The sequence below is a fragment of the Haliotis rubra genome, unplaced genomic scaffold, assembly GCF_003918875.1.
Source record: "Haliotis rubra isolate DU_JTF1 unplaced genomic scaffold, ASM391887v1 Scf933, whole genome shotgun sequence".
Taxonomy (NCBI): Eukaryota; Metazoa; Mollusca; class Gastropoda; order Lepetellida; family Haliotidae; genus Haliotis; species Haliotis rubra.
Genome location: NW_025767672.1, coordinates 38,647 through 99,594, shown reverse-complemented (window position 1 = coordinate 99,594; position 60,948 = coordinate 38,647). Strand labels below are relative to the sequence as shown.

At 39.3% G+C, this 60,948-nt stretch overlaps 1 protein-coding gene across 1 annotated transcript; it reads left to right on the top strand.

The window, feature by feature from the left end:
* The first annotated feature begins 12,308 nt into the window (after window positions 1-12,308).
* LOC124264630 (zinc finger protein 862-like) lies at window positions 12,309-15,099 on the top strand. The gene is made up of 2 exons (XM_046699371.1): window positions 12,309-12,487; window positions 13,564-15,099. The coding sequence occupies exon 2, from the start codon at window positions 13,897-13,899 to the stop codon at window positions 14,746-14,748; it is 852 nt and encodes a 283-aa protein (XP_046555327.1). The 5' UTR covers window positions 12,309-12,487; window positions 13,564-13,896; the 3' UTR covers window positions 14,749-15,099.
* The last annotated feature ends 45,849 nt before the right edge of the window (window positions 15,100-60,948 follow it).

The window sequence follows — 60,948 nt, the reverse complement described above, 5'->3', positions numbered from 1 at the left end:
AGTTTCTGTCTGATTGCAATAAAGTATCCCAGCAGTGTATGCTTTTCGGATTTTCTAATGCATGGATGGCATAGTGACTGATCCAATTTGATCTTATTTCTGTGGGTTTTTTACCTCGATATTTAATCATGTCATGTAAACATATGATGTCTATTACATATTATATTTATGACAAATGAAAATTTACTTAGGTATATATAATGTTTTCTTCAGTACACATCAAATGCTTATATGTATTTCTTATGCAACAATGAAATTCCGTTCGTATCCTCCAAACAGTGTCGGCCATAAGTTTTTTCAGGCAATTAACATTGCATGCAATTCAGCGATTACTACTCCCTTTGCTGTAACCAGTGTTTGGTGGTATAAACCTACACATGTTATTTGTCATCATTCACTTGATGGTCAGTTAATGAATTTATAACAGGTATGATGGTAATACCACTCAGATTACCCGACAAAGGTTCCCATTTCGCATTTCTTGTGTCTGGAGTAAATACTCAGCATTATGAATTAAGGTCTGATGTGACAAATGTATTACATGTCATGTAATATGCGCATGGACGTGCAACAAGACGAATTATCAGCTAAGGTACAAAAACAAACATTGATCAAAGGATTAACCGATAACACGCTGATTGATTAATTAATTTTATCTTGCACAGTGGATTTGTCAAAAGGTAGTGTTTATGAATGTAGATTTACTAATCTATACTGATTACACCCTGTCGTAAAGTACCTGTGTAAAAACAACATCTTTCCTTCAATGGATTAACCGCCAGTACGTTGATGGGGGTGTTCCTCTTTTGCCAGTCGGGTAAGTTGTTTATTTAAGGCGTAAGAGGATCACCAGACCATGTTAATTAGCAAGACAATGGTAGGGGTGGGTGAGGGAGGAGATGAATGGCCAAGCCAAGAAAGACACAAGTGGATTGATTGCGTATTATTGGCTAATTAAATTACTTTTTTAAAGAATGGCGGACATCATGCAATTAGTTGCCATGTGTGCGATCTTGGATGACCAATGAGATTATACACCAATGTGAAAAAAACGGAAACGATGTATCCCTTTTCCGCATATTAGACTGTATAAAGACACTTGACATGGAACAGGATTCTTTGTCAGCTTTATGTGGAGGTAGCGTCTTGGTCACTGGTTCGTTAAGGCGTGAAGTTTCGCTGTCAAACCTGGGATAGCTAGCTGCACCAATTAAGGGTAGTTATGTAAATGCAATCACCTGAGAGAAGTACAGAACAAGTAACATTCTTCAACACTAATACTACAATCAACTGAGAGAAAAGGATGCGAGAAGCAGCATTATCCGTTGAGATGTATGAATGCAATATTTAAAAAAAAGGTTACGTCATGAGCAGGATGGCAGAAGTAGCTTTACCAATTACTTGCAAAGTATATATGCCCACATATACATCACATTTTCTTATCATATTTCATCATGGCTGGGAAAGGTACAAATTTAGATGGTAGGAGATCAGGTGGAGAATTGTTGCTGGATGGATATAGGTATCTGAGACGAACTGCCAACAGGAATGGTACCATTATATGGTGATGCCAGTGCCTGGAAACAGCCTCAGTCACTACAACAGCAGATGGGACTGTTGTCAGAGAAGAGGGGACAAACAGCATACACATCCAGACCAAACTCTATTGGTTCCTATATCCTTACCAGTAATGTGAAAAAACGGGCACAAGAAGAGCTGACAAGTGTACCAAAGGTCACTGTCAAAATTGGGATAACTGGCTAGATCAATTACAGAAGTGAGAAATTTCACTGTCAAATTTGGGACTGTCAAAATCGGGACTAAACCTACGTGGATATTGATGGATACATTCCTCGAACAAGGTAATAGCCTGACATTGTTGCAGACTTTAGTCTGTTTTATTTCCAATATTTGCATTTTGTTTTTATTCATTTGTGGTAGCATTCAACAGAATCATTTTTTGTCGCCGTGTAGAGTAATGAGACAGACAACATACACTAGATCATACCTAGGGCGTGTGTGAAATATGATTCATGTTGGCATTCTATGTCTAGATATTACAGTCATGTTATAAATACACCATAAGTATATGCAGATCGTATGCTTTTCATTAAGTTTCAACATGCATACAAATATGACAATAAAATAATTAGGATTATAAGACAAAATATAAAGACATACATTGACTTCGTTATTTTTCAGTCCCGACGTTTTTACCACTGGTAGATGATTAAACCTCAAAATGTTTTCATTTGTTATAATAAAAATGAAGATGGAAATATTATCACGTAAAAAAGATTTCATTTTTGTTGATCAATCTATACCTATATACTATCAATTGCGCATGCGGGTGGTACAGCAAAAGTCACGAACTAGTCAAAAATACTGGGATATCATCCGGGTACTCAGGGGAGAAAAACAATAACAAAAGCAAAACCAGTGCGCGGAAATTGCTCTGGATCAGTGCCCTATTAAATGTGTTCATCATATGATTGTTTTAATCATGTTTTTACACGGTCGGCTTCCGTGTGCGATGTGTTCACTTCCATCAACCACCAGCTTGTAATAACACGTCACATGAGATTAGCCATGTGCTAAAATAACACCCAAACTTCAAAGCGTAGCCCTTGTCAACGTCCTGAGCCTTGTAAAAGTCGAAAAGTCGGCTTCCTGAGTCGACACCTTCTCCAACTATTGTCATGTAAGTGGTAATAATTCCTGAGCATTAGAGAACAGATTGGCTTGCCTATTTTGGAATTTAATGCTTTTCATAAACTAAAATCTCATGAACTATTTCTCTCTGGAATCATCTGTGATATGAACTTGTGTAGTGATTTCTCTAGAAATTATTTAACGTGTTCTAAAATGAATAATGCATTAAACATTTGGTCACCTTTTATTGTAAATGACCAAATTAATTAGTTACACTAGAAGAAGGAAGGAATTCACTTGGGTTGTTTTTGCCTCAGTCCACCCGTGTGTGGACAACATAACCAATTATCTATTAACAAGTTCATGATATTTCGTGAATACACCAACTGCATAACACCGTCTCTGACCACAAACCCAAACGGGTTGTTCTCTATTTGTCTACATCCCAATTCGCCTACAGTCTTAAAACAACATTTAATGGTCTGTTGACTGTTGATTACGCAATGATAAACCACCCAAATGGTCCATCCCTTGTGACAGGTGTTAATTAGAGGGTACCAATTAGAGAATGTATTCTACTATAATAAGTCTATTATTCCCTGGCATGGGTTCACTTTTATTACATGTAATAAACCCTGTCCAGTCAGTCAGTGGTTCCGGTAAACTTTCATTTAATCCATGATGTATCGTAGGTCTATGTAATTTGTGTTTGTGCAAACCGAGACAGGTCAAAAGACAGGACGATTACCCCGACCTATAACAGGAAAGACCAAGCCTGATATTGTTCTTTTACATATGAGTAAATTTTATTTGTACCTTTCTGTTGATAGTGGATAGTGGTGGTTATAACGCCGCATCAGCAGTTTGCGACGAACTTAATAATAAAATATGCCAAAACTCAGCGACGTAATAATAAACAATTTGAAAGAGCGGGTTCTTCTTGTTGAGTCCTTTTCTAATGATATTGACATGACATTTGGACTCGACAAATGTAATACTCTTCATTTGAAGAGGCAAGGTAATTAATGATGGATCGGTCAAGTTACAAGGGGGAGGAGTTATTGAGCATCTTACGGAAGATCAGGCCTACACCTATCTTGGAATGCAAGTTCGAAACAAGCTACAGAATGCCCAGATTCAAGAAAAACTTCGGGCTGAGTATTAAACTCGCTTTAAGAAATCTTGAGCTCGGCGTTAAATGCTTGAGAGAGGGTCAAAGCCACCAATACATTTGCTGTTCGATTCCTTTGCTATTGCTTTGGAGTACCTGACTGGACAAAACAAGACATCCAGAGTCTTGACCGCCTGACCAGAAGATCATGCCTGATAACAGAGCCCACTACCCTCGTTCCTCTCTCATTCGTTTATATATGCCAATCCATTCGGGAGGTCGGGGTTTGATTAATGTGGATGATCTTCATGATACAGTAGCATTCTTTTGTGTACTTTTGCACATATTTATTTATCGATTGATCCTCCTGTGATGAGGCACCCGTAAAGAGCCACCTCCTCGTGGTGGGTGCTGGGTAACGCTAAGAGCTCTTCGACCCCCCGTGTGGACCCGGGGGCATATTTGGTCCACAGCACCCCAATGCTGGTCGTAAGACCGAATTGGGCAACCTGTTTGCCGTGGGTTGCGCCCCTGCGTCGGTGAAGGACGGGAGTCTTGTGGCTGAGGGCACTGGAACCAGGAATAGTTGTTCCTTTGCCCAACACACCACTTCGCCCCTTACTTCACCTACACGGGTGCTTGAATGGGCCCGGTTCAATCAATCGGCTGGTCACGCCAGGTCCTGTGCATAGTGAATATTATTGCACATATTTGATATATTACTTTGGTCTTGGCTATTCGAAAATCAAATTAATCATGATATTGTATTGCCTAGAGTCCTATGCCAGAAGGCGGCTGATGGGCCAATCTGGCTTTACTGACCTCCGGGTTCTAATTGTCTTCAGAAAACTGTCATGGGCCGAACCAGCCTGACTTTTATTCTGTACAGTATTGGCTGCCTGTGTCTGTATTGCTAGAGTATAACATCCCTGTAACTCTGGTGTTTCGTTGTCAGTTTCCACTTCGGCACCGTCCTTGTTGACACTTCATGGTGGGTGGGGAGCGGGGATGTTGAACCTACATTTATTCATTATGGCTACCCAACAACTCTCTGGTTTTCGTTCTAAATCAAAGAGAAAACATGTAGATTTAGACTTTGTATCGTCTTCTGATGATGAATCAGGGACAACTCATTTGGATTCTTGGCCCCGTTTCCTGGTTGTACAGGGAATTGAACGACAACCACTAAGGCTCAACCCTTATGCGATATCTAAAGCTATTGCTGGAATATGTGGCGATGTCAAAAACGTTACTCGTCTCAGAACAGGTCCCTTGCTGGTGGAGTGTGCCAGGAAGCAACAATCCTTCAATTTGCTCAAAGCACGTCACATTGCAAACACCAGGATTGATGTCTCGCCACATAGAACACTGAATTATTGTCGAGGCATTGTCCGCGATAGGGCGAAATGTCTTTTTGATATGACAGAGGTCGCTATTGCATCAGAACTTCAGTCACAAAGTGTCACCTCTGTGAGAAGATTCAGAAGAAAGACGGGGATAAGATTATCAAAACCAATACATATCTTTTTACATTTTGTATTTCAACCATACCAACAACAATTAAAGCTGGATATTTAAACATTGAGATGGAAGTCTACATCCCAAATCCGCTTCGGTGTTTTAAGTGTCAGCAGTTTGGACGCAGTGCTACCGCATGTAACAACTCTCAAATTTGTTCTTGCTGTAGTGGAAAACATGACAATGCCGACTGCTCAAATGGTATCAAATGTGCAAATTGTCATGGTGATCATATATCCTCCTCAATATCATGTCCATCCTTTGAAAGACAAGCCCAAATTCTGAAACTTAAACACACCAATAATATATCTTTTGCTGAGGCAAAGAAATTGATACCAAGCACTTTTCAAATCTCTCAACAAAAAACGTACTCTGCTGCAGTATCTACTTCCCGTCCGAAGGTTGATCATGAGTGCCAGACGATCATCTCCTTGGTCTCAGAAAAGCAGACTATTCTCTATAACATTTCTGAAGAGGATACAGGAACATCCACCCGGGACAGAAGCTTACCCAGAAGCTCAGCCGGTACCTGGTACCCTAACAAAACCATCCTCCTGAGACACCATCTCAAACTTGTAAGAAACAGCCCGACACCGTTCATTTGTCAAGAAAGAAAGGAAAGAAATTGAATAGGAAACCGCCAACTATTGTCCCTTCACCTTCAGAGGTTCCTCTAGAGAGCCCATTTGGACCTCTAGACATGGAGGTTACCCTGTCCTCACAAGACAGATGGAGGAATACTAGTAGCTCCTCCTCACATTCACGAGAGCGATCGCCAATTGAGCTTCCATCATGACTCAATTGGCCAATATAATTCAGTGGAACTGCAGAGGACCGAAGAATAACTTCAGTGAAATACAATTACTCATTCAAGATCTTCAACCGTCATATTAAATCCCTTAAAACTAAAACTTAAAACAAATGAAGGCACTTGACTTGTTGAAAGTCGTTTCCAATTCTACGTCGGGAGGGGATCAAGCTACCCGCCTTCAACTTTATCTATCATTAGTCCGTTCAAAACTTGATTATGGCTCCATCGGATGTTGTGGAGCCTGCAAAAGCAGCCTAAACTATTAGATTCTGTCCACCACCAAGACTTTGTCTTGGCTCTTTTAGAACTTCCCCTTTTGACAGCCTCTACGTTGAGGCTGATGAGCCATCCCTTAACCAACGCCGAATAAAATTAACTGTACAGTATATAACAAAACTATATTCCAATGAGTCAAACTCAGCATATAGCTGCGTATTTAATCCCCTCCATGAGGATCTGTATAACAAGAAGTCTTCTTTTGTTCCGCCTCTTGGTATAAGAGTGAAACCTTTCCTTTCTGCTCCTGGCATTGAGCTAGAACATATAGCTCCTCCCCGTCTGCTTTCTTCTCCTCTTTGGCAATTGGTAAGACCACAAATTTACCTTACACTGACAACAGTTAAGAAATCAAAGACAGCCAAAATATAAACAATATATCATCTTTTCCGGTTATCTTTCTTGCCTTTAGGCTATTAAAATCTTTCTTGCAAACATCCACTTTTAATTGAAATATTGAAATTATACAATGATCTTGCTACTTGCCAATGCGACATCGTCCTCTGTTAGTTACCCAGCCGCGTAGGCATTTCGGGGAACACGATGGCCGATCTGCTGCCAAGGCAGCACTCAACAAACCTGTGACACCACTTCTTATTCCATACTCTGATTATGAAGCTATCATCAGAACTTATATCCGTGATCTGATGCAGAAGACTTGGGACACCCAAGTAGGTATAAATAAATTACATGAAATAAAACCCTATACTGGTTACAGCTACTTGGGTTGTCAGTCCAGATTTGAAGAGGTCATTATACGACGATGTCGTATTGGCCATAGTAGATAAACTCATGAATACCTGTTGAAAGGTGGGGATCCTCCATTTTGTATCCCTTGTGATGAAAGAATCACGGTCAAGCATGTCCTCCTTGATTGTATTGAGTATTCCAGCACAAGGGATAACAATTTCAAATCACGAACTATGAAGGATCTTTTTAATAACATATGTTCTCATTTAATTATTGCATTTCTCAAAGAATTAGATTTGTTAAGTGATTTGTAAATAGATAAATATTTTATGGTTGGAAGTTTAAATTAGTAACTTAGATTGTTAGTGGCTATATCCTCAAAGGGGGTTAAAGTACTGTAAAACTATTGTCCTCTTGATAGGGTACGTAAGTCCCAAAACATTCAAAGCCAATTAAAACTCTCCACATTTTTAATCGTATAATATGTGTATTTTTAATGTATGGCTAGATTATTCAGCTGAAGGGATGATGTAAATCCAGCTTGGGCCCATGCAGAAAGCAACTGTACCGTAAGTCCCCATGGTCCCCAGTATGGGGATCTACCGTCAGTTGTTGGCAATCTAGAGCCGTTTTTTTATATGTCCTCTATAGTTAAAATGTTTTAGATTTTATTACTAGTTTTAAATTTCCATCTGTGATAATCTAGTTGTTTTACTGTCTTTCGTTGACAGGTTTTCATAATTTACCATTCATTTATATTAATCTATAACTTGTTTTAGTCACGATATGGCTGAAATATTGCCAAAGTGACTTTAATATTTTAACTCACTCACTGACTCTAGTGATGCATGTCATCGATGGAAACAAGGAATTCCACAGCTATTATATGCGTGCCAAGGTTGTTTGACAGAATCTAAAATTTGAGGTTGATAATGTAACGGAACGGCCAAGGACTAGTCGATAAATTCTAGTAGACAAACTACCAAAAAATAATATAGATGCTGCCACCAGTCACAACTTGTGACAAAATAAATACCAGAGCTCGGAGACGAGGTTTAGTGACAATATATCACAAGGACCTAACAGATAGTGAATGTCGAAACTGGCTTAATGCAGAAGGATCACACAACAAGTAGATAAAGTTCCAATAACGAATTTATTTACAAAGCACCAAAATGAAAATACACGGTCTCGACACGATACCGACTGTCATCTGGACTGTCATCGGGACTGGATACCATGCTCGTCAACCTGTGTCCTCGTGGCTGTAGCAGTCTTGCAATACAGTGTGCCAGTCTCAGTTCAGATCTCTGGGCTGTTAAATGAATTAACTGTACAATAAACTTCCAAACTTGAAAGTGTATGAATTTGCAGCAACCGGAACTGGATCCAGATAACGTAAACAACACATTCCGGAAGTCACGTGACCCGGAATGAATACTAAGGAGGCCACACCTCCGACAGCTGTCATAAAAAAAATCACTCGTGACTTGTGATTGATAACTGTAACTGTGAGTGTATCTGTATCTGTAACCTGTACACTTGATTCATATGATCCGGGAATATTCCGTGGGAATGAATCCGGATAGATTGTCGGATTCTCGGAGCTGTCAGACGAAATCCGGATATCAACAAAGTTGAAAATAACCCCCCAAATATCACTTATCCACAACTAGATACTTAGAGAGCAGACCAAGTGTTAATAATAGCCTAGTTAATTAAAAGTTATTCAATAAAAATGTCTTATAATGGAAAAATGAGAAATTAGCTGGGACGTAACCCTGGAACCCTACCTTGCTTGTCAAAGTCAAAATTGCCGCCCCGACGCTAACTTTGACAGGTCTATTTATAGGTGACGTAAGGTCACATGATACGCAAACGTGACGTCAGAAAGTTCAAGATGGCGACTGTAAACATGACTGACGTTACTTGTGCTGGAATTACTGTTAAACTTAAAACAGTATCTTGGATGCAGACTGTACAAAAGGTATGTCACTTTAATAAAATGCAGCATAAGGCTAGTATCTTGGCTGCAGTCACTTTGATAGCTGTGAGCTTGATTATCTCTGTACTTGAAGCCAAGATTAGACATGAATTCGTTTTACAATATTGATATTGATTGACGGTACAGCGATGGTAGTAAACCAGGTGAAGTCCTTCACCAAGTCTGCCCAGAGTGCGATGTTTGGCGATGCATTAATTCACAACTACCATATAAAGACATTCAGCACAAATATACCAGCATATTAAAAACAATTTGGTTTGTAAATGGGGTACGTTTCATAAAGGATCTTGTAGATAATAAGTGACAATTCTGGTCATTCGAAACCTTAAAAACCGTTTTCAACTTAAAGAACCCAACTTTCTTGCTTAAAACAGGTGTTGTTCAAGCTGTTTAAAGGTCACATGAAACAAAAAAAACAAACATAATTAAAACACAGTTATCACGTATTCATGACATATAATATACATTGCTGATTATGAAATAAACATATAAACAAAATCATAAGCGTACAATCGCAAATCCAAAGTGCAATATTTTGTACATGGGTTTACTTCCCTCGAAATGAAGCACCCGTGATACCGAACCCAGTCAGAGCGAGTGGGCGTGCACCGAAGTGTAACGAAGACTTTCATTAGCTGGTTCATTTACACTCTTGGTGTGTGTATAGAGACGTTGGGTTTTGTAAATACATGCTCATTTTTTGGCTCATGTGCACAAGTATCACACCTGCCTGTCCGTGTAATTACAGATTGTGACAGAGACAGCACCAGCCATAAATCAATGCATTTTGTTTATGGTGTATAGCCTGATGGGTGTTAAGTTTAAATTGCATGTGGTCAGTGATTGTGTATTGCATATTGTCATTAGCAGACAGGCAGGCATACATACACATTTTCACTGCGTATGCACCATGAGCGCAGCACAGCTGGTTGACACATAGCTGAGTAGATCTAGATCCTAACAAGGTTCAGTTATGTAATGAGTACATTATTTACTATTTTTTTTTATTAGACTACTCCTGCTCACTTTATATTAAATCCGGACATCCCGCTTCCAAGCTGAGCGAACCTATTTCACTGCACATGCGCTATGAGCACAGCCCAACTGTTGAAACCACTTTTCACCCCTAGCGCTGGGGTGAATTTAGTGAATCGTTTGAACTCCGATTTCGCGGGGTCTTTTTCATCGCGTTATTTCATCAACATTATAAGTTGAATTTGCATTTGCATTTGATTATTCGGTACTGTAAGTCCATACCGAAAGGCATCAGAATCTGTAAAGTTGTGTTTTAGGTTGCATGTGACCTTCTGTCGAAGTCAACGATTACCAACTTTAACACTTTCCTACAATCTCCCATTTTGCCATTCCATATATACCCTCTAAACAAACAAAATCAAGGTTCACAGTGTTTCTATAAATACTAATTAAACATTTGCGAGAGAAATAATCACTTTGCCAAATGGGAATACGACCTTAGACACGATATTAACGAACAAGATAAGAAGAGTATCTATTCTGTCCCGTCTAGTTGCACGAATGTGACTGAACTACAGTGGTTCCAATATCACATCTTGCCAAAGAACTGCCGTCTCACTAAGAGGGGTCACGTAGACAGTATAAAAGGCAGTTACTGTTCTAAAGAAATGTAAATGTCATACATATATTCTAGGAATGCAACAAAGTGAGCACCATCTTGCGAGGCCTGAAAAATTAGATATCGCACAAAATGCAAAGACCGGTAACAATATTCAAAGAAAATATTCTTTTTGGCTATTTATTGAAAAACAAAAATCATTTAAACCGTGTAATTAGTGTCAAAACGAATCATTTTCAACTTTAGAAAGAACAACTACCCACCAACATTCCAGTTCATACAGAAGGAGCTCACTGAATTTTACAAGTTAACAAAGTATACCTCTGTCATTAATTGTATTAGACTTCCTGACTGAGTTTGGTTTTACGCCGCTTTTAGCAATATTCCAGCAATTTCACGGCGGGGAACACCAGAAATGGGCTTCACACATTGTACCAATGTAGGGATTCGAACCCGGGTCTTCGGCGTGACGAGCCTACACTTTAACCACTAGGCTACCTCACCGCCCCAATTGTAATAGAGACTATTTCAATAAGGTCTGGTCAAACCGCCATGTTCTATTTTCTTGTATATATTGTCATACAAAACCGTGTAAATGCTTAAGATAAATATATAAATTATGCCAAAATAACAGTACCTCTTCATTTCAATTGTATATACAAATTGTATTGTCTCTTTGTCATGAAAGGTCAGCCAACTCTGAAAATGTATTGGTGATGAGTTTCACCCTGAGTTTACAACACTGTTCACGAACACAATTATGAAAACAATCGTCTTTAGTGGTAATTCTCATTCTAAGTAAAGGGACGGTGGGGGTAGCCTAGTGGTTAAAGCGTGCGCTTGTCACGCCGAAGACCCGGGTTCGATTCCCCACATAGGTACAATGTGTGAAACCCATTTGTGCTGTCCCCCGCCGTGATATTGCTGGAATATTGCTAAAAGCGGCGTAAAACTAAACTCATTCATTCATTCATCCTAAGTAAAAAGATAATTTTATCAACAACATGTACAGTGTATAACACATTCAGTTATGAAGTAGAGGAGGGGCAATATTGGTAGCTATAAACGCTTGGCTAAATGTATGAAATATGATGCTTTTATCCCTTCACAACATACTAAAACAATTCTCAATTTAACAATGCTGCACGATTTCTATCAAAAATAATGTCAGCCTGTTCTAAAAACCAGCAAACAAAATATTTGTAAAGCAACATCTTTGTTACACTGATGTTGGTGTGACATCTCTCATATGTTTGGTTTTATACGAACATACTTCGTCTAGCTCACTTTGATTAAAGTGATGAAAAGCAAACCGCCAGTTTTCTGGTCTCGTTACTTGCCGTCCGCAGGTATCATGCTGTAGGATCCATGTAAGTCCTATATGGGTTTGACTAAGGTCAAGGCGTTGTTTCTTGTACTATGTGTTGAAATGACTGACGTTATGCAATTGTCTGGTATTAGTGTTTCCTCTAGAGCGTTTTAGAAGGGCGCTGCGCCCTGCCCTTTTTTCTGGCGCCCTGCCCTTTTTTTCCGGCGCCCTGCCCTTTTTAACAGCGCCCTGCACTTTACTTGTGACCTTTTTGACGTGTCCTCGTACTTGCGTAATTTTCCGGATTTTAATATCACCGTGACTTACCTCCCCTTTCGGAAGTTTCGAATGTTGTTTTCATAACAATTATCAAATGTGTATTTATTTGTAAACATTCAAAATGAAGGCATTTAACATTTCAATTTCACAATGCCCACCAAAGAACGTCTCAAGAGAAAAAGGGAACAAGGAATCAAGGAAGAAGCCAAGAAATGTCGCCGACTACTCGATTTCTTTTCAAGGTATTTCAACGATATTTTCGTTCAGTATTGTCAGCCTAAACACTAACTCTGTTCACCTTGGGGGAATTTATTATGTTCAACAATTATATTTTATCTATTCCAGTCAGTACTTAAGCTCTGTTTTATTTTAGTGTAATATTATTGTATATACCTGCAGTAGCATTAAAACATCGACTAATTCTAAACAAAGGCAGTCACGAGTCCGCCATCTTGGATGTTGTCAAAGCGAACATGTCCGACGTCGAGAATTAAATCAATGTCTAGCCTATTGTAAAAAACTGTATTTTAATAAAATACGATATACAATTATTTCTGGATCCTACATATTGATATTAAAGATTATATACTTGAAATGTAGTTGAAATATTACATGGATAACATTCCAAAAAACAAAAGGAAGCCATTTCTTACACGAGATCTATTAGGTCTACATCTTTACTTTTCACGTGTCTCAATCGCAATAAGAATATTTCTTTTTTCATGTTATTTATCAGCTGGGTCATTGAGAAGTTAATTCAGCATTTCATATTCAGCTTTTCTTTCTTTCGGAATTATTTTGGCTTTGAGAGTTGTTATTGTCGACATGATATAAAAATATTAGAATCTATTATAAGATCATGATGCACACATCCTTATCTATAAATGTTCAAGTCAACATATTATTTGCAGTACTCATAATTATTCATAGATTCATTTATTAAAGTTTCAGTTCATATAATTTATTTGCAGTGTAAGTGTTTTCATCAGTATCACAATACAACTTCTAGCATAGTTGATTTACTGTACATAAATTGTAACTCTTTTATGACATTATTTATCAGCTGTGTCCTTGAAAAGTTTATTCACTATTTCATGTTCAGCTGTGTTTCTTTCGTAACTATTTGTTTTGTTTTTAGAGTTGTTATTGTCAGCATAAAGTAAAACACTAGAAACACTTAGCAACAAATAGCCCAAACTAAATATTTATTTTAGTATGAAATACACAATAAAGTTGAACATTGCAGCGATAAATTCATTCACGATTAATAACAATTTGTTGATACTATCTTATCAAATTATTATTGATGCAATTTCAGACCAAATCTGGAAGAGTCCGAGGTTGTTTCTTATGAAGCAGACACGTCAACAGAGATGATAGCCCGCCTGATACCTCCACCTCGTCTTCAGGTCCCAATACTTTGGACACAGTTTCACTTAGTAAGGATGCAGCCCTGATCAGTTTGGATTCTTGTGACTCCATTTTGAACTCTGACACACCTACTGTTGTACTTGACTGTAAGCAGTCTGAGAGAACACCATGCTTCACAACTCAGAAGAGGATTGGAGGTGGTCACAAGCTTACATTTGACGAGAAGTGGAAGACTAACCGACCTTGGCTAAGGTACCAAGAAGAAGTAGACGAGGACTGTATGCCCAGAGCTCTCATGTTCTGTTCTCTATGTCAGAAGTGGGATACAAAAGGAAGAAATGGATCTGTAGTCTGGAACAAGATTGGTTGTGAAACAATAAGACTGGACAAGGTGAATGCACATGAACTATCTAAGATGCATGAAGATTCAATTCATCTTGAAAAGAATGAACTTTCCACCATTGATGAGACATTAGGTAAACTACAAAAAAGTGAAATGACTGCATTGATTGATGCCCAGAAGGTTCTGTACTTCCTCATTAAGCACCACCTTCCTCACATGACACTTTTCAAGCCACTTGTTAACCTTTGTGTTGAACTTGGAGCAAAGAATCTTGCAAACCTATCTCAGGCAAAGAATGCAACCTATACAAGTCATGTGATTATACAGGATTTTATTGATAGCCAATCAGATATTGTGGAAGAGAAGATTCAGGCCAAGATGAGGAGCAGTGAATCATATGGCTTAATGTTGGATGAGTATACTGATGTGGCAACAAGGAAGCATCTTGCCTTTGCTGGAAGATACATAGAAGAAGGAGAATCAAAGTTGGCCTTCCTTCGAGATGTGGAGATACCTAACGGCACTGCCAATACTATAGTTGAGAACATCAAAGACTATCTTCATGACGCAGACCTAGACAAGAGCAAAATGACTTGTTTTGCCAGCGATGGACCTGCTGTCATGACAGGAAAGAAGAATGGTGTGGTTGCTCAACTGAAAAAGGAAAATCCAAGTCTGATTGACATTCACTGCATTAATCACAGAATGCAGCTTGCAGTGAGCTCCGCTTTCAAATCTGTCACGTCCATTGAGAATGTGGAAGAACTTTTGATGGGACTTTTTAAGTAATTATCACTACAGCACTGTCAGAACAAAAAAGAAGCCTGGAACAGATGCAAAAATATCAAATGCTATGGAAATGCCTGAAGAAAAACTACGAACTCTTACAATAAAGAAGGCTGTACACACTAGATGGCTGAGCCATGAGAAGGCAGTCCACACTGTCCGTCAGCTGTATCCAGCCATTTTAGCTGATTTGGAAAATGCTGTTGGTATGGGCAACGACAAGAGAGCAGGTGACAGACAGAGTGTTACAGCTGAATGCCTCTACAGGCAACTCAAGTCCTATGACAAATTGTACATCATCCTCCTACTGTGTGATGTCTGCTCAACAGTGTCAGCCCTCTCACTAAGCTGTTTGAGAGACTGACTGACTGACTGAATTTGGTTTTACGCCGCTTGTGGCAATATTCCAGCAACATCACGGCGGGGACACCAGAAATGGGCTTAACACATTATGCCCATGTGGGATTCGAACCCTTCGGCGTGACGAGCCAACGCTTTAACCATTAGGGCTACCCCACCGTCCCCTGTTTGAGAGAAGAGACCCGGATCTGTGTTGTGGGGCCCCCAAAACCAGAGGCTGAATATCCTTCGTGAGAAGTCTGGACCCCATCTGTCAAAGTGGCTGGATCTGTCCAGGAAGTAGAGAAGTAGAGAGGGATTCCCATCGAGGACTGAAAGTGGAGGAATCAAGAGACTTGTTCCTGGACCGTCTTGTTACAAACTTGGAGGAGAGGCTGGCCTACACCCCTACATTGACAAACCTGTCATCCTTGGACCTGAGGAAGGCTGGAGATGCTTCTTTTTCTGACCTTCTTTGGTGATGCAGAGGTATGTCATTTTGATATTTTTCTGAAACAACTCTCAAGATTTTGTTAAACATTTTGCCAGGCTTGAATCCAAAACTGTGATTTATTTCCATAAATAATAAGCAACAGTCATTGTCTTTTAATAGTTTACAAATTGTTGCAGATAAATATACTTCACCTGTCTTGTTTCTTACAGATGAAATGCTGATCACATTTTATTTGTTACAGATATCAGAGCTAGCTGAACGCTTTGGCTTAGATGCTGACTAGACCCTGACAGAGTGGACAGCAGTGAAAGAGCTGTTCACAGAAGACATCACTTTGACATCACTCCACAGGCAATGCTGAAGACCCTGACAACGCTGAAACCACAGACAGGTGCCCTGTATCCCAATGTGGTCAAGCTCCTTGGGATAAATGCTACCGTCATCTTGTCAACATCTGAGGTGGAGAGGGTGTTCTCCCAAGTGAAACTAGTTGTGACTGAGCATAGGAACAGACTGAAAGTCAGCAACTGTAACAAGCTCCTCATGATCAGCCTTAACACAGGCAGTCACAGTGACATTGACATGGAAGCTGTTGTGAAAAGGTTCCTGAGAAAAAAGCAAAGGCGACTATAGGCCTTAAGAGAACTGACAATAAATGAGACTGAATCTTATCATTTTATTTTGGATTTGATTGTGGTTTGTGCCCTTTTCAAACCAGGATGCCCTTTTCTGTAGAACCTTCACCCTGCCCTTTTTGTTGTCTGGAGGAAACACTAGGTATGTCCCCTGTAGGATCTGTTGACGTTCTGAAATTACCTGTATGCATTCCCTGTGGATGGGAATGATGATATAACATTGTTGATTGTGTCCTCTGTGGGATGGGTAAACGTTTCGATGTTACATGGATGTGTTCCGTGTGGACGGAAATGACGTTATCACGTTGATGGGCGTGTCCTTGTTGGCTGCACTGACAATATTCAAAGAAAATATTCTTTTTGGCTATTTATTGAAAAACAAAAATCATTTAAACCGTGTAATTAGTGTCAAAACGAATCATTTTCAACTTTAGAAAGAACAACTAACCACCAACATTCCAGTTCATACAGAAGGAGCTCACTGAATTTTACAAGTTAACAAAGTATACCTCTGTCATTAATTGTATTAGACTTCCTGACTGAGTTTGGTTTTACGCTGCTTTTAGCAATATTCCAGCAATTTTACGGCGGGGAACACCAGAAATGGGCTTCACACATTGTACCAATGTAGGGATTCGAACCCGGGTCTTCGGCGTGACGAGCCTACACTTTAACCACTAGGGCTACCTCACCGCCCCAATTGTAATAGAGACTATTTCAATAAGGTCTGGTCAAACCGCCATGTTCTATTTTTCTTGTATATATTGTCATACAAAACCGTGTAAATGCTTAAGATAAATATATAAATTATGCAAAAATAACAGTACCTCTTCATTTCAATTGTATATACAAATTGTATTGTCTCTTTGTCATGAAAGGTGAGCCACCCCTGAAAAATGTATTGGTGATGAGTTTCACCCTGAGTTTACAACACTGTTCACGAACACAATTATGAAAACAATCGTCTTTAGTGGTAATTCTCATTCTAAGTAAAGGGACGGTGGGGTAGCCTTGTGGTTAAAGCGTGCGCTTGTCACGCCGAAGACCCGGTTCGATTCCCCACATAGGTGCAATGTGTGAAGCCCATTTCTGGTGTTCCCCGCCGTAAAATTGCTGGAATATTGCTAAAAGCAGCGTAAAACCAAACTCAGTCAGGAAGTCTAATACAATTAATGACAGAGGTATACTTTGTTAACTTGTAAAATTCAGTGAGCTCCTTCTGTATGAACTGGAATGTTGGTGGTTAGTTGTTCTTTCTAAAGTTGAAAATGATTCGTTTTGACACTAATTACACGGTTTAAATGATTTTTGTTTTTCAATAAATAGCCAAAAAGAATATTTTCTTTGAATATTGTCAGTGCAGCCAACAAGGACACGCCCATCAACGTGATAACGTCATTTCCGTCCACACGGAACACATCCATGTAACATCGAAACGTTTACCCATCCCACTCATTCTAAGTAAAGGGACGGTGGGGGTAGCCTAGTGGTTAAAGCGTGCGCTTGTCACGCCGAAGACCCGGGTTCGATTCCCCACATAGGTACAATGTGTGAAACCCATTTGTGCTGTCCCCCGCCGTGATATTGCTGGAATATTGCTAAAAGCGGCGTAAAACTAAACTCATTCATTCATTCATCCTAAGTAAAAAGATAATTTTATCAACAACATGTACAGTGTATAACACATTCAGTTATGAAGTAGAGGAGGGGCAATATTGGTAGCTATAAACGCTTGGCTAAATGTATGAAATATGATGCTTTTATCCCTTCACAACATACTAAAACAATTCTCAATTTAACAATGCTGCACGATTTCTATCAAAATAATGTCAGCCTGTTCTAAAACCAGCAAACAAAATATTTGTAAAGCAACATCTTTGTTACACTAATGTTGGTGTGACATCTCTCTCATATGTTTGGTTTTATACGAACATACTTCGTCTAGCATACTTTGATTAAAGTGATGAAAAGCAAACCGCCAGTTTTATGGTCTCGTTACTTGCCGTCCGCAGGTATCATGCTGTAGGATCCATGTAAGTCCTATATGGGTTTGACTAAGGTCAAGGCGTTGTTTCTGTACTATGTGTTGAAATGACTGACGTTATCCAATTGTCTAGTATGTCCCCTGTAGGATCTGTTGACGTTCTGAAATTACCTGTATGCATTCCCTGTGGATGGGAATGATGATATCACATTGTTGATTGTGTCCTCTGTGGGATGGGTAAACGTTTCGATGTTACATGGATGTGTTCCGTGTGGACGGAAATGACGTTATCACGTTGATGGGCGTGTCCTTGTTGGCTGCACTGACATTATCCCGTTGTCCTCTTTCTGTCGGCTGCGTAGGAGTGATTCTCTGATTCACCTTCACCTTACTACAGGGCAGGAGGGATTTGGTGGTTTCCCACATCGGTTTGTACAGAGACAGATAAAAACACAATCTGAAACAACTGTAGATTTTGTCTAGCACAAATATGATAGGCATCAATCGTTGTAACACAATTGAAAGTTTCGAGGTCGAGTTGGCCAAATAGAAAAACAGTTCCACAAACGTAAATGATATAGCTTGAAGCATGACTGCTACAAATGCCAGTCTCATCAATTTTATCTTTTTCTGCGTGTCAGACATGGCTCGTCGTGTGTAATCGGGCTGCACTCTTTTCCTGTGATAGCGGACCTTCAACAGTATCACAATGCTGCCTATTATTGTAAAACCACCTTGCAGGAGGTACCCAACAGTCCGCCATCCTGTTACAGCAGTCGGATTGGGTACTAAAAGGAGAAATGTACAGTCCAGAATCAAAAAGTCATAGAACAAAGGTGCAAGTCCCCAAACAAAGCACAGTATCCAAGTTGCCATGACGACGACTGCAACTCTTTTCCATGTAACCAATCTCTTGTACATTGTTCCTTTGCAGACAGCCAAATACAAATTGAGGTTGATGACAAACAAGAGACATAGGCTTACAGAATGAGCTGATAACCTGAGAACTTGTGTCGTATTATGAAAGTAACTACCAGGCGCCGTTGTCCTCGCATACATAAACATCACACCAGACACTTGACTTATTAAACAGGCAACCTGTTCGTTCAGTAACAAAACTCCCGAGAACCCCTTGAGTGAGGGCGTCCGGCAGATGACCAGAAGGAGAATGACTGTGTTGATCATACATACTGATTCAACTAAATATACTGAAACATTCATTCCAAAGGATACGTTGTTACACTGCTCCATTGGTCTGATAGTGTGATGGCCGAACCTACGTTGGAGGTATTGCCCAAGGACCGAATAGGGCTAATTTTCACAGAAAAGAATTCTGCTACCTGAGAGTAGATCACGCCTACGGATTCAATTTTCCACCCCGGGTGTTCAATTGTTCGTTAAGGTGAACTGACTAGACAAACAAATCCTGACCAAATCGCAGTAAGCAGCAGCAGTGGAATACGTCCTATTCTGAATGACTCACTTTGTGACAAAGATTGACAGAAGTCTCCACATCATCATCAGCAGACTGTTAATAAAGGTTTCCATGGGAACACATGTTCCTAATGATGCAGTGATGTGCTGATTGCTCCTACCACAATAGCGTCACAGACGTGACCGCGAGTGCCTGGCACTTTCAACATGTATGAATAGCCAATATGAACATTACGTCAATAATATTCAACACCACAGCTGATTAGCATGTTATCCGCTTTCTCAGCTCAGAGATTCAACACCACAACTCATTACCATTTTTGCTGCCTTCTCAGTTCGGAAATTGTTGAACATGTAGAGAGATAGTCAAACATCAGATAGGAAAAATAATGTGGGGTCACTGATTTGAGGGAGGTTGTGGTAAATCTAGAGAGATGGTCCAACAATATACCGACCACCAGACATGAAAAAAATATGGTGTCACTGATTTGAGGGAGGTAGTGGTACATGTAGGGATATGGTCCAACAATATACCGACCACCAGACATGAAACAAATATGGTGTCACTGATTTGAGGGAGATTGTGATTCATGTAGGGCAATGGTCCAAGAATATACCGACCACCAGATATGAAAAAAATGTGGTGTCACTGATTTGATGTAGGTTATGGTACATGTAGGGAGATGGTCCAACAGCATGGTCCAGCAGGTCTCACTGATTTGAGGGAGGTTGTTGTAATGTTACGAGATGGTCCAGCAGCATGGTCCAGCAGGTGTCACTGATTTGAGGGAGGTTGTTGTAATGTTGCGAGATGGTCCATCAGCATGGTCCAGCAGGTCTCACCGATTTGAGGGAGGTTGTTGTAATGTTGCGAGATGGTCCAATAGCATGGTCCAGCAGGTCTCACTGATTTGAGGGACGTTGTTGTAGTGTTGCGAGATGATCCAACAGCATGGTCCAGCAGGTATCACTGATTTGAGGGACGTTGTTGTAATGTTGCAGGATGGTCCAACAGCATGGTCCAGTAGGTCTCACTGATTTGAGGGAGGTTGTTGTAATGTTGCGAGAAGGTCCAACAACATGGTCCAGTAGGTCTCACTGATTGGAGGGAGGTTGTTGTAATGTTGCGAGATGGTCCAGCAGGTCTCACTGATTTAAGGGAGGTTGTTGTAATGTTGCGAGATGGTCCAACAGCATGGTCCAGCAGGTGTTACTGATTTGAGGGAGGTCGTTGTAATGTTGCGAGATGGTCCAACAGCATGGTCCAGCAGGTCTCACTTATTTGAGGGAGATTGTTGTAATGTTGCGAGATGGTCCATCAGCATGGTCCAGCAGGTCTCATTGATTTGAGGGAGGTTGTTGTAATGTTGCGAGAAGGTCCAACAGCATGGTACAGCAAGTATGAAATATAACGAGGTGTCAAAGGGAGAACATGAAATGCCGACAAACACATAATCTGAATATAACCCCGCGAAATCGGAGTTCAAACGATTCATTAAAATCACCCCAGCGCTAGGGGTGAAAGTGGTTTCAACAGCTGGGCTGCGCTCATAGCGCATGCGCAGTGAAATAGGTTCGCGCAGTTTGGAAGCGGGATGTCCGGATTTAATATAAGGTGTGCAGGAGTAGTCTAATCAAAACAAATAGTAAATAATGTACTCATTACATAAAAGAACCTTGTTAGGATCTAGATTTACTCAGCTATGTGTCAACCAGTGAGGCGTTCGACATTTCAAGACGGAATACCTTCGCTGGCGGTGAATACTCGGTGAAGGCTTCGATGTGAGCTATTTTTCTAATGTTTTGTTGATATTTCACAGGCGCGAGCTTTTATATGTTATGACAGTAGATTACCGATTTAACTGTTTATATAATTTCATTTGTTTATTTCACCACACGTTCTTCTTACCGACTCACTTTCTCAGTTCGATACTCAAAAGCAATTTCATTATTTAGCGTTGACAGAATTTCTAACTGTGATATAGATATGTCGTTGTCACAGACAAAACTCAATGTCTGTTTTATTGACACCTATATAGTTATGTATCTGCCTGCATGTCAGCTAATGACAATATTCAATACACAACTGCGATCACTGACCACATGCAATTTGAACTTAACACCAATCAGGGCTATACACCATAAACAAAACGCATTTATTTATGGCCCGAGTTCGGCCTCTGTCACATTATGTAATTACACAGACAGGCAGGTGTGATACTTGTGCACATGACATGTTATGATGTCTGTTGATTGCAAAATGTTATACACAAAAATGAGCATGTATTTACAAAACCCAACATCTCTATATACACACACACAATGAGCCGTGCAGGCATCGGCAAATGAACCAGCCAATGAATGTCCTCGTTACACTTGAGTGCACACCCACCCGCTCTGACTGGGTTCGGAATCCCGGATGCTTCGTTTCGAGGGAAGTAAACCCAAGTGCAAACTATTGCACCTTTGATTTGCGATTGTATGCTTATTATTTGGTTTATATGTTTTTCATAATCAGCAATGTATATTATATGTCATGAATAAGTGATAATTGTGTTTTTAATTATGTTTGATTATTTTGGTTGCACGTGACCTTTAATATGTATCTTGATATCTTGATATTTAAATTTCGAATCTGTCCCCATGGACCCTAGTATGGTGATCTACCTTCAGTTGTTGGCGATCTATAGCCCGTGTCTTATATTGTACTTTTTCTTCAATTAAAATGTTTTAGATTTACATTCTAGTTTTGTATTCATATCTGTGAAACTCCGGGATTTTTACTGTCCATCGTCGACAGATTTTTAAAATGTTTTTATTTATATTGTATAAATTTTTTACGTCGCGATATGGCTGAGATATTGCCGATGTGACGTTAAATATTAACTCACTCACTCACTCACTCAACTTCGTATCTTGAAATTTCAACTTCGTATCTTGAAATTTCAACTTAGTATCTTGAAATTTAAAAAAACAAAACAAACAAAACGCATGTCCCTAAAAGGCTTCCGTTGTGTCATTCTCTACGCTAGCCTTTTAGTATCGTAGCATACAATTACAACATATCTTTATGTTGAAGTTGTAAGTTACGATCTGGGGCGGTGGGGTAGTCTAGTGGCTAAAGCGTTGGCTCGTCACGCCGAAGACCCGGGTTCGAATCCCAACATGGGTACAATGAGTGAAGCCCATTTCTGGTGTCCCCCGCCGTGATATTGCTGGAATATTGCTAAAAGCGGCGTAAAACCAAACTCAGTCAGTCAGTCAGTAAGTTACGATCTTGTGATCAAGATAATAAGTTAATATTTCAACGGAAAAAAAAGAATGGAAATTTCAAGGTAAGAACTTGTAATTTCAAGATCATTATCTTGAAATTTCAACATGATGTGTTGAAATTTTATGTTACGATCTTAACAATTTTCAAGATACTAAGTTGATATTTCAAGAAAAAACAAATGACCCTAAAAGGCTTCCGTAAGCAATTTCAAGATAAGAATTTGTAATTTCAAAATCATTATCTTGCCACCCTGAGTCCGGGGTATTACACACGCACGCACGCACGCACGCACGCACGCACGCACGCACGCATGTTCAGACACACACACATACACATTAACATACACAGACACACACATACACATTAACATACACAGACAGACACACGTGCACACACAGGCATGCAAACACACACGCACACGCGTACGTGCAGGCACGCACAGATAACACCACACTACTCTTAAAAGACACCCTGACATTCAGAATTCCGAACCAATACCCATATCATATCCTTTTCTATGTATTGTGACAGTTGAGGAACACATCCGCATTTCATAGCAATGCAATACCGTTATTGACAATTGAAGCTTATCGGCAAAGCATTGTCAATATGATTATATCATACTTTATCAGCATTTTGCTAAATCTGGTCATTCATCTGAATAAAAGACCGAATATCAATGCCAATTGTATCACCCCATAGTGACTTGGTCTGTGTACAAGTACATTGCCACATTGGTTTAGATGAGTATAAGGACCACACCTTCATGTACGCGTGACACGAAGGTAGGTAGTTGAATGTTGCCAAGACTGTGTCAGTACTGTGTTACATAACACTCCAATAGTACATGATGTATGCTCATGCTCTCTCTCTCTCTCTCTCTCTCTCTCTCTCTCTCTCTCTCTCTCTCTCTCTCTCTCTCTCTCTCTCTCTCTCTCTCTCTCTCTCTCTCTCTCTCTCTCTCTCTCTCTCTCTCTCTCTCTCTCTCTCACTCCTCTCTCTCTCTCTCTCTCTCCAAAGTCACAAGAGGACATCATGTGCACAGACGGCACGCTAATCCCTGTAGTAGCCTATCTCTGTAGACAGATAAATGTACAAACTTACAAGAGGACATCAGGTACACAGACGGCACGCTAATCCCGGTACCCTGCAGGTGAAACATGTGCAATGTTACAAGAGGACATCATGTACACAGACAGTATGCTAATCCCAGTAGTAGGGTATCTCTGTAGACAGATTCATGTACAATGTAACAAGAGGACATCAGGTACACAGACAGTATGCTTATCCCAGTAGTAGCGTATCTCTGTAGACAGATACATGTACAATGTTACAAGAGGACATCATGTACACAGACGGCACGCTAATCCCGGTAGTAGCGTATCCCTACAGATAGATACATGTACAATGTTACAAGAGGAAATCATGTACACAGACAGTACGCTAATCCCAGTAGTAGGGTATCTCTGTAGATAGATACATGTACAATGTCACAAGAGGACATCATGTACACAGACAGTACGCTAATCCCAGTAGTAGCGTATCTCTGTAGACAGATTCATGTACAATGTTACAAGAGGACATCATGTACAGACGGCACGCTAATCCCGGTAGTAGCGTATCCCTTCAGATAGATACATGTACAATGTTACAAGAGGACACCATGTACACAGACGGTATGCTAATCCCAGTAGTAGGGTATCTCTGTAGACAGATACATGTACAATGTTACAAGAGGACATCAGGTACACAGACGGCACGCTAATCCCGGTACCCTGCAGGTGAAACATGTGCAATGTTACAAGAGGACATCATGTACACAGACAGTATGCTAATCCCAGTAGTAGGGTATCTCTGTAGACAGATTCATGTACAATGTAACAAGAGGACATCAGGTACACAGACAGTATGCTTATCCCAGTAGTAGCGTATCTCTGTAGACAGATACATGTACAATGTTACAAGAGGACATCATGTACACAGACGGCACGCTAATCCCGGTAGTAGCGTATCCCTACAGATAGATACATGTACAATGTTACAAGAGGAAATCATGTACACAGACAGTACGCTAATCCCAGTAGTAGGGTATCTCTGTAGATAGATACATGTACAATGTCACAAGAGGACATCATGTACACAGACAGTATGCTAATTCCAGTAGTAGGGTATCTCTGTAGATAGATACATGTACAATGTCACAAGAGGACATCATGTACACAGACAGTACGCTAATCCCAGTAGTAGCGTATCTCTGTAGACAGATTCATGTACAATGTTACAAGAGGACATCATGTACAGACGGCACGCTAATCCCAGTAGTAGCGTATCCCAGCAGATAGATACATGTACAATGTTACAAGAGGACATCATGTACACAGACAGTATGCTAATCCCAGTAGTAGCGTATCTCTGTACACAGATACATGTACAATGTTACAAGAGGACACCAGGTACACAGACGGCACGCTAATCCCGGTACCCTGCAGGTCAAACATGTACAATGTTACAAGAGGACATCATGTACACAGACAGTATGCTAATCCCAGTAGTAGGGTATCTCTGTAGACAGATTCATGTACAATGTAACAAGAGGACATCATGTACACAGACAGTATGCTAATCCCAGTAGTAGGGTATCTCTGTAGACAGATACATGTACAATGTTACAAGAGGACATCATGTACACAGACAGTATGCTAATCCCAGTAGTAGGGTATCTCTGTAGATAGATACATGTACAATGTCACAAGAGGACATCATGTACACAGACAGTACGCTAATCCCAGTAGTAGCGTATCTCTGTAGACAGATTCATGTACAATGTTACAAGAGGACATCATGTACAGACGGCACGCTAATCCCAGTAGTAGCGTATCCCTGCAGATAGATACATGTACAATGTTACAAGAGGACATCATGTACACAGACAGTATGCTAATCCCGAAGTATCGTATCTCTGTACACAGATACATGTACAATGTTACAAGAGGACACCAGGTACACAGACGGCACGCTAATCCCAGTAGTAGCGTATCTCTGTAGATAGATACATGTACAAAGTCACAAGAGGACATCATGTACACAGACGGCACGCTAATCTCGGTAGTAGCGTATCTCTGTAGACAGTTACATGTACAAAAGTTACAAGAGGACATCATGTGCACAGACGGCACGCTAATCCCGGTAGTAGGGTATCTCTGTAGACAGATTCATGTACAATGTTACAAGAAGACATCAGGTACACAGACGGTATGCTAATCCCAGTAGTAGGGTATCTCTGTAGACAGATTCATGTACACATGTTACAAGAGGACATCATGTACACAGACAGTATGCTAATCCCAGTAGTAGGGTATCTCTGTAGATAGATAAATGTACAATGTCACAAGAGGACATCATGTACACAGACAGTACGCTAATCCCAGTAGTAGGGTATCTCTGTAGATAGATACATGTACAATGTCACAAGAGGACATCATGTACACAGACAGTACGCTAATCCCAGTAGTAGCGTATCTCTGTAGACAGATACATGTACAATGTTACAAGAGGACATCATATACACACGGTATGCTAATCCCAGTAGTAGCGTACCTGTGTAGACAGATTCATGTACAATGTTACAATTTTTCGCCCCGTGATGTGTACTAACCAGGGTCCCGTTTCAAAAAGCTCTCGTAAGCCTAACATCTGGTAACCTTTCTCGTAGCACACGTACCTCCTATACTGTAGCATAGGAGGTACGAATGCTACGAGAAAAGTTACCAGATCTTAGCCTTACGAGAGCTTTGAGAAATGATATTCCTCCCATTGCAGACATCTGTGTAAGAGAGTACAACCGTACCCCTCAAGCCTGTGTTGCCAGCAAGCAGGAACAAACCACGTTGTTGATAGAAATACACCGCCAGCACGGATGATGGAACGAGAAAGATGTGAGTCATTGTGACACTGTACAATCACGATCGTACACAATCACATTCGTGCTTTTTTTTTTTTTTTTCACTTGTATAGTTGGCTTTTATATTACACCGCTTTTCCATGCTGAATGGTAGACGGCTTTGATAGTATTGTCAGTTACCTCAATCCATTTTCCTGTTCACATGTTATTAGTGAGCGACTGAGTTTAGTTTTACACCGTTTTTAACATTATTTCAGCAATATCACGCTCGGGGATACCAGAAATGGGTTTCATGCACCCATGTGGACAATCGGACCCGGGTGAAGAGTGAACACTTTAACCATTTGCCCAACGCCGCTTTTTAACATGAACAAAATGGCTGTTTACAGGTATACGTTCAGCATTATTCTAGCTACAGCGGTTTGTAAGTTATCAGGTCTGGACCAGACCATCCCGTGATCAACAACAGGAGCATCGATCTACGCAATTGGGATACGATGACATGTGTCAACCAAGTCAACGAATCCGGCCGCCCGATCCCGTTAGTCGGTAATTTCCGTACATCATACGTGACTCAATTATTCGAGATAAAGAGTAAGTTAGTGAGTGAGTTAATATTTAAAGTCACATCGGCAATATCTCAGCCATATCGTGACGAGAACATATTTGACATTGAAGTGGAATATATGCATATGATAAAAACCTGTCTACGAAGAACAGTAAAACAACTAGAATATCACAATTACAACTAAAACTAGTGTGGAAAGTTAAAACTAATAGCACTATTTGGACAATACAATATAAAAACTGGCTATAGATCGCCAACAACTGAAGGTTGATTACCAAATTAGGGACCATGGGGACTTTTGCTACCTGCATGGACCCTAGCTGGATTTATATCATCCGTTCAGCCGCTGGCGATTGAAGTTAAATTTAGCCAAAATTAAAATGACAAGAATGCTACATTTTAAAACAGCTGGTAAATTTAAATTTCCTTTGAATGTTTTGGGACTTACGTACCCTCTCAGGAGGACAATAATTTTACGCTACTTCAACACCCTTTGAGGGTACAGCCACTAACAATCTCAGTTACTAACCTAAACTACCAATAATAAAATATCTATCTATTTACAAATCAGTTAACAAGTCTAATTCTTTTAAAATGCAATAATTAAATGAGAACTTATATTGGTAAAAGATCCTTCATGGTTCGTGCTTTGAAATAGTTATCCTTTGTGATGGAATTTTCAACACAGTCAAGCAAGACATGCTTGACAGTGATTCCTCCATCATAAGGGATACAAAACGGAGGATCCTCACCCTTTAATAGGTACCCATGAGTATATCTTGTGTGGCCAATACGACATCGTCGTATGATGACCTCTTCAAATCTGGACTGACAAAGCACCCGTGAAGAGCCACCTCCTCGTGGTGGGTGCTGGGTAACGCTAAGCTCTTCAACCCCCCGTTGTGGACCCGGGGGTATATTTGGTCCACCAACCCGTTTGCCGTGGGTTGGACCCCTGTGTCGGTGGAGGACGGGAGTCTGGTGGTTGAGGGCACTGGTTCCAGGAACAGCCTTTCTTTGCCCAACACACCACTTTGCCCCTTACTTCACCTAGACGGGTGGTAGAACTGGCCCGGTTCTATCAATCGGCTGGTCACGCCAAGCCCTGTGCTACAACTATATAATGTTGCACAAAATTTAAAAATTATTAGATGATATTTTAAAGTCTTGGCAAATTTTTGAACTGAGAATTTCAAGTACACAATTTCATGTATGTGTTTTGCCTAGAGTCGTATGCCCAGAAGGCGGTGGCTCATGGGCCAATCTGGTGGAATCATTAATCTTTTATTTTTTCTGCTGGTGTATATCATCCGGGTATCCTTGGTGCTGCAAGTCGGAGATCCGCTTGTTTTTAGCATTGTCCTTGTGATACTCCGTGGTGGGTGGGGAGCTCGGATGACGAACCTTGAAAACTTAAAGAACCACTAAACTTTGTTTTTTGTTACTCTTTTAACCATTACATATGAAAGATTTGTGGTTAGTCTTATGCGGAACACCAAATTTATTCTTTAAAAACTTGTGGTTAATTAATACCGAGCGATTAAAAGTGGCCAAAAAGTCGCCTGCTTCCCTCTCGCCCGCCAACGAAACCACAGACAGGTTACGTAACTCTGTCGCCAGAGCACTGCAGTGACGTCATATGAGGAACGATTTTCAGTTAGTTGTATAGAAAGTGTGTAGCACGCTCATCATTTTGATGATTTCTCGACATGAACGACGACATGCCGAATCGTTGCTTTGTCGTCAATTGCTCCTAGGGGTCGGGTGATGGTGTCACCATGCACAGATTTCCACAGGATCCCGCAGTTCGTACTAAATGGGTTATGTTTGTGAGTGCGAAGCGAGCGTTGTGGAAGCCTGAAACGATATCTTACTTGTGTTCAGATCGCTTCACGGAAGTTAAAGAATCAAAACTACTTACTAGTTATAGTAAAATATGTATATGATTGATGACCATAAAGATTTTAAATAAAAGCTGACGATCTGCTGATACTTATAGTGAATTTATAACAGAACTGTAATATCTAGACATTTTATAGTTTGCTAATGTGAATCATAATTCGCACACACACCCTAGTGTATGTTGTCTGTCTCATTACACTTCACGGCGAAAACAATGATTCTGTTGAATGCTACGACAAATGATTAAAAAACAAAATGCAAATATTAAAATTAAAACAGATTAAAGTTATAGGAACAATATCAGGCCATTACCTTGTTTGAGGAATGTATCCATCAATATCCACAAAACTGTTCCAAATGATGTGTCTTTTAACAGTTTAATATGCGAAAAAGTGATAAATCTTTTCAGGTATTGGTGTATAGTCTCATTGGTCACCCAAGATAGCACACCTGGCAACTAATTGCATAATGTCCGCCTTTCTTTAAAAACAGTAATTTAGTTGGCCAATAATGGGCAATCAATCAATGTATTGCCGGTTAATCCTTTGAAAGAAAGACGTTGTTTTTACGCAGACACCGACACGGCAGAGTGTATTCAGTATAGATTAGTAAATCTACATACATAAACACTACCTTTTGACAATTCCGCTGTGTAAGATAACAGTAATTAATCAATCAGCGTGTTATCGGTTAATCCTTTGATCGATGTTCATAATGTTGAATATTTACTCCAGACACAAGAAATGCCAAATGGGAACCTTTGTCGGGTAATCTAAGTGTGTTACCACTAATTATACCTGTTATAAATTCATTAACTGACCATCAAGTGAATGATGACAAATAACATGTGTAGGTTTATACCACCTAACACGGGTTACAACAAGGGAGTATTAATTGCTGTATTGCATGTGAAAACTTATGGGTCGACACTGTTTTGAGAATACAAACAGATTTTTACATGACATGATTAAATATCGAGGTAAAAAAACACAGAAATGGGATCAATTTCGATCAGTCATTATACAAATAGGGCCTAACGACACCAATCAATTGTGACAGAAGCGTCTATGAAAACAAGTTGTAACTCGGAAACTAGGCAAAGCAGGAGACAAAATTTAATGCCAGTAGATTGTGAGAACATATAGCTTTCATTTTCCACAACAATTGTCACGATTTCAGGTTTATACAAGCCTGTAAACAAGATAATTTACCCCCTAAAATGTAGATGAATTCTGCATCGGCCCTCAAAGCTATTCCTCATATGACGTCACAGAGTCGCGCCGCTCTGATTGGTTGAAATTTCGTTCGCGGGTGAGAATTGTGCACTGTTGTCAAAAAGGTCGATTTAAGTCAATTAAAGGTCGAAATGAGTAGTTTTAATGACGGGGTTTCATTTATAACGATGCCAGTTAGTGATTTATGTATTTTTACCCCCTAGGGTTTATGTGACCTTTAACCATGGCTTACGAAAACCCTTGAAAAAAAACAAACGTCCACTGGACACTGATCCAGTTGATAATGATCAACGACTGTCCACGTCCATTGAATACTGGCCACGATTTCTTGTAATTGAAACTGTTGACAAGACAGCATTAAAGTTGAACCCTTTTGTCATATCTAAGGGTATTCAAGGCACTGTCGGTGAACTTAAAAATATTAAACGTTTACGTTCCGGTGCTCTGCTGGTTGAGTGTGGAAAACGGCAACAAGCCGCCAACCTTATGAGTACAGAATCGTTTGTCGGCGTTCCAGTCACAGTCACAGCTCATAAAACTTTAAACACAAGCAAAGGAATCATCAGAGACCATGATCGATTGTTTGCAGATATGTCAGAACTTAACCTTGTCTCCGAGATGAAAGATCAAGGCGTACTCTATGTCAAACGTTTCACAACCCGGAAAAATGATGCTGTTCTAAAAACAAATACCTACTTGTTTTCATTTTCTTCACCAAATGCTCCAAAAGCTCATGTTATTGTAACATCAATGTAGAACCGTACATTCCGAACCCTCTAAGGTGTTTCAAATGCCAAAAGTTCGGTCATGGCGTCAATACTTGCACATTGTCTGTTGTATACAACACAACATTGTCTGTGGTGAGAAGACACATACAACAGAAGATTGGGACAGTAATGTCCAAAAATGTACAAACTGTGCAGGGTATCATTCCTCTTACTCTAAAAGCTGTCCTGTTTGGAAACGTCGAATGGAGATAAATAAAATCAAATTCACCCAAAACATTAGTTTTGCAGATGCCGAAAAACCAGTTCAAAGCTCAGAGCATAAAGAGAGCTTTGCTTGTATCACCAGACCACCGTCAGAAGCGACAACTAGTAGGACTACTAGGACTCCGGACAATTTTAATGAAATACAGCTATTAATCCAGGATTTAACACCATCAGCGTTCTGTCTGCAAGAGACGTATCTGAAACAGACAGATAATTTTAACTTACGTCAGTTTGAAGCCACTGGGGGTTCTACTATTCTTATACGACAGGATGTTATTCACAGCCCTGTTATACTTAACACTAATCTCCAAGCTGTTGCAGTGCGACTTACTCTGGGTGTAGCATTTACGTTATGCTCTCTGTATATTCCGCCTTCATCGAACTGATCTTCAGCTGACTGATCTTCAATCACTCTATGATCAACTCCCAAAGCCATGTGTTCTTATGGGTGACCTAAACGGTCACAACCCACTCTGGGGCAGTACTAACACTAATACTAAAGGCAAAATACTGGAAGATTTCATTGCCAATAATGACCTGTGCATATTTAATGATGATTCAAGCACCTATCTGCATCCTGCAACTGGCACTTATTCTTCTCTGGATTTGTCTCTTGCAGATTCTAACCTCCTGAATGAATTTGATTGGTCTGTTCATAATGGCCTTTGTGGAAGTGACCACTTCCGGACTATCCTTTAAGAAATAACTCCATCTGATTCTCCATCGTATACAAGATGGAATGTTTCGAAGGCTAACTGGTCTTTATATCAAACTATATGTAAATCGAAACTCCGACCTGAATGTTTCAGTGATATAACTGATCCCATTCAAACTTTTGCTGACGTTTTAAAGCAAATAGCTGATGAGTGTATACCAAAGTCCTCTACGACTCCACATGTACGAAAACCATGGTTTAATACAGATTGTAGACAAGCCAGATAAGCGAGCAAAAAGGCAGAGCGTTATTTCCGCCATCATCCAACTGTCCAAAACTTAAAATACTCAATGCAAAGGCGCGTCGTACCTTTAAACAAAACAAACGACAATCTTGGAGAAATTATGTCTCAAAAATTAATTCACCCACGCCAATGTCTAAGGTATGCAACATGGTTCAAAAAATTAAAGGCAAAGGTTCAAAATCTGCTGTTCACCATCTTAAAAATGGTGATAATTTAAGTACTGACAAGTCTAAAATTGCAAATAAAATTGGCGAAACTCTTGCCAAAAATTGCCAAAACAGGAAAAGACAAAACTTAATTTCGAATCAAATAACGGTGAAGATTATAACGAAGTGTTTTCATTACATGAGCTACATACTGCTCTTGAGCAAGCTCATGACACTGCAGCGGGTGATGATAATATATATTACCAGCTACTGAAACACTTACCTGAACCATGTCTGATGACACTTTCAGATATATTTGACCAAATATGGACGTCTGGAGAATTTCCTCCTTGGTGGCGTAATGCCATTGTAGTCCCAATACCAAAACATGGCAGGGATCATACAGAATGCTAGAGATAGAGATAGAAAACATATCTCCTTCCGTCTTCTTTCTTCTCCTCTTTGGCAATTGGTGAGGCCAGACGTTGACTAAACATTAACCACATTTAAAAAATCCGAAACTAATGATTTACAGTATAAACAAGAATTTAGTCAATTAAGAAATAAATATAATACATATAAATCCTTATTTACAGATGGATCCAAGGATGGTGGCGCGGTGGCTTGTGCCACTGTCATTGATCCCCGAACAATATCTTCTCGACTACCAAATAACAGCTCTATTTTCACAGCAGAAGCTAACGCCATATTAACAGCTCTTAAATATATAAATAAACCCCGTAAATATAAACAATACATCATCTTTTCTGATTCTCTTTCGTGTCTTCAGGCTATTAAAAATCGTTCTTGTAAACATCCACTTTTATTAGAAATTATTGAATTGTATACTAGCCACATAAAGAAACTGTGCATTGTCAAAATATTATCCCAGTTGATAAGTACGATAACAATGTCAAAGGTACATATAAACTTTAATGGAGGGATCATTAGACCATAAGTCGGGAGAATTTCAATTGAAAAGTCAATCACAATGACGTCACGAGTCCAAAAGCGGGACGGGTCAAACGACCATGTCACAAGCTCAATAACGGGTATGTCCACCATCGGCATTGAGAACAGCAGTGGATCGACGACGCATAGAGCCTATCAAACGTGCAAGGAAGGCTTGTGGGATGTCACGCCAGATTCTCTCAAGTTCTGTTGCAAGGTCAATCTGCGTTATCTGGCGGATGAGGAAGACGGCGTAGAGGTCGATCCATCTCGTCCCAAACATGCTCTATCGGGGAGAGATCCGGTGAATTTGCAGGCTAAGGCAAGGGCTATGACGTTGCAGAAAAGGAATTGCCACAGGTCGAAGAATCTGATCCCTGTAGCCCACACCAGTTAAGTTGCCCTGAACAATCACCAAAGGAGTTCTTTGGCGTGCTGTTATTCCACCCCAAATCATCACGGAACCACCACCAGAGCGATTCCTCTCCAAGACACAGGCCTGTGCATAACGTTCTCCAACGCGTCTATAGGCACGTTGACGTCCATCACTATAGGAAATGGTAAACCTGGACTCATCTGTAAAAACAACATTTCTCCACCAAAACAAGGGTCTGCGGACATGATTTCGGCACCACATTCGGCGAGCTTGTCGATGACGTTGTGTCAGGATAGGCCGTATGGCGGGACGTCGTGGTCTGATCCTGTGATGACGTAAACGTTATCGAACTGTGTTGGGGTGGATACGGCTAAGTCCTGGGATGGTTCGGGCAGTCATCACTGCAGTCTGAAACCTGTGTTGAAGATGGGTCACCCTTATCCATCTGTCCTGTCTTGGCGTTGTTACACGCTGACGTCCAGAACGTGGCCGATCGATGACGTCATTTGTGTTCTGGTAGCGTCTCACCAGTGCAGAAATGGTGTTCCGGTGGCAGTGGAAATGTGCAGCCACTTGTCGTTGAGACATTCCCCCAGGGACCATCCCAATGGCCTCATGACGTTGTGCAGGCATGAGCCTAGGCATGCTATGCGTTTCAATAGACGTTTAATTTTTGAACGATCGCAAGGGCAGGGGTTGAGCTTTCCAAAGTGACAGTATTGTGTGGCATTCATTTGCTCTGTTTCGATGAGTATATCTTGTGTGGCCAATGCGACATCGTCGCATGATGACCTCTTCAAATCTGGACTGACAACCCAAGTAGGTGTAACCAATATGGGGTTTTATTTCATGTAATTTATTAATACCCACCTGGGTGTCCCATTTCTTCTGCATCAGATCACGGATGTAAGTTCTTATGCTAGCTTTGTAATCAGAGTATGGGATCAGGAGTGGTGTCACAGATTTGTTGAGTGCTGCCTTGGCACCAAGATCGGCCATTGTGTTCCCAGAAATGTCAACGTGGCTGGGTAACCAACAAAAGACGATGTCGTATTGGCCAGTAGCAAGCTCATTATACAATTCAAGAATTTCTAATAAAAGTGGATGTGTGCAAGAAAGATTTTTAATAGCCTGAAGTCACGAAAGAGAATCGGAAAAGATTATGTATTGTTTATATTTACCGTGTTTATTAATATATTTAAGAGTTGTTAATATGGCGTTAGCTTTCGCTGTGAAATAAGAGCTGTTATTTGGTAGTCGAGAAGATATTGTTCGGGATCCAATAACAGTGGCACAAGCAACTGCGCCACCATCCTTGGATCCATCTGTAAATAAGGATTTGCATGTATGAAATTTATTTTTCAATTCATTACATTCTTGTTTATATTGTAATTCATTAGTGTCTTCTTTCTTAAACTTTGTCAGTGTGAGGTCAACTTGTGGTCTCACTAATTGCCAAGGAGGAGAAGAAAGAAGAGCTATATTGTCCACCTCAATGCCGGCGGCAGAAATGAATGGTATAATTCTTAACCCAAGAAGGCTTTTTGTTGTACAAATCCTCATAGACAGGATTGAAAACACAATTATATGCAGGGTTAGACTTATTTGAGGATAGTTTAGTGAGATACTGTAAAGATAATTTTATACGTCGTTGGTTAAGAGATGGCTCATCGGCCTCAACATAGAGACTGTCAACAGGAGAACGCCAAACATATTTTATTCAGGAATTCCAAAACTACCAAAAGGCACCAGTATACCACCAGATCTATCTATGTGCCAAGTTTGGTGAAGAAATAGTAAACGGTTTTAGAGTTCTGCTCCGGAAAAGACAAAAGTGCACGGACGGACGCACGCACGGACGGAGTCCATTTGAATACCCCCGCAAAACACGTCGCGGGGGATAACAAGTTCGACTTAAGCTGAAATTGGTGGTAGTGCTCTTTTCCGGAGCAGAACTCTAAAACCGTTCCCTATTTCTTCACCAAACTTGGCACATAGATAGATCTGGTGGTGTACTGGTGCCTTTTGGTAGTTTTGGAATTCTAAATAAAATATTTTGGGCATTTCCATGGCAACAAGTTTGACATAGACTGAAATTCGTGATAGTGTTCCTTTCTGGAGCAGAACTTTAAAAAACCTTTCAATACTCTCCTTCCACTTTTCTATATACACACCTAAATATTTGACATAATCATAACTCGTAGACATAATCATAAAGGGTATTTTGCCATTGATGAGGATATTGATGACTTTGTCTTCTTGTTAAGACTATTTCCTGGGTTCCATTCTGAGTTTGGGAAGGAATGTCTTTGCCCAGGTACAGTTGGAGATGTCAAAATATACAGTCAAAACATTAAATGAGTTAACAGTTATCAGTTTCTGCGAATAAAATTCCAAACTGACGTTTCTCTTGCTGCTTAGTATATTTCTCCTCTTTTAAATATGTCCCTATCTACAAACAAACATCACTTCGTATTGGAAATGAAGTTCGAGGAAGGGTGTGGAGGGAAGGGCATTGATATTTTAGCTTGAGACAGAGTATATTCTTAGTTAACTCATGAAAGTGTATTTTCAAAAATGTCTCTGTACTAAGACGCCCAACACCTTCTTGCGACACAGGCCACCCAGTATATCCCTGTTTCCTCTTTGTGAAACCGGAATGCTCATGATTATCAAATATTCAACGAAGATTCAACTAAATATATTCTATTTAAAAATAGAAATGACCAACCCCTTTTCACATCCGTACGAAACCTATGATACAAGTATAAAATTCTGAAAATATCATGAGTATATGTTTCTTTGACGCCGCATTCAGCAGTACTACAGCTGTGCGACGCTGTATGTAAACAATCGTGTCTGGACCAGACAATCCAGTGATTGACATGAGATACGGTAACAGTGCATGTGTACATAAATCACTCTCAGTTAGTAGTGATGATACCAAGTGTTCACGAATACGTAAGCGTATCCTGCCTCACCGCTCATAAACATATGCAAAGGTTCGCCTGAAACAAATTGAACGTATGTCACATGTCAAAATAGAAAATTACATCGAACATCATATTTGTCACTTATGAAACTTTGAAATGTCCTGTACATGTCTACCATAAAACATTTTGAAAGTTAACATTTTGTGGGAGTCTGACACCCTTTGTATTTCATAATTCTGCCATGTCTTACAATTAAACCAATACATGTTTCTCCACAATTAGATCCAGCATACAAAGTTACTATCACGGGAAGACCAACGGACCAAGGACCTGCCCTGCATCAGGAATCCTACCATCTGGTCATCCACGAAGAGGCCCTCAGGCTTCAACACCTGGTGTCTGGCGACGTAATACTACAGTTGCCGTACACTCACATAAGGAAATACATGGTAACACCCAATACATTCTCAATAGAAGCTGGTCGCATGTGCATACTTGGAGAAGGAGTGTTTCGGATGGAAACTTTTGAAGGCGAAGCAGTTCTGGACAAGATTAACAAACGAAAAGAAATAACGATGAAACGCCGTGGGAAAATACAAAATAGACAACGCGGTACGTTTTCCTACTCGTATTTCCATCTGATTCAATGACCATGATAATATACCTGTACATTTCTAGGGGGCTTCAATGCCTCACAACTCTATACATCCATGGGTCTGCTTTCACTAAAATGCTTCTTAAATCGAAATTATATCAAACTAATCCCCTTGAAAATCTTTTCCACATAGCAATTTTGATAAGGTTTCATCTACAGCAGCACTGACTGCCCCAAATCAATAATATTTACGACTAAGTCATGGTGTTTCATAAACACATGAGTGACATAAATACCATGGATAACCATGTCGTAACGGGTATACACAATATGTTGAGCGTGCCTTGTTCCATTGCTGATATACATATACAGGAATATCAATTGCTTATCTAAAAAGATACCACAACTTTCAGTACAAATTAAAATCTGCAATTGAATCAGACATAATCTTAGTCACTGAGTTGATCTCCACATGTCTAGCTGCGTTCATCCGTCACATATGAACATTCCATCCACATTCATCCATCCAATAAATCCAGAAAGCTGAAATATGTTCAAGGATTATATCAGGTTCTTCAATCCCGAATCTTTCAACTGAAAATCTCTCCTACCCATGTGAGCTCAGGATCATATGCGTACATCTAAAATTAAGACAGTCAGTAAAACTCACAATAAGACACCATGTATGTTCAATTCTACAGGCAGGGATGACTTTTACTCCGAGCCGTACTCTTTGGACACATGTAACAAGGGAATAAAGGCTACGGAAGTTGCAGTTCCGTCTGAAGATGAGGGAGTCCCCGTTTACGTCAACAGGACCAGAAGTCCAAGCCACTCTATGGAAGCTGATAGAGTGACAGTCGTTAGGTTGACGGAAGCACCTCGTCAACATGTTGACACGACAGACACTGGGCTATATCTAACTCCAACGTGCAATAGACCTTCTGGCGATTACATGCAGCTCCAGACAGACAAACTGGCCGACGTTACTCAAACAGGGAGATATGCTAATCTGACACCGACATCAGAGTCTGGTATATACCTGTCACCCATTCATTCTAATCGTGACAAAACAGGTCGTGAAGAAACACGTTTTGATCAGGTACCAGCAACAGCACCAAGGCAGACGGTTCATAGGCGCGATCCAAACATGCTATGCCTGTCTCCGTCGTCTGTTCCACCTCGGAGTGACCGCACGCGCCAGGAAACACACCGAAGACCAATTAGTGTTTCGTCCCAGACAAGGACCAGTGAAGACACCGTTGCAACGTACTTGACCCCAACGTTGGGAGAACGTCCTCGTCCTCGACAACGTCTACCCCTGAGCACAAGCCCAATGCAACCCTCTGAAGCTCATGTGTTTTCATCACCAACGTCTGTGCAGCAGGGTTGTGAAAATTTGGTCGAAAGCACACATCGTGACACGGTACCGTCACTGGGCAGAACAGCAATACAGCCCACTGTTGTGGGTAAACCTTTGCCTCTGTCTCCTCCAAAGATACCTCAGAGATATTTCAACAAACTTGAGAGGAATGACAGCGGTACTGAGAGGTATGTCAACGTCAAAATTCAAGCTAAATGAAGACAAAGAGTCACAGAAGAGTCGTACGTGTTACGACCTTACCCAACAATCGAAAAATGTTTCGAAACAATAGACCGAACAGAGCAACACAATCAACTTTTGTAGGACCTATGCCTTTTAGCTATGTCAGCAGTCTGTATATTTACCAAAACGTTTGCTCGCTAAACATCATGACATTGTATTCCGTAAATCCTCTGTCCGTGGGTCACCTGTTCTGAGTGTTAACAGGACGCTTCACTATGATAGGTTAACTGGCAGGAGTATTGCTAGGTGTGCTTACACTTACTTTTTATGCAAATTGTAACATAAACGATTAGCTTGTTCACAAATCAATTTTCATATTATTTGTAGAAATGAATATGTTTAAATCATATTTCATGGGACCATATACTTATCAAGTCATGCCTTTAACAAACAATAATCGTGTAACAAGAAAGCATTTGATCTAAGAAGCGAAGGTATGTAAAATCAAGTGCAATGTAGCGTGCCGTCATTTAGTGTGCGAATCCAGTTCATTGTCCATCATTTTGTTTGTATATGTTTAACTACTTTATTGACTTCTATACATTGAAAATGATCTCACACATACCTACCTTCCTACCTACCTACCTATGTATGAAAGTGTAAATTATTAAATGCTTTCGAAAACAACTGAATCCATTGAGAACTATCATACAGCTAGAAGTACGTACGCTGAGACCTGTAAACGGAAGAAAAAGTAATATTATGATAAAAAAAGACTACATTTAGAAAGAAATATAATGATTCGAAAATATTTGGGTCAGAATTAGAAAAACTTAACTACAAAAAAACAACCCCCAAAATAACTTAGGAATTGAAAATTGGTATACATATTTTACAAACATTTTTTCTCAAGTCCGGAAATAGATACTGTTGTAAATAGTGAGGCACCAACACATTTTGTAAATACGGATTCAAACTTGGCTTTTGTCTATGACATTTTAGTGAGTGAGTGATTTTAGTTTTACGCCGCACTCAGCAATATTCCAGCTATATGACGGCGGTCTGTAAATAATCGAGTCTGGACCAGACAATCCAGTGATCAACAGCATGCGCATCGACCTGCGCAATTGGAAACCAATGACATGTGTCAACCAAGCCAGCGAGCCTGACCACCCTGACCTTACTACAAGCATGGGTTACTGAAGGTTCATTCTAATCCGGACCTTCACGGGTACTATGACATTTTAGATACACCCATAGATAGACAGAAAATAATAGAAAGTATGCAGTCTCAAGTGCAAAAAGTCACCAGGGATAAACAATATCCTCCCAGAATTGTTTAAACATTCGTCTGATATATTACTTCCTTATGTTGGCGTCCTTTGAAGACAGGTTTTTCTAATACACACATATTCCATTTCAATGACAAATATGTACTCGTCACGATATGGCTGAAATATTGCCGATGTGACGTTAAATATTAACTCACACACTCGCTCCTTATGTTGGCCTTTTATTTATTGTTATACTAGAAACCGGTAACTTTCCATAACCAAGGTGATTTAAACAACCTAAATACCTACCGTGGAATAACTCTCCTTAGTATCTTCGGGAAACGTTTTACATATATCATTAACAAAAGATTAATTAAATGGGCTGACACTGTGGATGAATTATATGAGGACCAAACTGGTTTCAGACAGGGCAATACCACAACCGACAATATATTCATACTTCAATCAATTGTCCAAAAGTAATTGAATTCAAGAGCTTGAAAATACTATGCCCTATTTGTTGATTTGCTAAGGCATTTTATTCTATCAAGATAAATAAATTATGGGGCCTTTTCCAAACTCATGCATGGACTTAGTCAAAAAATGAATAAACTTTATGTAGCACGTATGAAAATGTCAAAGTAAGTGTAAGAAACAATAATGAAGTCCCTTCCTGTTTACATTTTTTTATCAATGAATTAGCTATGATATGTGAATATATGATAACTGTACAAACGGGATCCAGTTACATCTTATTTCAACTCAATTAGTTTTGTTATTCCACAAAATGATCAACTAGAAATCTATTCTGATGAATTGAATTTGGCAGTTAACAGGAGTAAAACAAAGGTTTTTAACAATGGCGGGAAACTTTCAAAAAGGGAGGAATGTATTTACAAAGGCGAAAAACTAGAAACTACAAACGTATATAAATATCTTGGAGTCTAATTCTCGTATCACCTTTTTTGGATTAACCACACAAAACAGGCATCTCTACAAGCCCTTAAGGTTTTGATAAATGTAATTAGAAATATACATATTTTGGGGCAAATATATAAATCATTCTTTAAAATATTTGATGTTAAAGTAAGCCTAATACTATTATATGGATCAGAAATATAGGGGTTTAAATAATTATGAATCTATAGAAAACGTCCATTGATATGCATGCAAAACTATCTCAGTGTGTAATCTAGCACATGTTGCACTGTATATGGTGAGTGTGGTAGATTTCTATTATACATATATTCTACTATTAAAGTTATAAAGTACTGATTACGATTGGTAACTACGCCATGCCAAAGATTTCCTAATATATGATAAAAATGGGAAAAGAAATTGGGTAACTAATACAAGGGAATAACAAACGGGATATTGTTGTTTGGAACAATCAAAACGCTCAACCAGAAAATTGTTTTATTATGTCACTAACCCAAAGAATGAAAGACATGTATTTATATATCAAAAATCACTATAAAGAAATTCGGTGTAGCTTTATCTCGTTTTCGCTGCTCATCGCACGAGTTGTTTGTTGAAACTGGGCGTTACATTAATTATCCGAGTACATGGTTGTCACAGTATGCCTGTGCATTCTGCTTTGAGTTTTCTTTCCATGAATTTAACGTGCGTTATAAACATTTCTTCGAATAGTTTCAAATGTTTGAATTTCTTGCATTTGTAAACTACGCCAGTTAACTAGCATGAAATTGACATCGTTCAATAAAATATAAAACAGTTGTATTGAATGTTCCATTAATAAACAAAATCAACCTCCTCATCACTCCAATTCGTTCGCATTTGTGAAGTGGGTGAGTGAGTTAAAGGTTAATGCCACCTTGGCAATATTTCAGCCATACAGTGACGAGAAATGTTGTACATACACTATACATACAAATAGTTAAATAACCAGTCATCGACGGAGTGTAAAATAACTAGAGTATCACAGAAAGAGTTAACACTAGCTAGCATGTATTTTTAAAAGTAGAAAACTATTTTTGACAATACAATGTAAAAATGGGCTATTGATCGCCAACAACTGAAGGTAGATCACCACACTAGGGACCAAGGGGAATTACAATGCCTTTGCTGCCTGCATGGGCCCTATAAGGATTTACACAATCCCTTCAGCTGCTGGCGATTGTAGGCAAATTTAGTTGTAATTAAAATGACAATAGTACTACGAGTAAAAAGGTGGACGATTAAATTTGTCTTCAAATGTTTTGGGACTTACGTATCCTCTCAGGAGGACAATAATTTTACGGTACTTCTACCTCCCTTTAGGGTACCGCCACTAACAATCTAAGATGCTAATTTAACTACAAATGATAAAATATATATCTATATACCAAAAATAGCCATCAAAACTTATCAATTTCCTTTCAAAATTCAATAATTATATGATAATTAATACTGCTAAAAAGACCCTTAACTGTTTTTGCACTAAAATATTTTTCCCTTGTGATGGACAAATCAAAACAGTCCAGCAGGACACGTTTGGCCGTGATTCTCTCATCACAAGGGATGCAAAATGGAGGATCCTCACCTTTTTATAAATATTCATGTGTATACCTGCTGTGGCCAATGCGACATCGTCGTATGATGACTTCTTCAAATCCGGATTGACAACCCAAGTAGGTGTAACCGATAGTTGGTTTAAGTTCATGTAATTTGTTTATACCTGTTTGGGTGTCCCATTTCTTTTGCATTAGATCACGGATATAAGATCTAATAACAGCTTTGTAAACATAGAATGGAATAGGAAGTGGTGTCACAGATTTGTTGAGGGTTGCCTTGGCAGCAAAGTCGACCATTGTGTTATCAGAAATTCCCACGTGGCTTGGTAACCAACAGAGTACGATATCGTATTGGCCAGTAGCAAGATCATTATATAACTCAATTATTTCGATTAAAAGTGGATGTTTACAAGAAAGATATTTAATAGCCTGAAGGCAAAAAAGAGAATCTGAAAATATGATATATTGTTTATATTTAGGGTGTCTTTTTATATATTTAAGAGCTGTTAGTATTGCGTTTGCTTCTGCTGTGAAAATTGAACTGTCATTGGGTAATCTGAAAGATATTGTTTTGGACGAAATGACAGTGGCACAAGCCACTGCGGCTCCATCCTTGGAGCCATCTGTAAATAAGGATTTATATGTATTCTATTTACTTTTTAATTGATTAAATTTTTGTTTGTTTATATTGTAATTCATTAGTTTCTGATTTTTTAAATGTTGTTAGTGTGAGGTGAACTAGTGACCTCACCAATTGCCAAGGAGGAGAAGAAAGAAGACGGGAAGGAGATATATTTTCGAGCTCAATGCCAGCAGCAGAAAGGAAAGGTTTGACCTTTGGTCCCAGTGGCGGAACAAGAGAAGACTCTTTGTTGTACAGATCCTCATAAAGAGGATTAAAAACACAGTTAAATGCAGGGTTAAACTCATGAGAATAAAGTTTTGTTATATACTGTAAGGATAATTTGATACGGCGTTGGCTAAGAGATGGCTCATCGGCCTCGACGTAGAGACTGTCAATAGGAGAAGTTCTAAAAGTTCCAAGACAAAGTCTTAGACCTTGGTGATGGATAGAATCAAGTATTTTTGAGGTTGCTTTTACAGGCCCTATCGTATACAATGGAGCCATCATCAAGTTTCGAACGGATGAGAGATCTGTATAGGTGTAGTAGGGTAGTTTGGTCCCCTCCCCACTTAGAATTTGAAACGACTTTTAACAGATCAAGTGCCTTCAGGCATTTAGCTGTAAGTAATCTAATGTGTGGCAGAAAAGTTAAATATGAGTCAAAAATAAGACCCAAGAACTTGGCCTCCTTTACTACTTTGATGGGTGTGCCGTTTAAAAATAATTCTGGATCTTTATGCGGTTTATACTTTCTGCAAAAAATGTATACAATTAGTTTTTTTTGTTATAGAAAATTTAAACCCGTTTTCAAGTGACCATTTTTCAATTTTATTGAGACAAATTTGTAATTGCCTCTCTAATGTATGCATATTTCTAACGCTCACCAATTCTCAGAGAGAATGCCCAATTACCTATTGCTTCAGTCGTTTTGATTTATACTTGTTTAGCAGACGAGTAAACACGAATAAAAGTCAAATACGCATCCAGTACTACCATGGTAAACATCGTAGAAATCAACTGGAAATCACTATTTTGTTTGTAAGAATCAAAACGTGTCACAATTTATTCATTCTAGGTGTCGCCAAAGCTGTAGTGTTTGAACAAATGGATACACTTAGTATGTTTACCATCATTGGCGTTTAAAATCATTTCCCATAGGTTGTACATACATGAATGTAAAACCTATGAAAAAATGAAGGGATTATCATAACAAACAAAACAAATGTGACACTACGAAATATGTCGCCACAATAGCGGTAATCTACGTTACAGAACGTAAAATGAAGTGTAAAATGCATATATATTGACAAACATTTGTTTTTAAAGCTCGCAAGTTTTTTACTGGATATATTATATGTTGAAAAGTGTCATCTTGGAGTGAGTGAGTGAGTTAAAATTTAACGTCACATCGGCAATATTTCAGCCATATCGTGACGAGAACAATTAATTTTATGCATAGTAAGCAATGGTAAACTATAAAAACCTGTCAACGAAGGACAGTAAAATAACTAGATTATCACAGATTCAAATTTAAAACTAGCAATCAAATCTAAAACAGTCTAACTATAGATGACAATACAAGGTAAAAAACAGGCTATATATAGCAAACAACTGGAGGTAGATCACCATACTAGGGACCATGGGGACTTACAGTACATTTGCTTCCTGCATGGACCCTAGCTGGATTCACACCATCCCCTCAGCTATTAGCAATGTTAGATAATCTAGCCATAAATTAAACGAACATATATTCTACGATTAAAAGAGTAGTAGGTTTAAATTTACTTTGAATGTTTTGGGACTTACGTACCCTCTCAGGAGGACAATAATTTTACGCTACTTCAACCCCCTTTGAGGGCACTGCCACTAACAATCTAAGTTACTAATCAAATCTACCAATAATTAAAATACATATATGTAAGAACATATTATTCAAAATTCATTCATTAAATCAATTTCTTTTAAAAAGCCAATAACTAAATGAAAATTAACAGTGTTAAAAAGATCCTTAACTGTTTTCACATTGAAGTATTTATCCCTTATGATGGAGAATTCAACACAGTCAAGCAGGACATGCTTGACCGTGGTTCTCTCATCACAAGGGATACAAAACGGAAGATCCTCACCTTTCAATAGGTATGCATGAGTGTATCTAGTGTGGCCAATACGACATCGTCGCATGATGACCTTTTCAAATCTGGACTGACAACCTAAGTAAGTGTAACCGATATAGGGTTTTATTTCATGTAATTTATTGATACCTACTTGGGAGTCCCACTTCTTCTGCATCAGATCACGGATGTAAGTTCTAATGCTAGCTTTGTAATCAGAGTATGGAATTAGAAGTGGTGTCACAGATTTGTTGAGTGCTGCCTTAGCAGCAAGATCGGCCATTGTATTCCCAGAAATGCCAACATGGCTGGGCAACCAACAAAAGACGATGTCGCATTGGCCAGTAGCAAGCTCATTATACAATTCAATAAATTCGATTAAAAGTGGATGTTTGCAAGAAAGATATTTGATACCCTGAAGGCAAGAAAGAGAATCTGAAAAGATTATGTATAGTTTATATTTTAGGGTGTTTATTAATATATTTTAAAGCTGTTAATATTGCGTTCGCTTCTGCTGTGAAAATAGAGCTGTTATCAGGTAATCTAGACGATATTGTTTTGGAGCCAATGACAGTGGCACAAGCTACTGCGCCATCATCCTTAGACCCATCTGTAAATAAGGATTTGTATGTATTATGTTTATTTTTTAATTGACTAAATTCTTGTTTATACTGTAATTCATTAGTTTCTGACTTTTTAAATGTGGTTAATGTTAGGTCCACGTGTGGCCTAACCAACTGCCAAGGAGGAGAAGAAAGAAGACGAGGAGATATACTATCCAGCTCAATGCCGGTATCAGTAAGGAACGGTTTTATACGTATTCCTAGAGGTGGAATAAGCGAAGATTTTTTTAAATATAGATCTTCATATAAGGGATGAAACACACATTTGTGTGCAGGGTTTGATTAATTCGAATAAAGTTTCGTAACATACTGCAAAGATAATTTGATACGGCGTTGTTTTAGAGAAGGTTCGTCTGCTTCAACGTAGAGACTTTCAACAGGCGAAGTTCGAAAGGATCCAAGACAAAGTCTAAGACCGTGGTGGTGTATAGAATCAAGTATTTTGAGGCTGCTTTTGCAGGCTACACCATATACGATGGAGCCGTAATCCAGTTTTGATCGGATGAGTGATCTGTATAAGTGGAGGAGGGTACTTTGATCGCCTCCCCACTTTGAGTTGGAAACGACCTTTAACAAATCGAGTGCCTTCAAGCATTTGCCTTTAAGGTATTTAATATGAGGCGAAAAGGTTAAATGGGAATCGAAAATAAGTCCCAAGAATTTGGCTTCCTTTACAACTTTGATTGGGGTTCCATTTAAAAATAATTCAGGGTCTTTATGTGGTTTATACTTACGGCAGAAATGTATGCAATTAGGTTTTGATTTAGAAAATTTAAAGCCGTTTTCAAGACACCATTTATCTATTTTGTTTAAACACAGTTGCAATTGCCTTTCAATAGTATGCATATTCTTACCGCGACAAGAAATATTAAAATCATCCACAAAAAGCGATCCATCAATGGAGTCGTTTAAAACTTTAGCTAAACTGTCAATCTTTATGCTAAATAAAGTGACAGATAAAATACTGCCTTGTGGTACACCCTGATCCTGATTGTAATGATCAGACAGGGTTGAACCCACGCGGACTTGAAATTGCCTGTCAGATAAAAACTCGGCTATAAACTGAGGCAAACGGCCCCGTAAACCAAAATCATGTAAATCTTTTAAGATGCCGTACTTCCATGTCGTGACATAAGCTTTTTCTAGGTCGAAAAAGATTGACACTGCATGTTGCTTGTTAATAATGGCATTCTTAACAAATGATTCCAGTCGTACTAAATGGTCAACCGTACTGCGATTTTTACGAAAACCACATTGAATATTTGTGATTAAATTATTAGATTCTAGGTACCAAGTTAATCTGCCATTGATCATGCGTTCCATGGTTTTGCAAACGTAGCTAGTCAAAGAAATGGGCCTATAATTAGATGGATCGGTATGATCACGTCCAGGTTTGGGTATGGGTACAACGATGGCATCACGCCAGGATGAAGGAAACTTACCAGTTGTCCAAATTTCGTCAAAAATATTCAAAAGTGTCTCTAAACATGATTCAGGTAAATGTTGATAATGTATACCATCAGCTCCTGCAGCCGTATTATGAGCTTGTTCAAGAGCATTATGAAGCTTATGAATAGAAAAGATTTCGTTGTAATCTTCCCCGTTATCTGAATGAAAATTTATATTTTTCTTCTCCTGCTGTTGTTGGTATTTTTGAAAGTTAGGAACATAGTTAGACGAAGAAGAATGTTTCGCAAGTGTTTCACCCAGTTTGTTTTGCAATATCAGATTTATTAGTTACCAATTGATCTCCAGATTTTAGATGGTGTATGCTGGATTTGGTACCCTTACCTTTAATTTTCTGGATCATGTTCCAAACCTTTGACATCGGCGTTCGTGAATTAATCTTTGAAACATAATTTCGCCAAGATTGGCGTTTATTTTGTTTAAAAGTACGCCGGGCTTTAGCATTTAAAATTTTAAACTTATTTATATTATGGACAATTGGATGGCGACGGAAATAATGTTCAGCTTTCTTCCGTGCCTTCCTAGCTTGTTTGCAGTCAGCTGTAAACCATGGTTTACGTATGTGAGGATTTGCAGAGGACGTCGGAATACACTCATCCGCTATCTCATGAAGGTAATCGGAGAAACGTTTAATAGGGTCTGGGACATCAATAAACATATCAGGATTTAGTTGATTACAGCAAAGAGTTTCATAAAGAACCCAGTCAGCTTTAGCAAAATTCCATCTTGCCGGAGGAACATCAGATGGTGTCACAGATGTTAATATGGTAGGGAAATGGTCACTACCGCATAGGTCATCATGAACTGACCATTCGAATTCACTCAGCAGATTAGCGTCAGCCACCGACAAATCTAGGCAAGAGTAAGATCCTGTCGCAGGATGTAGATATGTATGAGAACCATCATTTAAAAGGCATAAATCATTATTTAGGAACATTTCCTCAAGCAATTTTCCTCTGGTATTGATGGCAGTACTACCCCAAAGAGGGTTATGGCCATTTAAATCCCCCGTGATAACACAGGGCTTAGGGAGCTGGTCATAAAGTGCTTGAAGATCAGACTGTTGAAGAGAATAAGATGGTGGTATATATAAAGAACATAATGTGAAAACAATATTTAATGTTATGCGTATAGCAACAGCCTGGAGAGGGTATTTAGCGAATAGGACTGTGAATGACACCCTGCCTAAAACCATAACAGAAGATCCTCCAGAGGAATTGTCCCCCGGAGGAGAAAAACAATGATATGAATCATATTGTCGTAGGTCAAAATTATCATTGTGTTTAAGGAAGGTTTCCTGTAAACAAAATACTGAGGGTTTAAAATCCTGAATTAATAGTTGGAGATCATTAATGTTTTTCCGAAGTCCTCTACAATTCCATTGTATTATATTAGCAGAGTACCTCAACTGGAGGTCGTGAGCCGTTGGAATGTCCTTTACGCTGCACTGTTAGCGATGGGGAGACGTCCATAGCAAGAGGTTCAAAGGTGTTGCGAACCTCCGGAGGAACTAACAATGGAGAAGGCACCTCAATATGTTTAAAGGGCCCTGGATTCTTTTTTTTCTTTGTTTTTCTCTTTTCTCGTAGGTGAAACGTTGGTTTTCAATCCACTGATAGGTTCAAGTCGTCATTCCAATACGGGCAAAGTGACTGAAAGAGCTGTATTTTGCAGCTGAGGTCCAGTTTCGCGAAGCTGATGAAACGAATTTAGATGGTGTGTTGTTATCTTCAGTGTCAACTGGATACAGGTGTGTCTGTCCATTTGACAGCCAGCTATTAGGTGTTTGATATTCTGTATCAACTTTTTTGTAATAGATGAGACAGCGGCAGAGTACGTCAGTGTAGAAGTGGATGGAGACGACTCGTTTGCAACCAATCTCTTTGCTTCAGTGAATATATATCATTACTATATTTCAATTTGAGAATTTTAGTCTGCGTAAGAAAAGCAGGACATGACTTTGAAGAGGACATGTGTTCACCACTGCAGTTAGCACATCTGATGGTATCAGTGCAGTCAGTGCTGACATGCTTCTTACTGCAGCGGGCGCAAACTGGTGAGTTACGACAGGATAAAGCCCCATGGCCAAACTGCTGACAGTGAAAACAACGTAGTGGATGAGGTATATAAACATCTACCCCTAAGTTGAAGTATCCAGCTTTGATAGAAGATGGAATCTTTGAAAGCCCAAAAGTGAAAAGATACGTGTTGGTCTGAATAATATTGTCACCATCTTTCCCACTATATCGTTTCAAAGATGTGACACATTGTGACTTCAGTTCAGATAGGATCTCATCTTCAGACATATCGGAGAGGCATTTCGCACGATCACGTACGATACCTCTACACGAATTGAGCGTTTTGTGGATCGAGACAGCAATCTCAGTATTAGCAAAGTGATGAGCTTTAAGAAGATTCAGAGATTGTTGTCTCTTTGCACATTCCACAAGCAGGGAACCAGAGCGGAGACGAGTTACATTTTTGACTGTTCCACATATGCCTTCGATGGATTTTGAAATAACGAATGGATTAAGTTTGAGGGGCGCACCATCCATGCCATTCACGATCAGAAATCGTGGCCAAGAGTCAACAGTGTACAAAGATTCTTCATCAGAAGACGTTCCAGCGTCAGTGTCAATGTGCCGTCTTTTAGTTTTGGATCGTGAACCAGTGAGTAATTGGGTAGCCATGATAATAAAGGAAATTCAACACCCCTCCTCCCCGCCCTCCATGGAGTGTCAACAAGGACGGAGTTGCAGTGGAAACCGACTGCAACACCAGGGCTACAAGGATGTTATACTCCAGCAAAAAGGACACAGGTAGCTATAATTGTCAAACAGTGTAAAAGGTCAGGCTAGTCCGGCCCTAGACAATTACCTGATGACAAATAGAACCCGGAGGTCATTAAAGCCAGATTGGCCCATGAGCCACCGCCTTCTGGCATAGGACTCTAGGCAAAGATGTAAAAAATAGTCAAAATTTCTTTATGTCCATATTATCCACATGAGTGAGTGAAGATATACATAGATTATCATTAACCATGCTCAGGGCACGGCGTGACCAGCCGATTGATAGAACCGGGCCAGTTCTACCACCCGTCTAGGTGAAGTAAGGGCCGAAGTGGTGTGTTGGGCAAAGGAACACTGTTCCTGGAACCAGTGCCCTCAACCACCAGGATCCCGTCCTCCACCGACACAGGGGCGCAACCCACGGCAAACGGGTTGGTGGACCAAATATACCCCCGGGTCCACAACGGGGGGTTGAAGGGCGCTTAGCGTTACCCAGCACCCACCACGAGGAGGTGGCCCTTCATGGGTGCCTGTCATCTTGGAACACATCGTACCATATAAAACCGTACACAAAGACGCACCCGGTCTATAAAAATAGTTGTGTCAAGCATGAAAGCTACGTTACCATTACTGTACGGAAACATGAATAACAGCTACCTATAAAAGTGATTAGAATGAATGCTTTGTGTTTTCATAGTGTAATAAAACCGAAAAGGGAGTGCAATATGCTTCCATTCAAGATCATCGTAGTTTTCAAACGGTGAAAGTAATCTACGTTATGAAATCTACGTTACCACCTGATATGGAATCTTACAAAATATTACTGGAAAAAGAACATTTCGCTTCGTAGCATAGTCAGATAACCCAGGCAAATAATTTGATAAACTACAACAGTTGCCACTGGTTGCTGTCACATGATCACAGCACTTCAGTGACATTTCACGAAATTCCAATTTGGAAACTTCATCTTTATTCGGGAAATTCCTTGTGAAACAGGTAAGATTGCTTGTTATTTTACTTCATTATAGGGATATAGTTTCACAATATTTCAAAACAATTGTTCTACTGTTGAGAATTTTTTCGGTAGAAGCATTTGGAAATGATCACTATATTTGGTTGTCGTTAGCCATCATTTCAAAAGATTGACAAAAGTTGTATTTCATGAAGCTTGTATCAATTCTGTGAATATCACATAGATTTTTTAGACATATTGATATTGACCCTGAACGTATGATATTTCGATCTCTTAAAAAACTGCAACATATGTTTCACCTCAATTTTGTACACGCTTCTCAAATTATGGTAACGTAGATTACAATGAATGAAGTAATACCTTCATAGCAATCACATGTTCTGATAGCTGTTATGAACATTTTATTTATTGCCAATCAAGTAGCAATAATGACTTTTATATATGGTAAGTTGTTGTAAAATCAGTCTATATGAGGACGATTATTACGTCCAATGAATTAGTTTATAAGGTAACGTAGATTACAGTTTGGTAACGTAGATTACAAATATATGATTGTTGAATTCTGACAGAATGGGCAAGACTCATGCCGAGATCCAGCGGGATTACGGACAAGGGAATAGGGAGAAAGAAAGAATTAATGTTATTCATGTGAACAAGTGTTTTTTGTGAAAATCTGTAACCTACGTTACAAAAGCATTCGTTCACAACCTGATGATTAATATTACCTTTTATAAATGCTGTTGAATTCTCAGTGAAGTTCATGATATTACCTCTCAGATGTCGATTCATTTTGTCGACTTCTTTTCCGTAAAGAACTGCATTTAACAGTATAACATAAAGTTATATTTTCAAGAGCTTTGACTTGATCAAGTTTATTGTTATAATGCTAAAAACCTCTACTGAGTGGAGAGGACGTTAAATGTAAAGTTGTTTCCTTAACGAAACACAACTTTGGGATTAACGACTGAACTTTGTGAATGATATCTCCCTTCAATGTGTTATGCAGCCACCATATAGAACAGTCACGTAGATTACAACGATCGTGTAGGGTGGTATTGTATGAGATGTGATGGAATTTTTACAAGCTCCCCTTGAGTGCTACAATTTCTGAATTTCGTTCGTGACACTTTCTTCAATAAAACGGCAACAACAATTGACAGAAATATTGTCTTTATTTTTTTACGATTTGTGTCTTTCAAATTGGGCATTCTCTGTGAGAATTGGTGCTCTACAAGAAACATTAAAATCATCCACAAATAGTGAACCATCAACTGAATCACTTATAAACTTTGAAAGGCTATTGAATTTAATGTTATATGAAGTCACAGACAAAATACTGCCCTGTGCAACACCTTGGTCTTGATTAAAGTAGTCTGACAAGGTTGATCCAACACGGACTTGAAACTGTCTGTCGGTTAAAAACTTAGACATAAATTGAGGCAAGCGAGCTCTCAACCCAAAAGCATGTAAATCTTTTAAAATACCATGCTTCCAAGTGGTGTCATAAGCTTTTTCAAGATAAAAAAGATGGATACAGCATGTTGTTTTTTTTATGAAATAATTTTTAACAAATGATTCCAAACGAACCAAGTGGTCAATCGTACTTCGGTTTCTACAGAAACCACATTGTATATCACTGATTAGATTGTTGGCTTCTAAAAAGCAAACTAAGAGATTATTGACCATTCGCTCCATGGGTTTACAAACGCAGCTAGTTAAGGAAATAGGTCGATAATTAGATGGATCTGTATGATCCCTGTCAGGCTTTGGAATACGAATAACTATGGCGTTTCGCCATGAAGGGGAAAATTTCCCATTGTCCAAATATGGTAAAAAATGTTTCAAGACAAGATCCAGGCAAGTGTTTTAAGAGTTGGTAGTGGATATCATCAGGTCCCGTTGCAGTATCATGAGCTTGTGATAAAGCAGTGTGAAGTTCATGTAATGAAAATACCTCATTATAATCTTCACCATTATCAGATTGAAAATTCACTTTTTTCTTTTCTTGTTGTGTTTAATAATTCTGAAATTTTGGATTATAATTTGAGGAGGACGAATGTTTAGCCAAAGTTTCTCCCAACTTGTTTGCAATATCAGATTTTTCAGTTAGTATGTCATTATCATCTTTGAGATGCTGAATACTACTAGATTTGGAACCTTTACCTTTGATTTTCTGGATCATATTCCATACCCTTGACATAGGAGTACGCGAATTTATTTTGGAAACGTATATTTTCCAAGTATGACGCTTAATGTGCTTGAACGTTCTTCGAGCCTTAGTATAACTGATTTTTACATTATTTAAGTTATTTACAGTAGGATGGCTGCGAAAATATTTCTCTGCTTTCTTCTTACTTTTCCTAGCCTGTTTCATTCGTCATTTAACCATAGTTTACGTATGTGTGGGTTTACAGAGGACTTAGTAATAGTATCATCAGCTATATGTTTTAGTTTTGTCAGAGAACATTTGGATCAGGAACATGTAGGAAAAGGTCTGATTTCACTTTTTCGAGGCAGGTGGCCTGAAATAAGGGCCAACTGGCCTTAGAAAAATTCCATCTTGTTAAAGGTGGATCATCGCTGGGATTAAATGCTGTAAGTACTCTGCGAAAATGGTCACTCCCACAAAGATCATTATGGACTGACCATTCGAATTCATTATAAACGTTTGAATCAGTGATTGACTGATCTAAGGAAGAATATGTTCCCGTTGCAGGATGTAAATATGTGTTAGAGCCGTCATTGAATATGCATAAATTATTATTAGAGATAAAATCTTCAAGGAGTTTCCCTTTAGTATCGGTAGCAGTACTTCCCCATAGTGGGTTATGTCCATTGAGATCACCCATTATAATACATGGTTTGGGAAGTTGGTCAAATACATCTTGAAGATCAGACTGGTGAAGTGTTGAAGCTTGATATATATATAAAGAACAGAGAGTAATGGTTATTTGTAAAGAAAGACGAACAGCAACAACCTGAAGATTGGTTTTAAGAGGAACAGGGCTATGGATAATGTCGTGTCTCACCAAAATGGAAGATCCACCAGTGGCTTTGTCACCAGGATGTGAAGAAGAATGATAACAATGGTACTGACGCAATTCGAATTTACCATTTGTTTTAAATATGTTTCTTATAAACTGAATGCTGGTGGTTTAAAGTCTTGAGCTAGTAATTCTACTTCATTAAACTTGTTCCTAAGTCCTCTGCAATTCCATTGGTTAAGGGAGGTATAATTCATGATATAGCGGGTGGAAGTACAGGGGATCTACTTTCCCCCTTCCGGGGCGAACTGCTCCTATTACGAGCACGGGGATGAGGGGAGACGTCCATGTCTTCCAGAATTTGAAATTTATTGTATATCTGTACAGGGTCACGTGTGCCCTTTGGTACTCTATCAGACTTTTTGCTGTGGTCTATCTTATGGTATGGATTTTTCACTGCAGGTGATATTGATTGTGGTAATTTAATCTGACAGCCTGATGATGATTTATTCTTGTCAACAGTTGGAGCTGATGTGATGACTGTATGTTTGTCAGTTTTAGTCCAGGTGATATCCGTCTGACATGCAACAGACATAACAGAGTGAGCAGGAGGGCGAGAAACAAATGAAGAGTATAACCTAGCCGATGTTTGAGGGGAGGTTGCACTTAATAAAAGTTTGGCTTCATGGTATGATCTACTTTTTGAAGTTTGCTTTTGATGATTTCGTATTCGCGTTTCCAGATGGGACATCTCTTAGCTGACGACATATGCTCTCCAAGACAATTGACACATTTTGACATGAGTGACACCTTGATTGTGTATTTCTTCCTCCATCTCAGTTTCACTCATATCAGCAAGCCAACGATCTCTGTCTCTCAGGATTCCTTTACTACTGTTGAGAGACTTGTGTGGCGAAACTGAAACTGCGGTATTTACAAGCTGTACGGTGTTGTAGCTAAGAGGGTAGCCGATTGTTTGGCTGTTTTACATTCAATGAGGAGAAAACCAGATCCTTACGGCTTTAACATCGCCAACAATGCCATAAATAGCCTTTGATGTGGCAAACGGATTTAATTTCAACGGTTCGCAATCTCAGCTGCCCATCCACCACGGAGTATCACAAGGACAATGCTATATACCAGTGGGTCTCCGACTGGCAGCACTGGGGATACTGAGATGGTATACTCCAGCAGACGACTAATTGAAATCAATCAATCAACCAGATTGGCCAATGAGTCGCCGCCTTCTGGGCATAGGACTCTAGGCATGTTTAACATTTGATGAAATTTTAAACCAATACATATTTAGTGAAATTATTTTACCAATACCCAAAACAGGATCATTTACAAAAATCAAATTTGTGCAATAACAAATACAATGCACAGGGCATGGCATGACCAGCCGATTGGTTGAAACGGGCCCATTCAACCACCCGTCTATGTGAAGTAAGGGGCGTGCTGGGCAAAGGAACACTGTTCCTTGAACCCGTGCCCTCAACCACCAGATTCCCGTCCTCCACCGGCACAGGGGCGCAACCCACGGCAAACAGGTTGGTGGTCCAAATAATACACCCCCGGGTCCACCGGGGGGGGAGGGGGTGGGTTGAAGAGCTCTCAGCGTTACCCAGCACCCACCACGAGGAGGTGGCTCTTCACGGGTGCCCGCATTTGTGGAGAGTATATCTCACATTGCAAGTAACGATGAAAATTGCGCATGTAAGATACATTTATTTTTACATTTCTGACATTCCGTCAAGAGTAAAATTTACTTTGGTAACAAGGAACCGATGATAGTTCCTTAAGTGATTCTTTTAACTCGAACGTTCTGTCAACATTGGATTCTGAAATTTGCCTTTATTGGAACCTTGGCACTTACAGACAATTTATATGACAATTTACCTTGGTATTTACACAGCCAATATTACGTCCTTAATGTTCCCATTATGAGAGTGAGTGAGACTGATACTGCTTGAGTCGAGCCCATTCGCCAGGGAAGTAGAGAGAGAGAAGTGTGGGGTGGGGGTGGGGGTTGAGAGAGTGAGAGAGAGAAAGATTTATTTACATACAAGACCATACAACCTACAGTACAAAATAGTACATAATATAGTTGTTGTGTTACTAGGAGTGTACATAGTATGGATCGAAGAAACGAGTTTGCTAACAATGTTTCGCAGAATAAACATATTTCAACAATTTCACAGAGTTGCTAATGATATTAATATCTGGGAATGCCATATACAAATGCTTCCACAATTAACAAACTTTACATAGTTTATGTCCCTCAAAACAAAAATTCCGCAAATGGCCAAATATTTCGACAAACAACCTCTCGCAACAGCCATTGCTTAGGTGAAGCGGTTAAACATTTTCTTTTTAATGTGATTATTTTTTATTTAATCTGAATTAAATTATAAACTAAAAACACAGAAGTAGCTCGGTTTCTCAGTTTGACATATGTCATCGTATACCAGTTGCGTAGATCGATGATCATGTGGATGATCACTGGATTGTCTGATCCAATATAGCTGGAATATTGCTGAGTGCTGCGTTATACCATAAACAAACAAGCAAAATTATCGAGTTGAACTAGAATTCAGATCCAGCTGGGATGGTAGAATGGGCCCGGTTCTATCAACTCAAGTTCAGGAGGACTGTTGGTTGAATGTGCCAATAAATCTCAAGCAATTAATCTTATGACTTTTAACAAAACTGACTGATATTCCAATTACATGCTCTGCTCACAGGAACTTAAATTTCTCAAAAGGTCTTATGCGAGATAGAGAGAGTCGGCTATGCTGAGGCCCGAAAGCAAGCTCGTTTACTCACACCTGAAAACATCAATCGCCCATCTTATGCTTCTGTAGCCAAAAACGTAACGGCATCAGTTCCTTGCCAAACAGATCTGACTTTGGTAATATCAGAACACCCAAAAACATTTTCCGAAGTGATACCTAGTACATTATATTCAGACATTAGCTCAAATCAGACAGTGAAAAAACACAGTGAAACATCATCATCGACTCAAACTGAATCAAGGATTAAACCATCTAAATCGACCAAAGTGAACTAAAAAAGCAACAAATTCAATCGGATCGCGTGCCAAAGGCAGTTAAAGATATTGTGAAGCTCCATAACAGATATGGGTTTCTTGAGGATATGGATATGGATGTATCCGCCCATGTGATCACTAACGGCCATACCAGGGGTCACTCAAAAAGAAAGCGAGAGCATTGTCACCAGTTACTGCCCCTTAAATGTTCAATACAACTTAAATTCAATGGAATTGCAGAGGACTGAGGACTAATTTCAATGATTTACAGCTTTTAGTACAGGATTTTACACGGTTAGCAATCTGTCTAAGAGACATATTTAAAACAGACAGATACTTTTGATCTGCGTCATTTCAGTGCATATCACTATTTTTCACCTCCTGGTGCGAGGGCAACTGCAGGGTCTTCTATCCTTGCTCGGCAGAATATTATCCACAGCCCTGTTACACTCAAGATTTATCTCCAAACTGTTGCAGTGCGACTTACGTTGCACGTTACTTTTACAATATGCTCACTATATATCCCACCATCTTCAACTCTTCAACTGGCTGATCTGCAAGCTCTGTATGATCAACTGCCCAAACCCTGTATTATTATGGTTGATCTAAAAGGCCACAACCCACTCTGGAGTGGTTCAACTACAAAAAAATAGAGATAAGATTCTCTAGGAATTCATTTTGAACAGTGATTTATGCATTTATAATGATGGTTCAAGCACATATTTACATCCTGGCACAGGAACGTATTCAGCCCTTGCTATGTCCATTACAGACTCAAGCCTACTGAATGAATTTGAATGGTCAGTCCACGATGACCTCTGTGGTAGTGACCATTTCCGAACACTAATAAAAGCCTGTAACCCCATTTGATGTCTCTCCGCCATCACGATGGAATTTTGAAAAGACTAACTGGCCTTTATATGAAATGCTGTGAGTTGACTCACTTAAGCCTGAACTTTTTAATAATGTTCCTGATGCTATAAACAGTTTTTCTGGTGAACTGAATATCATTGCTGATGAGTGTATCCCAAAGTCCTCTGCGATTCCACATATCCGAAAACAATGGTTCAACTATAAATGCAAACAAGCTAGAAAGGAACGGAAAAGGCAAAGTACTAGTAAACGCAATATTGCTAATAAACTTGGCAAAACTTTGGCAAAAACATTCTTCCCCATCCAATTATGAACCTAAATTCCAAAACTATCAAAAACAACAAGGAAAGAAAACTATTAATTTCAATTCAAATAACGGGGAAGATTACAATGAGATATTTTCTATTCATAACTCCATACTGCTCTAAGCCAGACTCACGATACTGCTTCAGGAGCTGACAACATGCATTATCAACTCTTGAAGGATTTACCAGAATCATGTCTGGAGACGCTCTTACATATTTTGATGATATTTGGACATCTGGGAAAGTTCCTACAACATGGCGTGATGCTATAATTGTCCCTGTCCCTAAACCTGGACGTGATCTACTGATCCTTCAAATTATACACCGATTTCACTTACTAGCTGCGTTTCAAAACCATGGAATGCATGATCAACAATAGTCTTGTTTGGTACTTGGAAATCAACAATGCCATAATTAATAAACAGCATGCAGTGTCGATCTTTTTCTAGAAAAAGCATATGACACCACTTGGAAACATGGTATTTTAAAAGATTTACATGATTTTGGATTACGGGGTCGTTCGCCTCAATGTATTTCCAACTTTTTAATTGACAGGCAGTTTCAAGTCCGCGTGGGTTCTACCCTATCTGATCATTACAATCAGGATCAGGGTGTCCCACAAAGCAGTATATTGTCCGTCACATTATTTAGTATAAGTATTAATAGATAGTTTATCAAAGGTTTTTTTTTAATGATTCAATCCATCTTATTTGTGAATGATTTTAACAATTTTTGTCGTGGCAAAAACATGATTACTATTGAACGGCAAATACATCTGTGTTTAAACAAAATAAGTAAATGGTGTCTTGAAAACAGCTTTAAAATTTCTAATTGAAAAATAATTATATACATTTCTGCCGTAAATACAAACCGCATAAAGACCCTGAACTATTTCTAAATGGCACCCCCATCAAAGTTGTCAAGTAGGCCAAGTTTTTTTATCTTATATTCGATTCACATTTAACCTTCCTGCCATGTATTAAATCCCTTAAAGCTAAATGCCTGGAGGCTCTCGATTTGTTAAAGGTTATTTCCAATCCAATTCCTTCACTTATACAGATCATTGGTGCGATCTAAACTTGATAATGGCTCCATCGTATATACGGTGTAGCCTGCAAAAGCAGCCTCAAACTACTTGAAATTGTCCACCTCCGAGGCTGTTGATAGTCTCTATGTTGAGGCCGATGAGCCATCTCTTAACCAACGCCGTATAAAATTATCCTTGCAATATGGAACAAAACGCTATTCTAACGAGTCAAATCCTGCATTTCACTGTGTTTTAATCCTCTTTATGAGGATCTATACAACAGGAAGTCTCCCTTGTTCCACCTCTTGATTTCAGAATTAAACCATTCATTTCTGCTGACGGCACAGAGCTGGAAAAATATATCTCTTTCTCAAAACTTCTTTCTTCTCCTCCTTGGCAGTTCGTTAGGCCACAAGTCGACTAAAAGTTAACCAGAAACTAATGAATTACAATATAAACAAGAATTTAATCAATTAAAGAATAATTATATAACATACAAATCTTTACTTACAGATGGGTCCAAGGACAGTGGCGCAGTTGCTTGAGCCACTGACATTGGATCGAGAACAACATCATCTAGATTACCAAATGACAGTTCACTATTCACAGCAGAAGCAAGCGCAATACTAACATCTCTTATATATATTAACAGACATCCTAAATATACACAATATATCATATTTTCAGATTCTCTTTCTTGACTTCAGCCTATAAGAAATCGTTCTTGTAAACATCCACTTTTAATCGACATTGTCCTCCGTTACCCAGGCACGTTGGCATTACTGGTAACACGATGGCTGATTTTGCTGCTAAGGCAGCACTCAACAAATCCGTGACACCACTTCTGATCCCATACACTGATTATAAAGCAGTCATTGAATCATATATCTGAAATCTAATGCAGAAGAAATGGGACACCGAAGTAGGTATAAATAAACTACATGAAATTAAACCAACTATCGGTTACACCTACTTGGGTTGCAAGTCCAGATTTGAAGAGGTCATTATGCGACGATGTCGCATTGGCCATGCAATATATACTCATGAGTACCTATTAAAAGGTGAGGATCCTCCGTTTTGTATCCCTTGTGATGAAAGAACCACGGTCAAGCATGTCCTGCTTGATTGTGTTGAATATTCCATTATAAGGGATAACTATTTCAAATCACGAAGTTTGAAGGATCCTTTTAATAATATCAGTTCTCATTTAATTGTTGCAGTTTTAAAAGAATTAGATTTGTTGACTGATTTGTAAATAGATAAATATTTTATAATAGGAATCTTAAATTAATAACTCAGTTTGTTAGTGGCTGTACCCTCAAGGGGGGTTGAAGTATTGTAAAATTATTGTCCTCCTGAGAGGGAA

Bases quoted from the DNA above. Each gene is read 5' to 3' on its own strand.
- LOC124264630 (XM_046699371.1), top strand. From the start codon at position 13,897: ATGCCCAGAGCTCTCATGTTCTGTTCTCTATGTCAGAAGTGGGATACA.